General features: G+C 31.4%; 6 protein-coding genes and 1 non-coding gene across 7 annotated transcripts; 4 read left to right on the top strand and 3 right to left on the bottom strand.

The window, feature by feature from the left end:
• Positions 1–26,205: 26,205 nt before the first annotated feature.
• On the top strand, positions 26,206–26,278 carry Trnav-cac (transfer RNA valine (anticodon CAC)). The gene has a single exon. It is a non-coding gene; the product is annotated as a tRNA-Val (tRNA).
• Positions 26,279–30,574: 4,296 nt separating this feature from the next.
• On the bottom strand, positions 30,575–32,853 carry LOC131844090 (large ribosomal subunit protein bL19m-like). Its single transcript, XM_059192866.1, has 6 exons — positions 32,637–32,853; positions 32,320–32,556; positions 31,893–32,035; positions 31,146–31,325; positions 30,819–30,973; positions 30,575–30,711 (listed from the first exon to the last, which is right to left on the bottom strand). Exons 1-6 carry the CDS (start codon positions 32,707–32,709, stop codon positions 30,579–30,581), a joined length of 921 nt encoding a protein of 306 aa, XP_059048849.1. The 5' UTR covers positions 32,710–32,853; the 3' UTR covers positions 30,575–30,578.
• Positions 32,854–33,470: 617 nt separating this feature from the next.
• On the top strand, positions 33,471–35,824 carry LOC131844089 (short coiled-coil protein homolog). The gene is made up of 2 exons (XM_059192865.1): positions 33,471–33,880; positions 34,447–35,824. The coding sequence occupies exons 1-2, from the start codon at positions 33,610–33,612 to the stop codon at positions 34,587–34,589; spliced, it is 414 nt and encodes a 137-aa protein (XP_059048848.1). The 5' UTR covers positions 33,471–33,609; the 3' UTR covers positions 34,590–35,824.
• Positions 35,825–37,045: 1,221 nt separating this feature from the next.
• LOC131844092 (uncharacterized protein K02A2.6-like) lies at positions 37,046–40,204 on the bottom strand. Its single transcript, XM_059192868.1, has one exon. It carries the CDS (start codon positions 40,202–40,204, stop codon positions 37,046–37,048), a length of 3,159 nt encoding a protein of 1,052 aa, XP_059048851.1.
• A 1,423-nt stretch (positions 40,205–41,627) lies between these two features.
• On the top strand, positions 41,628–47,458 carry LOC131844088 (uncharacterized). Its single transcript, XM_059192864.1, has 4 exons — positions 41,628–42,179; positions 42,863–42,989; positions 43,282–43,457; positions 46,750–47,458. The coding sequence occupies exons 1-4, from the start codon at positions 41,814–41,816 to the stop codon at positions 46,846–46,848; spliced, it is 768 nt and encodes a 255-aa protein (XP_059048847.1). The 5' UTR covers positions 41,628–41,813; the 3' UTR covers positions 46,849–47,458.
• A 13,024-nt stretch (positions 47,459–60,482) lies between these two features.
• On the top strand, positions 60,483–62,848 carry LOC131844091 (transcription initiation factor TFIID subunit 12-like). The gene is made up of 3 exons (XM_059192867.1): positions 60,483–60,835; positions 61,537–61,729; positions 62,382–62,848. The coding sequence occupies exons 1-3, from the start codon at positions 60,638–60,640 to the stop codon at positions 62,507–62,509; spliced, it is 519 nt and encodes a 172-aa protein (XP_059048850.1). The 5' UTR covers positions 60,483–60,637; the 3' UTR covers positions 62,510–62,848.
• A 319-nt stretch (positions 62,849–63,167) lies between these two features.
• LOC131844087 (nuclear RNA export factor 1-like) lies at positions 63,168–69,548 on the bottom strand. Its single transcript, XM_059192862.1, is given in 10 exon segments — positions 63,168–63,323; positions 63,735–63,850; positions 65,008–65,217; positions 66,040–66,233; positions 67,243–67,438; positions 67,674–67,814; positions 67,998–68,070; positions 68,609–68,726; positions 69,216–69,313; positions 69,315–69,548. Coding segments are annotated over 10 exon segments (1,494 nt in total). The 5' UTR covers positions 69,518–69,548; the 3' UTR covers positions 63,168–63,178.
• Positions 69,549–70,288: the final 740 nt, after the last annotated feature.

Below are 70,288 nucleotides of genomic sequence, written 5' to 3'. Positions count from 1 at the left end.
TGAAGTTGACAGTTGACAATGCCTTTAACTACCCTGGGATATCTGGGATGAAAATCTGGGTATCCGGTCGTGAATGTATATTTATATATTAATTTACTGTTTTACCTATTAAATAATTTTGATCAATGGTATTAACAATTTCAGATTTTGTACCAAATAAAACAGAAAATCGTAAAAATCGTAATGGTAATTGGCACTAAGTGGAGAATAATGACTTTCGATTTAAAAATTAGTTTCAATTACCAAAGAATATTGAATAAAATTGGCACTTTCCGTATTACAGTCAGTTACAATAAATGCTAAAATCTCATAGCAATACATAAAAAAAGCGCCGGCGACATCACAATTCACGGCTCATTTGCAACTCCTATATGCTCCTTGGGTCAGAACTAACGTGTATTTAATGCTCGGGTTACAAACATTCTGTCGTGATGCTGTTAACACTGTCATTCGGCCGTAAGTGTGTTGTAAGATCTGCAATAACTACTTTATATACTCATATAATAACATCACTAAAAACATCTGTAGGTATATTGGTTATTATTTTCCCAGAGATTTCTTGCTGCATTTTAAACTAATATAATAGCTTAATAATGATTTAAATGTACATATATACTCATGACTAATATAAAATAATGTGAGATTTTTTGTTACGTTTTACACCAATGGTCATGAAATTTAAATGGAAAACTTTATTCCAGTCGTAAGAATATAATAGAAAAAAATATATTTATTTATTGAATTTATTTGAGTAACTTATTTATATTTGAATAATTGGAATTATTGTTTAATTTACAATTATTCGTATAGACATTAAATAAACCGGTCAATCACGGTGTATATGTAGTCGTATATAGAAGCTAATATTACTTTAAGATGCAAAACGGTCAAGTTAATAAAAAAAGTTGGCTATATAATGGATCATTATTAATACCCAGGACAATTAACACAGCGCCACCTAGAATCCCAAGTTAAGCAGGGCTTGTGTTATGGGTAAAAACAAAAACAAATACAAAAGTTATTCTAATAACGTGAGTGGAATCGAACCCGCGACCATTCATAGTAAGTATCTGGAATAAAAAGTATCCTATGTCCTTCTCTATCCCAAATGGTACATATAAACTACATATATATTTATGGAATGATAATGGTATAATGCACATGCCTACGTTAAAGATTTACGCGGGGCATCAGTGGAGGCAAATGGCAATTTCCCACCATAGTTTCCAGGAGGAACCGCGGGAAGGTCAACCTAACGTGGTACATTTATAGCAATGATGTTACTAAGTCCACATTATTAATCCTCTTACCCTCTAAACCAAATATTATGGTAGATTAAACCGTTAAGGTACGAAAGTGTAACAAACAAACTACCTTTCGTATTTACAATATTAGTTAGAACACATGGGACAATACTTTCTGTCAAAGGGCAAGTAGCGATTGCAGAGCGGAGATACAAATACTTAAGTATACATTGTTTGTACACACTCCTTTTATATAGACTTCCGCTACCTTTTTAGACTATCTCTCTATCTGTAGCTGGTCCAATAACCTAAAAAATAAAGGCGGTGCTTGGCGGTTACGAAGATGGAATGGTTATCCATACTTGATGAGGATATTTTTAGGACTTTATACTGATAATCTTTTTATCATATTTATAATGTTTGGTGCCGTTTCTGACTTTTTAATGTCATACCTCTGAAAGTTCAGTAAAAATGCATGATAGTAAAACCAGAACAGTATTCCAGACTCGATATGGCAGTTGTTACAAATAATGTATTTTCTTACTACACATTATCAAAACTATTATTATATAAGGCATATAATAATAGTTTTGATAATATACAAATATCCAATTACTAGATTAAGACATCAATAAAGTGTATATATAGAATATGCAAATACAGATTACATAATATAAGCAAGAAATAATCATCGTTATTTGTGTAGGTTAAAGGGTCAAAAGCTTCGTTACAAAACACTTAACGCAAATGTTTGAAGAAAATTTAAATTTCTTGTACGTAAGTACGTAACCATATAAACAAACTAATGTAAGATAAACTAAGTTTCTTATCGTTTTTATTTATACGACTGTTTTATTTTTTAAAACAACGTGGCGTCACCCTACAACTATAACACAGCGACTGCGAACTGACTTTTCCGTTAATGCAGGTAGCATCGTAAAGCAAGTTTTAGAGTCACTACTGACTCGACATGGGTGGACTGACTCAAATCAATTTTCATAATAGAACTAGTAACTGGTTTAATTTCAACCAATATGGGGTTAAAAGGGTTGTTAGTAATGTGGACTATAATAACCCCATAGCTGGCAATATACTATGTCAGGTTGACCTCCACGTAGTACCATTGGAAACCATTGTGAAAAATTCACGGTGAATTTCCCACGATGGGCTAACTGACCTAATAATAATAATAATAATAATCTTTATTCAAATAAACTTAAGGTTAGGTTAGCATTTTTCCAATATAATTTAGCCTAACCTAACCTCATACTCATCTTTATAATCTTCCACTGGTGCCCCGCCAGCGTAAATCATTAGCGCAGTCGGGTGCACCATTCTATTATCATTCATTAGATATCAACCAATGAAAACAAGCCTTTAGATTGAAATCCATTAATATACAGTTCTTAATAGAACTAAGTCCACGGAAATATATCGTGTAAAAGCGGATTTTCACTCATGCATGAATTTAGGCTATATAAGTACAAAATTACAAGCAGTTCCAAAGTTCAACCAACCGACGGACATATCATAGAAACAATAATGATAGTCATCGCCTACTGAACAACACGCATGCAAGCTATGCAACTGACTGCGCCTACGCACGTGTCACTTTGATCAATATAATGTATCCATGACAACGAGTAGACAGATAAAAGTTTATTGGTATTCACTGTACTGTATATATATATATATATATTTACATCAAAAAGAATAGAAACCTTTTTTTTATTTAATTACATGGCAATTACAGTAACAGAAATACAAATAACGTTTAATCAATTGTATGAGCAGATACGAGTAACTTTAATTACAAATAAAGCAATACAGATATAAAAAGTCGGTACGGACAAATACGAGTGAATTTATGAAATATGGCAACATAGGCATTAAATATAAAAATTGCTATTTACATGTAAACAATCTTATTTTAAATTCCTGTTTAAATACTACTATTAAAGGCACTACTTTTTTAAAATCTATATTATATACATATATACATTTGCTATATGTTGATAACTACAATCAAACTAGAATATGGAATGATATTAAAAACATCACTTATGAAACGGTAACTTGTCACTTGCAGCTGAATGCACCTCCTACACACTACGGCATCGGACATGGCATGGATTGATTTAGAATAAATAAATTGCAGATAGACCGATTAAGTAAAAAAACCTTCTATAATATTTAAACATGTAATATAATATAAAAAAAATATATAAAACTATATTAATTGTATCGATTACGTATATATTATATTTTTTATACTACGTTGGTGGCATACAACCATAATGCCTATCAGATGGTAAACGGTTACCTACCGTACTGTTTTATAGGTGTTCACCTATAAAACAGTAAATTTAAATTTAAAATAAAACATAACATTTTTAATTTTACAATGGTCATAATAAGATAGAAATAATCAAGGTTTTTATTATTTTTGAAATCAATATATAATCTTATGATTTTTTGGTACTCCCTGCGAATTATGTAGTTGTTATAATAATGTTTTTTATAATATATTGGCAAAAATTTTTATCGAAATGACAATGTATATATATATATATAAAATATAAAATCTGAAAATGTCCTCGTTATACAATCAATCTTAGAGTCAAATTTCATTAAGATATTTTCTGCACTTTAGTCCATAAAACGTAACAAACAAACATACAAAAACAGTTTCGTATTAGTAATATTTGAGATTTGAGGCGTCTACACTAGATAATCATTAGTCCACAGCCTCCGTATTCAGAACGGTGTTACATCATAATTCGGGCACCTACGGCTCAGAAGCCTGTCCATTCATATTCATTATCGCTTTGTTTGGCAACCGGTAGGAAACGGTTACGGCCCTTTGTTTAATGCAGTTTAGGAAGTGAATACTAGTCAGGAAGTATTTTAACTTGAAGTAATATTAATAATGTTATAATATTGAGAAAAAAATCGGATTTTCCCACTCATTACTTACTAGCGATCCGCTACGGCTCCGTACGGATGCCTTCCTAATCTTTGAATTTTTCGGCTTGTTCTATAACACGCATGTATTATACATAGAAACCTTCATTCCTCCGTCATTCGCCATTAAATTAATAATGTTTTTATTAATACCAATGGTCGAAATTCTAACTTAATAAAAAATACGAAAAGATCTTCGAACCAGCAATAATATAATTAATAAGCAAAACAGTATATATATATATGTGTGTGTGGAAAATTCATGGTAGTGTTCATGTAATGTTTTTTTTTTTTATTAAGTTAATGTATTTTTTATGCATAATTTAAATAAATATTAGTAATGTGCTCTTCTTCTCTATATATACTAAAGTGTACAAAATTTCATTCTTCTGCGTCTGCACTATTTTCGTAAAAAGGGGTACAAACTTTTTGATTCCGGTGTTAACATAATAATTTAAAATTGGTAGTATTCACTTTTCATTAAGCTTGATTACGTACTTATATTATACTCTACACTGTAATGATCTATTCCTAGATTGTCATTTATAATTTTAGCTCTAAAACTATATGTTCACGAGGCGTTCGGTATTCAGTCTTTATTTGGAACGGTCAGGTCAGTGAACCGCACCGATATAGTCCTACAAGACAAGGCCATCATTATGTCCACACGGTTCCTAAATACCATACCTTCGTTAAACCATTTTGCTTTAATTTACGTAAGTAATCGAGTATTTTAAATTTTTGTACTAGCTGTGCCCGCGGTTTCACCCGCATATATTTTATAGCTTATATGTTATTCTGATGTATAAGTTAAATTACTGTAAAATTTAATCAAAATCCGTTTTGTAGATTTTGTATGAACGTGTAACAAACATCCATCCACACTAACTTTCGCGTTTACAATATTAATAAGATATTAATGATGTGCTCATTTTTTTACCCGAAGGAAGTTGAAACTGGTTGTCCTATAAAAATCGTAAATCATATGTCCTATAAATAGACATCTCGACATCATGGTACTGTTCATGCACTCGTGGTATCGTTCGTCTTTTGCAAGTCCGCAGAATAAAAGCCATGCCTTCGTACCCCGTAATTTCACTAACATATCTCACCCTTAAATCCGGAATATAGCTTACAAAACAAACATCTTAGCGAATAAAGTAGGTAAGAAATGGGTCTTTGTACTGATGTACAGCCTTTGTACAAAATTTTATCTCAGTAACATTCTTAATGTATAAATGTAAGTACTTATACAATAGTACAGTTAAAAAATATTCCCTTGATGTGATAAACAGTTAACCGCATCCAAACAGAACAGCCAACAAAATGTTAACACGCGGTTTTCATCGCAAATGTCCAAATGAGACGATAATCACCGCTCCCACTCAACACTTCACCACATTTTTTGTTGTTCACTTTGTACATGTATATTTTAACCTTTTATATTATATAATGTTGTTATTAAAACAAATAAGTTCCATATCGCTCTATAATATTTATTACTTTTATGTAAATGGAATGGTAACAAGTTCATATAAGGTAGACCACCTTATGTTAAGCGGCAACAATCGCTTATACATATACATGACTATCATGTTCTTATCTCCACTTACGTGCCATTCTAAGGACTAAGTTCTTAAGCTTCCATACTCAGTAATTTAGCTGCCATATCTCTTGAAATCTAAAAACAGCTTACAAAAGAAGCTGCTTAGCTGAAATAGGGACAGAGTTATCTGTGCAGACGTGTAGAAAATCAAACTCGGTTCTATTCCATTGATTAATTTTACCGAAGAGTACAATGTAGTCTCCATGATCTTATTTCTATCGTAAAATAGTTGTATTTGTAAGCTTTGTTTTGGTATGAAAGACGCGGTACTTAAATTACAGAGTACTAATGCTAAATACCTTAAACGTAACTTAGTCTACAGTAATCTCAACACGATCATTCTATGATGTCCGTGGTGCAGGTGCAAGGTGAGATCTATAGGGAACGCTTGCTACTTTCCGGCAGGAGGACCGTTAGCTTATTTACCATTCCAGTTACATAAAAAAAAAAATAGATCTAACACAGAAGTATTGATTTATTTTACGCCACAATCATCATAATACGAAAGTGGATCAACTAAGTAATATTATGCGCTGTGAAGCATAAAATAACGACCCGTCAAGCTAGGGGTTAGTGGACCGTGGACTAATGACTTAATCTTATTCTAGTGTATTAGGGAGATAACTTATCAATGATTTTATTATCGATGCTTCTGTTTTCATTTCAATTGATTCACTCATGTGTCCTGAAGTTAGCATAGCTGAATAGCTAAAGAGCTACAGTGCAATAATGCATTATAAGTAAAATACTTTATTAAGAAAAATCTGTTTATAGAATTTATAATTAAAATTCATATTTACTTTTAATTTAAATTTGTTCTCTATTGTCAAAGATATATATCATAAAAAAGACACAATGTCGTAAGACTTTGTGTTGATTTTTGGAAATAGGTTGAAAATTTATTATTTTCAACCTATTTCCAATATCCCTATTATTTATATTATTGACGAAAAAATTGTGAACACATACCTAGTTACGTCTCCATTATGATGTTTTTACCTGAAAATAATAATGTATTTATTAAAACTGTCACGTAAACGTTTAAATAAAAACCTTTTCATTAAAACTACTTATTGCTGTGAAATTAGAATTAGCAAACTATATACATTGCAAAAATCAGTAAAATGGATGTAAAATTGCCCTAAATATAGTGTAACACAAACACTCGAATGAAAACTTATGTACTTTTCAAAAGCATGTGTATGTTTCAATTATCCACATAAAATTGCGATAATTTAAATTAATAATTAAATTAAATTAATAATATGTTATACATTGTCAAATCTATAATTTAATACTGGCAGTTTAAAGTTATCTACACTAAGTTAAAATTCACTCGCTGGCCATATTCATTCTAGATGACCGAAGCATCCATTGGAACTGTGCCAAGTCCTCGTGTATTTCAGGACATCCTTTTATATGTTTTATTAATTTACCACCAAGATATTTTCTCTATATATATATATATCACACGTAATTACTGAGAAACATGTATTACGGTCATATCAGTGTGCTTTACTATTTCACAAAGATCTTAAAAGTACTGATCGTATAGTATGTTAGACTCTATTTCCGCATTAAGTCTATTTAAAAAAATATTGATATAATACTTATCGCATAATGCTACCTAACTGGAATTAAAAAGACCATCTATATAATAGGAAACACCAATACTCAAATATCTTGTCTTATGCAGGAATCGAAGCCACGACTCTCGATCACATGTACTATGTCAAACCACTAGATGACCATACATTTACAACCAGTCCATTAGACATTTATTTAATTCCGTTCCTGATTAATCAAATTCTAACTATAAAACATAATGTAAATGTTTTTATATAATAACGATATACTTTAATGAGCTTACAATGTTTCGGGTGAATACAGTAGTATATAACTAGTTATTATAGTAAGTTCATTTAATTCCCGTATATAGTTATAAAAATATTAGAAAACAATGAAAAGATAAAAGAAATATAATTCAATATATTGCCACTAAACACAAGTTCAAGATAAATTATTGTTTAAGATTCACAGACACTTGTCAGTAAAACACCAACATTACCAAATTGTTCCAGCTATTTGTGGTTACTATAACTTACTGATGCCGCGTCGTCACTCATCGATGTGGTTAAATGTGTAAGATTACATTTAACGTCTGAGGGTTATTTCCTGTGATAGTTTCAGGTTCAAGCGTATGTGAGCGGCGATTGATGGCAGCTTTCTTATGCTCTGATAATTGATATAGTGACTCTGACAATATCGATAGAGCAACTAAGAAATATTCTGTAAACATGTACTAAAACAAAATGTTCGAAGATTATATGTTTGAAATATTTATGACGACGCCGACAAATGTAAGTAAGTTTTTTTGTTATTAATTAAAGGATTATAATATATTATATATTGTTAATGTTTTTAAAAGCCCATTGTACTCCTACACTAGAACTACATTCAATACTTCTAATTCTTATTTTTTACTGCGAGAGTTGACCCAGCAATTTTTACAGAGGGAAACTTTAAGTAAAGTGTACATGGTTACATTTACTGTGTCGCACCTAGGCGGTAGAAATAAACTTAAAATTTTTCATTTTAATTTTATTTCTACCGCCAAGCAATTTGCTTTATAATCTGTGTTTCGGTTGTAAAGTGCAGATTAGGCAGTGAAATTACAAGAGAAGAGGAATGACATCTTAGTCCTCTGAAATGGCAATGCATGAATAGTATCGAGTCAAATAACGTGATGTCTGTAGTGCTGTTCACGTATATAGACGACGGTTACCACGTACCAGCACGTGGGCTATCAGCTTGATTGACATTTATTACATAAGAAAATGTAATTGTAGTTTAGCAAGCTGTGGTCCGGATTGAAAAATGAGAATATAGCAGCAGGGAAATTACAGAATAACGTAAAGGTACTAGAGTCCTTTAAAAAAACAACGTATGAGAAGTACTACGAGTCTATGAGTCAACGTTCATCGTGATGTTCTATTCACAATAAGATATATTTGTTTTCCAAAAGTGGTCTAAAATATTAACTGTAAAATTTGTCACGAATTGTTATCATATGCAGTAACATTGCTTACGGGATACCATTTAAATTACCAACGTTAGTTTTGCTACGCTATTCTATAATCGAAATCGAAAATCGTTTACACATCACTTTTACTTTGCGGTAATTTCATGTCATAACTATGACCGATCTTGAAGTTTCGCGCGTGATTTCACATTACTTCATTCGCTTCACTTGTTACTATATCTAGAAGTTTATGTATAGTTTCCATATCGTATTAGGCTTCAGGATGTCTCTGTGAAATCTCTCTCACTTCGGTCTGCATGTTAGCCTAAGAAAATAAATTAGTTCTATTGATATTTGTGATGAATCATTTCTGTTCCTAATAGTATTGTATTGAAATTAGTCTTTATATACAATATGCACTTTGCGGTAGTCTATAGGTAAGGCATTATTTTAAGTTTTAAACTTAACATTCATTCTAAATAGAGAAATGTTTACTTTGCTTATTGAAAATAAATAAAATCATGACAAGAATATTTAAAATTCTCCTCAAAAGTCCTTAGAATAAATGATTTAATAGACACATGAATAAAGCGATTGACAAATGAAAAAGAACAATTTTCATCCAATATTTTACATACAATGACATGGTTAGATCACGATATAGTAAATACATCATGGGAACTAATCTAATTACATCATAATGTGTAACATTACATAATTGGTGGCATTTACCTACGCACTACATTCCAAGAACTGTGCAAAGAAGATTGCGAAGAAAATTACTACATAATGGTAAAGACGTATAAGGTAACGTCCCACGTTACTTTATTTGCCTTTTCAGTCGTAAAATATAAATATGCTATGAGTAGGCAAGCGACTTTCTTTTTATACTACCTGTAAAAGCTTACAATCGACCCACTTGTTTGATAAAATGGGATATAGCCTATAAGATAAATAAAACCATAGAGACACCTAAAACATCTACTACTTGTGCCACTACCAATTAAGGGGAAAGGGGTGAGGGGGTGTCTTCATTACTGGCAAATTACCCTGTAAAGTCATCCTTCATGCGATACCGCGTGAAGGATGATGACCCCAATTAAACAGAGCTTGTGTTATGGATACTAGACAACTGATATAAATACATATATAATATACATAGAAGACGCCCAGACCGACACCGTGATGGCCGTCTTGATGATGAGGGAATTCGCTACGAAGAATTAACTAAAGTAACTTCATACTCATCCTGACATCCTTCACAGGGACCACGCCAGCTCATACCGTTAGAACGGTCTGTAACACCATACCGTTATAATCTATTTGAAAAAAATACCAAGTAAGCAAAAAGTATTATACCTTTTTAGTGTCTATCTGGCAACTACCGAATATTACATTAACTTTTTAATGGCAATAGGTACCTTATGTTATGTTTTTAATCCTGAATTCGATTTTTATATTTATAAGTACATATTAGCGTGAAACTCAAAATGAGCCATTTACTTATTAATACAGGCAAGTTACATTAAGTTAGAATGTAAATGTCTCATTTGATTTTAAAAATAGAATATAGCTATAATGGCCACATTACTTAACTCACAAACTGTAACAATCTGAGCTTATAAAGGTAATGGGCACATAACTGGTGAGCTGCGTCGATCGTTTCGTTCCAATGGTCAACCAATAATTGTCAATTGCAGTACTATTTGGTCGTTGACACGGCACGGTAATTAATGCGCCATAATTGTGTATATTGCTCCCACGGTACCAATAAACAAGCACTTACTCGTTTTAGACAATGGAATTATAAACCATGCATTCAATCAAGTTATGCATTTAAATTTGAGAAGAGATTGATAATTTTATTGCATGAAACTGTACATTATATTACCAAAGTGTTATTGTTCATAGAATTGGAAAAGTAATGGAAATGCACAGGGAAAATTGGTAAGCGCAAACAGAATTAGTTTGCGATACCGAACAATAAGTACTTAAGATTATATACAAAATTCGCTAATTTCGCAAATCGCTTCATTTCAAAGACGTTCCTTAATGTTAAAGATTGAAAAACTTGTTATAATACTAAGAACAGAAAATAAATAGAGGTATAAATAAATAAACAGCATACTGTTGATTGACATTATATAGCAAGATAAGTATTCGTAGTGTAAATGGGAACGCACGCGCATGGGCTTGCCGAGAGATGTTTGAATTGAGTTGACATAAAGATGTATATAACTATTGTATTTCCCGACGCCACCCATTTAATACAGGTCGTAATACGCGCTGTGTAGAGAGTTTTATATATGTGAAAGATTTTTTAATCTGTCAAGTATTTATTGAGTACTTCTAATCTTTCCTACATTAAATGTTATAAATTTGTGAACATTAGTGAACATACGCACATTTAATAAGAAATTACATAAAATAAAATATAAATTTATTTAGATAAGCTATATTCTTCCTCGTTAAACGTTCTATTTCCACGTAACATTTTATTAAGATAGATAAGTTAATCTATTCAGTCGTGTAAAGGTAACAAACAGACTGATAGACATGAAGATATACTTGAATAGCCTTGGTTTTCCTTTAATAAATAAATATATTAAAATAAATAAATATAACAAAAAAAATACTAACAATCAATAATCGTTTATTCAGCTAGTACATTTCAACCTCTTATGAACGTCGAATTTTTTGTATTATATTTTTTCCCTACCGTCCAGTTCAGTATACAAATTCAATTGAAAAGAACTGGCAAGAAACTTTACTGATTTTTTTTTAAAGACAGTTATTCATTTATTTCCATTGTGTACATATTTAGGAGTCTATGTCTAACAAGAATTCTATTATAAACAACCACAGAATATATAATAGGCATAACTAAACGCGAATACCACTAGTGACACAGAAGCAATGGGTGTACCTTTCAACTTTACGGTACTTATGCATTTATGCGTCGTTATGCTAATGAAAGAAATATTTCTCATACATTTAAGATTTTGACCGAATTCACCAGATTTATGCATCCTACTCTTCTTGCAGCCTAAATGGTTAATGGAATTAAGTATTTCGTGTGTCCATCGTTGATGACAAATGATACTTTGTATACCGTTACATTGACAGGTAAAAAGATAAATGTGTAAACAAATTTATTGGACTGCACGACAAGCAGCAATTTAATATCAGAATATTAAAAAGATACTAACGATAGGTATATATATATTTACGTACATGCGAGTATATTTGACATAATATTAATTTGTTAATGTTAGTGGCTGTTAACATAGTAACATATTTTTTAAAGATATTTTGAGGCATCATAGTGAGTCAGCTCATTATTGCAATACAAATATACTAACTTAGAGTTTTCTAAGCCTTCAACCGAAATAGCTTACAAGCCAAGCTGTTTGACAGCACCACCAGTATCTACGACCAATTATTATTTATACAACCGATCTAAAAACAATTATTATTTATAAAAACAACTAACAAAACTTAACTTTAGCACTGATCACAGTCAGGCTGTTTTGCAACATACTTGAAAGTCGAATAATTACTTCGCAATCCCACATTTATGAGTCTGAGTTAAATCAAATTAGGAGCGGTATAAGTAAGACTATCGGTTTATCAGAGCGGTACCATTTACAATGATATCGAAGTGTACCATCGTCTGACCGTCAGTTATCGATCAGAATTCCTCACCCGCTAATCTTCGATGCATAGTTTATTTTGCTGGCAAACAAAAACTAAAATATTGATATGATCATGTATACCATTAAGAATAATGTAAAAAACTTACAAATAGATTGAGGCAACATTTTTACTTGTATTCAAATTAAGTTACAAATATATGTATGAGGATTAATATACACTAATATCATAAATAAGAACATTTTTGTATGATTGTCTGTAATGTTATTATAAAAAATACTTGAGCGATTATAAAAGTTTTAATCTCCTATATGAATATAAACGAAACATTATGACCTAATTAAAATATATATATGTACTGTCAAAATCGATAGGGCGAATCAATACAATTTAACGAAAGATTTGATTACTATGTTAAAAAATGTTTTATAAATGTACACTGTACAGCCGAAAGTTCCAGAAACATAAAATAGTAGACTAGGGTTCGTTATATTATCTAAGCAAACATGTAAAAAAGGATTCAAATCAAATCATTTATGTATATTTTAACCGCTTATGATTGTCAAGTTTTTCGTGTATTTTTTCATTACCATCCGTAAATATTTTTTCTGTATCGATTGTATTGAAAAATATCATTGGAGATGGGACTTAAACTGATTCACACAGACAAAACGGCGAGAAATAGCTAGCAGATTATAAAATCAGACCCTCCAGACTACTAATAGTTGTTCCCGGTCACGTAAAACCATAAACGTGGAGATAAAATGTGCTGGGAAGGAAGCGTGTGTCGAATCGGTGAACGATGAGGTCGATCACTGATCCTGCAAGACCGCTCGAGGCGTAGACTATACTTCGTTTATTATGTACACCACTATACTAATATTGTAAAGAGTTAAGATAAAAATCAATTTTATGTTTTTTTGTAATGCAAAAGTAAAAAATTTTTTTACGACTTTATAGGTAGCTTTATATTGTCTGTGACATATAGATGCAGACAGTATGCAGACAGCGCTGCGGGATATAGCCTATTATCTATATATTATGGAGACATAGGTGACACAATGTTACATATTTAATACTCATACAGCGCTGGCAGTTTAACGCCTAGACCACATTAACATTGGTTTCCCTTTGCTAATGAAAGGTATTTTATTTCCATAAAAAAAGGATAGTGACATTTTCTTTTTTTTCTATCAACCAAGATGGGTGTAAACGGTATTTAATGCTAAACAGAATCAATGAAACTATTTCAGTTTGAGCGCTCTAAAATTTTAATCACTCATGAACACTGAAAATTAGCATAAAAATTAGGTGGCATTTGCAATTCAACGGGTTTTTACTGGGAACGCAGTATTTTTGTTGTAAAATATTGTAGATAAAATATACATAGGTACATTCCTCGCTACGGTCAAGCGGAATCACCACGCAAGTATGAGTACAAGCAACATTTTACAAAGTTTTATCGCAATGGGATAAACAAACAAACAAATGTTGATTTTTATATATCCGATATATTACAAGATACATTAATGAATTCTAATACATGGTTGATTTTAATAGAACATTATCTTAAAAGCCGCAAGAACTCATAAGAGAACCTTTCTCATAGTAGGTACTTCATCAACTACATATAATACTTTGAGAAAGATTACATAGACATATCCTCTTCCAGTCAATCAGACAATGTAAAACGATATTTTCGTCAATTCCAAACGGATTCTAATTATTATTGATAAAGTTTACGCTCGTGCTGTTCCACGTAATTTTTTGTTGTTATTAGAGCTGGTATTTATACGTATCTCATTTTTTTGTGTAACATAAATTTTATGAAATATAAAAAAAATTATCGTCGTGCGATGATATCTTATGTACTTTTACATGAGTTCAACTTCGTGCTAAAAAATCTTGTTACTTAATCCGCCCTCAATCTCACAGTTGCGGATATAGGATGTGGGGATAAACACATAGTGTCAAGTGCATGTCAGCTCACTTTCCCATGTCCAATCAGCACGATCAAGGTATCTAGCATTGATCTATGGTTACAATCAGCGCTGACACAGTATGCAGGTGAGCCTTTAGCTATCGGTCAGTACGAGCGGTTAATCAGCACCTTTCCTTACACACATTCCTGTTAGATTGGACATAAATTCTTAAAGTCGTGTTCGACTTGCGCTGGATGATAATATAATCAGCGTAAATACAACATTATGGCGATTAATCAATCTTAATATTAAGGGGTTTCCATTGTTCATAAAGATTATATCTACCGACTCTCCGGTATACGGTATATTTAATAGAGGTAATATAATTGTGTATATACTATACATATAAATGAACCTTCCAGAAGAAATTATCGAAAACCATATAAAATTTCGTACCGTGCTTCGGATGACTAAATAGTAACTTTGTGTAAATGACTGTTAATTATGTTCATGCGTTACATTGTTATATTGATTTGTTTTGTGATTAATAGTGTTAGTTTAATTAATCTTTTACAATAGAGTTTGCTCCCTTATCGCTGCTTCCATAATTTAGCCTTTAATAAAACAAAATTAAGTGTATTAGTAGTAAATAATACATACAAACACATTTACATTATGTAAAAAGAAGTAGACCCATACAAGTAGATATCTACTATTGACCATAAAACGAGGCATAAAACTAATTTTAGTGGGAAAAACTCTATTATTTTAATTGACTTGGACTCAAGATGATTGTAAAATCGACTCATTGATTCGAAAGTTTATAAATGGATATTGTATGGACGTATTCTGCATAAGTTAATTATGTTTAGTTAATTAAATAGTGTTGTACGTGCTATGTTGCAACAGAAAATCAAGATGTGTAGAGTTAAAATGTGGGTCAAGTTTGGTTTTAATTATTACGAATATTAAATACTGGAAAAAAAATCGCTTCACGACTGTAATGCCAGATGGAGTAGTCGGGAACAATAAAATAACTACGTCGTGATAGCCAAGACTTGACATACGTATTAAATTTACAGATATTTTATTAATCTAACGCCCGCATTATAATACATATATACCTACTACTAGTACTAATCCCTACAAAGAAATCTAAATATTTATTTACTCCGATTTCTAATAAATAAATTCACAAGCACAGTTTGAGTAGTTATAAATGTAACTTAACTGCTTTTATATTTTAATATAGATAATGTCATGTATGTAACATACAATTACAATGAGTGTGTGTAACTATCTCTGTATACTTAAATTTATAAATTATATCAAGTATTTTTGAGTTTATCAATTATCTACAAACCGTTTGTTTGTAGATAATTGATAAACTCAAAAAGCAAAGAATAGAATCGGAAAGATTCTATTCTTTGTATGCTTTGATTCTATGCTTTATAATATTATTTTAGAAAACAAGTACCAGTAAGTTTAAATGTGTTAGACAAACAAAATAACTACCTACTCCAACAAGAATATAATAGAAACCGTTTCCTCATATTTGGTACCGCAGTATCTCAAACATAATTAAATTTACACCTTTAATTAGGTACACTCCTGCTCATAACGAGGTAATGCTTCTCAAAGAGCCGCCTAATGTAAACTATGCGAGAACAATCTTGAAACAACTCTGTAATCTGTTGTAGTGTATATACGAAGTTCAATACACACAAACTCTTTCTTTTTAAGCAAGTATTTCATTATAGCAGATTAGATTTTCATAACATTTGACAAGTGAAAAATAAAAAATAAATTTAATCAAGTGTGGGGATCCCTTTTTTTTTTAATTTTATTGGTGGCTCCGCCTGCACTTTTACGTTGGCGGTGGAGCACCAGTGGAGAATGATAAGATGAACATGAGATCAGCTTAGTTATCCTTTCGTGACTATTTCACCAGGATTTTACCACGTTGGTTTTCAGGGTGAAGCATGTGGAGGACATCCTGGCATATTTTTCCCTGATGTTCCGTAAATATATAATAATAACATAGTCTAAAATTATAATAATGAAAGCGATTTTTTTTTCTAGCAACAGTACGTAAAGGATGCAATGTATGGTACGGTAAATTATATTCTGTATGTATGTCTTATCAACTGAGTTACACCATGTTTAACCTTAACGATTACCACTTTCTATCAGATGTAGAATCAGCTTGTTTGCCGTTTAATTAGTAAAATCTTAGTTCAATAGATTATCAAATATTTAACTAACTCGCAACTACAAGCTTCGACTGCGTCAAATAAGAGAAAATTAATAACAAATTATTCCGATTTATACAACATTTTTCATTTATGCTGTGCTCCTATTAGTCATAACGTAATGTCATATAGCCTATAACTTTCTTCGATAAATGGGACAGATTCAACACCGATTTTTTTTTAATTCGAAACAGTAGTTCCTGATATTAGCGCGTTCAAGCAGACAGCTTCTTCAACTTTATAATATGAGTATAGATAACCAGGCGATTCCCAAGCAATATTGTGACAGACATTTAATTTAAATAGAAATAAAACGAGAAGTGAATATTAAAATGACAATAACAGATTTCCATAATAACGCAGCGGTTGTCGAGAAACTAACGCACAATCGCATAATATTCACATTAAATTAAATAACTATGTAACCGGAGGTTTACATGTTATATTTAAATACTTACAATTAGCATAAGTACCAAATGTGAACTGTTGTACTAAATACATAATTGTAAACCATATTTAACTGTTTTATATAATATTCTCATACACATCGTCAATAAAAAAATCGAGGTGAAAAGAGCCAGGAATAAAGTAATTTCATTTTACCACGTCAATTTTTAATGCAGTAGGTCGAAAAACTGCAAGACATAATTTAAAATAGTTAAAAGACAGGATAGTAGAAACCATAGATTTGTTTCATATGCAGTATAGAGGCACTAAATAAATCATTTAATAAAAAAACAAAAAATCAAGCTGACGTCCCACCAGGTGGTACGCAGGACTTGAGTATACCTTAGTGTCACGAATGCTGTTATTGAAATTCTAATGATAATTTAATTGTAACAAATAGTATACACTTAATTTATTGTCTACATTTAATAATAAAACCTCAAATAAAAATTATTATTATAAATTAAATAAGGCACTGGAATCGTTACTACTACCATAATGTTATTAAATATTTCAATTATACCATGCATTAGTTATTCACATAGATATGGCCCTCAATTACATTTAAATAGATTCACAAGTTTTCTGTAATAGGACATGCATACGACTTTACCGTCCATTTGCAACTTTCACTATAATAAACCCTTCGTTAAACAGGACAACAAGAAACTAATAGTGCTCATGTCTGTGGCACTGGCCCCGTTACAAACGTAAATGTTTGTAAACAAAATACCACTTTATTGCTGGCCACTATAATAACAAACGGATTAAAGAAAGCGACCATGTGATATAGGTATTTCATAAATTTTGTAATATATGTACTATTATGTACACATGTATATTTCTTAACTATGTACAGAAGTACATACACTCTTTTCATGTGGTAGTAGTTTTTTCATAGCAAAAATCATTGTCCTTTTTTGTTGATTGAAAAACTTGTTAATATTAGAAATGTAATGTAAACTTGAATACAGTATAGGTAGACATTAGTACAATATTAAATTTTATGTCCCCATGGGGACAGAAAACATTTTTTATTGTTTATACACCTGCGTGTTTGTTGGCTTCTAACGATAGTTTATCAATTGTTTTTCTGCACAACGAGGCCAGTTTGAAACTAAAACTCTTTTCAATTCTGCAATTAGAAACAACTGTTTAAACATAAGTTTAGTGACCCAAATAAGGCTTTCAGTTTTTCCAGAATTTTTAATTGGCACTTACTAACAATACCCTTTGTTACTATGTAAGCGTAGTCTATTGCTGTGGTAGTGGGTAATTTAAATTATTTCTTTTATATTGACTTATGCATAATCTTCCGTATCGATTGATGATTCAGAAATAAATCATTGATTTATACTTTTAATATTTTATAAAGACATTGTAACTACGATCAAAAAACTTTGTTTTCATAGGCATCGATTTATAGAAAACATTACCACATTCTTTATTTTAACATCAAAATAAAAATATCAGATGTTTAATAATACACCCAAGCAAGCACCCAGAAAGAAAAATATTGCTTTTATATCCACAAATTACTGTACGGGTAGGGGACAGAAGGTTAGCCCTCCAGATCTGGATTTAGATAATCGACCACTAAAGGTTTAAGTTACGCCTATTACATACAATTTGAAGGAGTGCCGTGCTTTCTACGAATCCTATGATAATCCTTATCCACTCGTGAGATTCAAAATTAATTATTCTATTCCAGCCCTTATATTATAGATTTTAAGGGTTACCTTTATATGACGGTCCAAATTACTATCATTAAGCGTACAGTCAACTTATGGAGGGATAAAGGAGAAAAATGGAACGGAAATTAACAATTTAGATGAACCTCTATCACGCAATGCTATAAGAATCAAAACTTTTTTTATTGTTGGAGTTACAAATCCTTTATTTCAATAATGCTTACCATTAATGATGTAATGCATTATTGATGTAATCCATTTAATTTTGTAATCATATCGAAAACTCATCGCGGATTAATGAGACTAAAATCTTGACACTTAGTATTAAACTAGTCTGAGAAATTAATTTGACATAATGCCCCAGGTTTTTCTACACAGTGTTTGTGTTGTTCCACACAAGTGTACTTGTAAGGTTGTGACTTTTAATTATAGCAAAGCTCAATGAATGAAAAAAAAAGACTCATTTCGACTAATTTACTAATGGTGTGTCTGTTGACTAAGTGACTATTTATGTTATATTGACTGTGAGTTGAATTTAATAGATAATTAGGTATAAATATAGTTATAAACTAACAACTTTACTGTACTATTTATTTCTTATACTATTTTCTGGATACAGTACCAGTGGAACTAGTCCAATGTTTTCCTCAGATAAAAGATTATAGAGAATCTGCTGTTCGTCCTCCGATTTATTATTTAAGAACAGGTTATCATGAAATTTGATTTAGATAGGTTGGCAGAAAATAAGTGGCAATAAAATTACGTTATTATTCAAAATCTAGTATATACCCATTATTGTTGCCATAATAACGGATACTCGGTTATTTATCATGACTGATAATATAGATACAATATTTATTAACATACTGTTTTTTTAGGATATCAATAGTCACTATACTCTATACCTACTAGAATTCTTTGTCATGTTAACTAGTGTATATTACTTAGACATTATACAAGACAACAAGATTTGCATAACAAGTCTTGTTGTAATATAAGTAACAAAATAATTAATTGACTTATATAGTATATTATTAGTATAGACTTTTAAAATAAATATAGTCCATAATAATTATTGTATACAAAAAATAAATAAAATTATTTGAATGGCAAACTAGTCCACCTAAATGGTAACAGTCGTCTATGTACATGACATCACGTTAGCATGTGACACCCGCAATATTACTCATGCGTTATCATTCCAGAGGAATAAGACGCAATGCTCCTTATCCTTTAATGTCACTGCCTAAATTGCACCATATAACCGAAACACTAGTGGTTGAAATAGATGAGATTGAGGTACCCATGCATACGATTTTTTTACAGTCTACATCTAGTGAAAGACCATTTAGAATAACATAATTAAACTCAATACTAACATTTATAAATTGAATTAAGTCTTGAATGTTACCCTATCTTCATAAAATTACTCTCCAATTACAGGTCAAATGTTCTAAATGGGTAGTCTAACATGCATTTCCCCCATTGAATACATTTTTCAATTAAGGCACACAGCATTTAAATATTATATACAAAAAATGCGCCCTAGTCAATATAAACCAACCTTGTTATGCACAAAGCTGCGTATAATAGCAGGTTGTCGTGTCACATTAAATTAAGCCATTATTGGTCATTTAGGCGGAATACGCCTGGCAGGAAATACAGTGTCAAGAAAAATGTTTGGAGTAATTATTAAACAATTAGTTGTGTTGTTACGCTACTATATTTTTAATTTGCTTATAATTTTAGTTCATTATTCATTATTCATTATTTACAGCAATAAGGTTGCAATCAGAGATAGTTGATTATAATCTTTGTTTAAAATACCTATATGTATAAGCCGGGTACTTAATTTATCAACACTATAAAAGAAACCATGTTTCGAATGACATATATATATTTTATATTGTAGTAAATTAAAAAAATGTTTCAGACAAACAAAAATGTTTTGGTTTTGAAATTGCACGTAGAAACACAAACTAAAATATTGAAAAATTCATAAATTCCCCTTAATAAAATTTCTCATAGATTTCCACGACAGATAGCGGTCATACAGTTTTACTATATGTATAGAATATAGTACAAGTTGTATTACGCGTGTCCGTACGTACCGTTATTTTGGTTCATAGCATTCACAATATATAGCATGGAAGGTATCTAATTGACAATACTGTCAATATAATTGGGCCTGCAAATGCATTATTCTCCTAGTTCATATGAAGTCAGCCGGGCAATACACTTTCGCAATCGTGGTCACCTTCTTGCTTTCTTCTGTCAATCTTCATGGTTACATTTAATTGGACAATATTGTAACATGGAGCAAAACTTGTTTTACAAATTATAAAACAAATTTCTTCTTTTTCCTCTTTTAGTTATAAATTATTTTTTATACAAGTTCACTTTTAGTAGTTTAAACTTTTATAGCAATTTCAAGTCGATTACGTGAGATCGTTGGGTCTATAAGTATATATGTATGCGTACTCATATGCAATTAGATCTTACAATCCAACAAAATAAAAACCATCACTATATTTTTTATATGGCTCCATTTCTGACAATGTTATTAAATAAAGTTGACTTGACATACACAAGGTGCCGGAAATCATCCTGCTTAATTCTTGATGAATAGTGGTTACCAACTTGATTTCATGCTCATCCATCATCATTCACTGGTGACTCGCCAGTTTATATTAGCGTCAGCGCAAGGAGGGTGCACCGTTCTATTATCCCATCCCATCATTAAAAATGTACTAAAACTTTTTCTCCTTAAAATAAAATCGGGCTTTAGAAAAATATTAAACAGTCATCTTATTGATATATTCTCTAGTTATCATACATGAGAGCAGTATATATTCTTCACGTTTTCACATCTCATAAGTGCACTACCAATTGACATATGTTCAGACTATGATAGTACAAATAAACCTATTTATAACCACAACTAAGTACAAAGAACTGTAAACACAAACGAATCAAACCCATTCAGACTCCCGCGGAGTCATGTCAAGCAGAACATGATTTTTAAGTACAACAGCCAAAATATTTCGACCTCAAGAAATTTAATTTCTGATAATAGACACAAAGCTATCAGGTAAACTCCGATTGAGTGCCAATAGGTCGTTTTATGTTGGTCAAACACAGGTTTCGTTCTCTTCATCGTGGGAATTGCGGTCTGTCGCGTATTGCTCAAGAAAGTTTCAAATTATTTACGTCGAATGATTTTGTTATTCTACACTGACAGGTTTTAAAAATGGGCATGTCTGTGTTAAGTAACACGTACATTTATTTTGCAGCATTGCGGATAGCAGAGTCCAAAACAAAGGTATTTATTATGTACGCCGGATTTCACTTCTAAACAAGACAGATATATTAAACTAACAAGATACTAGTTCATTGTCGTAGCATAAATATGAGCAGAGATATTCAGAATGCCGATCGAATACAATGGATTAATATCCTAGAAAAGCGAGAAAATCGAACAAACTTTTCACCTTCATTGTTATGTGAATATCCGGTTTAGTGCCATGTGTTTTTGCATGGATGAATAAACCAGTGAAAGTTGCCTCTGGTAAACTGTAACACTTATTGTGCTTGCAGAAGTTACAGCCCATATGGAAAGGTTCGCACGTTTAATTTTTCCCCACTGTGTATCGATTGTTTTAACTGGAGTGAAGGCCAAGGTAAACAGTGGTTTGTATTCTTGAATTTATAATACAATATTATAAATTCAATTTAATTTTTTATTTATCCGTGTAGGTGGGAAACGATTCGATCTTATCCACAATATAAGAAGGAGTAGCATTTTCGCAATGTGAACTAGTGACACCATAGCTGACTATGTACATAGTACAGTAGAATAACAACAGTTAAAACTTTTGGAAATAAGAGAAAGCAGCAGTAGATTAAATATTAAAATATATTGAAATGATAAAGTTTACATGTTATTTACATATACTATAAAAATGTACAAGCAACTAATTCTACGATGCATTATACTTCCACCAAAAACCTATACGGAAACTCCTCTACAAACTATCGCGCTTTTATTTTTGGTAAATCATATTCCAATGATGCCCTGTTGTTCCAATGATGACAGGTGAACTATACCAATACTTATATTTCACAAAAAAAAATACTAATCCGTTTTTTAATATTCTGTAACATATAGAAAGCAACATTATCAGCAAGCACGATGGGATTTATTTTATTTTTAAATAAATCAAACACCCCTACAATAATTGCACTCGTGCAATCCCCAGTTAGCATCCTAGTTTTAAATACTATATCTTCTATGAAAATTGTTTTTTAGTCACGATACATCCTTCCGTTATCAGCTCTGTCCGTCGTTTCATCATGATGCAACAGACCTAAATATCCACGACTGCTCTCCTCTCTTATCTCAGAATTTGCACATGATAAAGAGCGTAGGAATAGCCATCGACCCTATAAAGGCATAGAAAGCCGGAAAGTCGTGAGATATTCTTGATTGCAGCGACATCAAAACGCAATGTTGTATGCATAAACAACGCAGAGTCGCCATGTCAAATGTTTGTCCGTGATAGGGATGCCAGCCAATATTCCGACAATCCTCGTACAAGTACGAAGTTTTTGTTCTTTGTTACGAGGTACGAAGAAATCGTCATATTTTATAGGAGAATTTGCCTACGAAACATCATGTGTAAATTTTTCATAGCCATACAATTCCTTTTTATTTTTTATTAAGTTTTAAAGCACTACTTTAGTTACAGACAATATAGATAGGGCTAGCAAGTAAGAACCCAAATTGCACTAGTAAGGATTATGAACAATGTATAAAATGTAACTTGCTAGTACAACTGTTACAACTCCACCCTTTACTTCCTTGTTGGGGTATGAAATTGGACCAATGTACGAGTTTTGACCTCCATTGTACGAAGCAAAGTTTAAGTGAAGGTTGGCAACCCTAGTCCGTGACTAACGTGAGAACATCAATTACTCTAATAATGTATTTATGAGAATAATATAAATGGTTTAAAAGGATATTAGCATATTTTATTACGCCAATAACGTATGTTATTGTAATAGTAATATCTAGTATCTTTATTCAGGGAGAAAGGGGATTATTAGGAATGTGGACTGATGTCCCCATTGCTAGCAATGTACGATATTAGGTTAACCTACACGCGGTTCCCCCTGGAAACCATCGTGACAAAATCCTGGTGAATTCGTCACGATGGGCTAACTTACCTGACCTTCATCTTATCATCCTTCACTCGTGCCCTGCACCGCAAACCGTTAGCACAGGTGGGTACACTATTCCATTTACATCAATTAAAAAAATATCTTTATGCATACTCATGTATATATGCGACAGTTACCGCTTACCATCAGATTGGTCATCAGCTTGTTTCTATTTACATTCTAATTACATAAAAATCTAGAGTAAACAGGAACATTTATACTCAAGTACAGTTGATATAATAAAGTCTTTACCCCACATTGCATTTTTATAGGAAGTACGCCTTAAAAGGGCAACTATACTAAACATGTTCCTGATGGATTGAGTTACCCCTGTTGAGAGATTAATTTACCCCAAAAGTCACGAAATATTTACGACACATAAACATGCAAGGGGCTACTTGTCGTATACACGCACACCTAAAAATCATAACGAAAAGCGTAATAATGTAATTAATTAAATGTTTAATACTATCTAAACAACCATTCTGTTTTCTTGCTATTGTATTGTCACAAATAAATTTTATTCCTAGCTAGTTAAGACTTATAACTCAGTAATTATTACGTACGACTTAGTGTGCGTCTGCTTTTTTGCATAAGTATTTCCGTACTCGTATACAATAAAATCATTAAATCAGATTTTGTTTGATTCAGCCAAATGTAAGAAACAGACAGACTTTCACATTTGTAATGTTAGTATGAATTACTATTCATAAAACCGTTTTTTCCCCAGGAAATCTCCATTGTATTATTAAATAAGCACTAGGGTTATTTTTTTCTATATATGGCCATATACTCAAAATACATTTCTTCCTAATATTACGATACTTCGGTTAGCTGAGTAATGGAATTCCTTTACAGAGTGGTCAAAAACATTTATAAATATAGTTTAAAGTATATATTAAAATTACACAATGCGATATCACCAACGTAATATCAACCTTCAACACCTTTAAAGAAACCCTTTGTGGGCAAACGATGAGTCATCGTCATCATGATTGCATTCAGATGCACCTTTTGTTTAAGTTCTTTAAAGTAATTAACCATCAGTTATTAGCATTGTCTGTTGACTTAATATTGCATGCAATTAAATATTATTATCATCATACTCTATTCGTTTTTTTTTCTTATTGATTAATCTTTATACTAATTACATAAAGTTCAAATTTCAAAACCATCCTCGTTTTCAATGTTTCACTGAAACATAACTTTTTGGAACATGTTCATTAGCCAACAACCGATTCATCATAGTTAAATAAGCAAGAATCTACCTTCTTATATCAATTATATTGTTGTATTGTACCATTATATGTGAATGATCTGATTACTAATATATTTAATAAAACTTCAATGTACAGAAACACAAATAAACACACACATATATATGTGCCACTGCCATATTGGCAGTCTTTACAAATTGTGGAATTTTCTCCCAGTCAATACGGCAACCAGAGATGAATGTGGCTACTGGCTAGGGTATTTCCGAAAAAACGTAGAATAAAATCATCGACACCGGCTTTTTGTACTTTGTTTGCATTTCTGAATTCGGCTTATGCTTTTGTTAATTATATCATTAGACTTGAATTGTTAATTATATCATTAGACTATGTAATTCAGTAATAAACAAGCCAACGCGACAAATTGCTGGGGAATACAACTGTCGACTACGACTCTATCCATTAAACTACAACAATTTGCAGGAATCGTAGCAAAGGTTATTCTTATTATTATTTCAGACAAACAAGAACATACATATATACAACATAGAACATATATAGGTATATACAAAAATAGCTGATCCCGCAAGTTGTTTTACCATATAAATTAAAATCGCTATTAAAATTAGAGGTTGATGGTAAAAGGGTGAAAATTTAAGGCTGTATGTATTTTTTAATGCCACATATTGGATAAAACTAAAACGAAATTGTCGAAATATGAAAAACAAAATTTAGGGGTAAGCCACCCTTAACACTTAGGAGTATAAAAACTAGTTATAAACCTATTCTCAGACCTACTGAATATACATACAAAATCCGGCAAGCCGTTTCGGAGGAGTATAAACACGAAACCTGTGACGTGAGAATTTTATATGTATTAATTAGATTAGATAACAAGAACTGAGAAATATAAATAAATGTAAGCACTGACTTGACTTAACTACCGTACTTTCGCAAACAGGAGACATGGTTTCCGTAGTGTAGCGGTTATCACGTGTGCTTCACACGCACAAGGTCCCCGGTTCGATCCCGGGCGGAAACAATGCTTTTTACTATTTTTTAACTATTTTTTGATAATCTATACAGAAGTTTGCATAAACGACCTCCTCCATAGTTAAATATTTTTGTTACTTTAGAAAATTTCAAAATTTTGCTTTTTTATTATAGTGAAAGATCGACAAATAGTTGTCTTTTTTTAATCACGATTTCCCAAGAAATGATTCGCCTCCTCCTCCTCTCCCTGCTCCCAGATGTTGCAATATAAATTTTGAGAAACTGTTATGGATTATAGACAAGATTACTAGTTTGGTTATGTTGTCGTTATACCTACTTCTAAACCTACTACGACTTATGCGTGAAATTCTTACACAATTTCCTACTTCTGTAGAATATTATAAATATGTGTAGTATTCAAATAAATGTTGGATAAACGACTAATTAGACCTAGAAAGTGGTGTACCAACTTGTTCAGAGATCAGAGTTTCTAACATTAAGCTGACCGCAAACGCGGAAGGTGACCTACCCACGTGGTACTCGCTATTTTCCTGTACATTTAAATAATTTCGTGACACTGTTCATAATGAAGTATATTTTATTAATAAGAACTTGACGAGTGGGAATATTCCGAAACCGCCAATTTCGTTTACTCTCTACGATACATTTTTGTAAAACAGTTCAATTTTTTTTATATACACACTTGGGGGTTTGTTTGTAATGTAAACTAACAATCCCATTGCTAATGTACATTACATGTCATACGTCTGGTCGACATTGTTGTCTAAATGTCTTTATGTGGTTCCCTTAGAAACCATCGTGGTAAATTGCGATTTGCTACGATGGGCTAACTGACCTGACTTCATGCTCATCTTATCATTTTCCACTAGTGCTCCGCCAGTGTAAACCGTTAGCAAAAGTGGCAGGAGCATCATTCCATTATCATCCATCAGAAAGTACACACACACACGCACACGCACACGCACACGCACACGCACACGCACACGCACACGCACACGCACACGCACACAATTGCAAATTAGGTATTTGCAATAAAACTTGCAAATAATATTAAAAATTCTTCCAACATACTTTTGACAACTTGTTCTCCCATGTACCATGACTTCCATGCGAAAACCGCAGACGGGTGTACCTACTACCAAAAGACAATTTTTTTTAATGAAGGAGTAAAAATGCGGAATTCCCTTTTTTATTACACACTATGTAACGGACGCGACCTGTTTGACTAGGACGTGGCAGTACATCATTATTTATCATATGGAATATACATATTTTAGTATAGCATATAAATGCAAAAAAAAATGTTTTACGAAACTATACCTCCCATTCGTTCCAGGGCGCAACATATAATTCAAGGACTTATTGATATGTCCTACCCATACACGCTATTGTTTACTTTTGACTTTTGTATTTATATCCCGATCGTATAACAGGTTAAAAACAATGACAACAATAGAAGTATATATAACGTTAGGTAATAAAACAAAACAGTAAAGTGGTAGTAACAAAGATACATTTATCTGTATAAGCATGTTATTATATTTATTTTTAAGTAATATTTATGTAATTCTGTTAATAAGTACGCGGTAGGGGATTATAGGTCAACGGCCTTTGAACGCGTGACTTGTGGGAACTTGGCGTTTCAAGACGATATCAATATTATTTAAATTAATTTTGTTGATAACCCATATTAATATCATAAAGACGTAAATTTTGTGTGTTTGAATATTGATAATTATAACCTATTGATGAGTACTACTGATTTCAAAATGTTTTTATTTTTGGATAACCTTTTATTGAGGAAGGCTAGGCACAATGCTCCTTGCTACTTCCTAGCTACATAGGGGTATGGCCAATTAGAGCAAAAACTGCAATAAACTGTTGCAAAAACTGGGACATTGTGACGCAGACAAAGTTGCCTGGGTCAGCTAATGTAAGAAAGCTGTGTAGTTCAAACTGTAACACAGGACCACATCTAGGGAGCCTAAGAAGAAAAATACATTCTTTGTTAATCCTACACTACAAGAAAACAAAACTACAATTTACTAGGATATACATCTTTAATAACTTGGGTCATAGATTTTTCCTAGGGTAATATACCTGAATTTTTAAAGTTACAGTGAAATCACACATGCTTTAAGATTGAAACACAATGTAATAAACTTGTTACATTAAGATAAAAATAAATAGATAATAACTACTATTATTAAATTCAACAACTTCATGAATCATGTCAAGGGTTTTTTTTGTTCAAATGGAAAATGCAAGCCTGTTACTTGCACTAGCAGCAAGGGATGCACCATAACAGGATTATAGGATGCGGATAAAGTCTGGTTAGTTAGCCCATTGTGACAAATTCACCAAGAATTAATGGCAATGGTTTTTAGAAGGGAACCGCATTAATTAAGATTAGTATGGCTGAGTAGCACACTTTTTGATAAAGTCATTTTAAAATAAACAATACACTCTATAACAATCAATATACAATGAAAAATTCAACAATATTATTTTTGTGATCACAACAGTTACCATACTTGATGCTATAAGTAGCAAAAATCTTCTCTTAATATTATTCGGTTAGCAAAGTTAGAATTCAAAACAAGGTCCAAATAATAGGATGTGATTTGGGATGGGAGCTTAAATTCCACTATAATTCCTCTCTTGTTATATTACACTGTAAAAATACAAGTAAAATATGTTATGTATTTATTATTATAGTGTATATATATTTACATAGTGGTGAGCTATGGGCTACCCCATGCTGATGAATAAGACAAATTTAATATATGCCAATGTGTTTAAATTAAAAACATTGAATAAATTAATAATATATTATCAAATTTAAAAATTGTTTAAAAAAAGTAGATTAGTACTATATTGTAACTATAATAATAGAATCGTATTATTTTATATAATTTTTGAGAAAACGAACATTTAAAATTTTTTTGGAATATAATATTTTTTCTTTCCACTAGATATTATTCATATTAAATACCTATAATTTAATGATATAGGAGCAGCTCTTGTACTGTGAATTATATGCAGTATTAATTCTAAATGAAGTCCTAACAAATTGTATGACGCATAATCAATAAATTCCCGGAACTACTTTTGGTCAGGCAACAGTAGCGATAAATTTGCAGTAACATCAGTACAATCGTAGTGGAACGTAACGGTTCTACTATTTTTATTTATATACGAGGTACATGTACTGTAACAGATACTTTTCTTGTCATATTATAATAAAAAACCTTGTTTAAGATACATTTCAGTCACATTTTTGACAATTTCATGCATATAAACAATACTCACCGGCGACAGGTGACACTGCAATGATGTGCAAGCAATAAACCAAATTAATTATAACACAGATTAAAATCAAATACACTTGAAATAACTTTGGCAACTCCGTTAGTTAACAAATTCACATTTAATGTTTATTATAAACACTGATTACAAGTCAACAAATAAAGTTTGATATAAAGTAATCACGAACAAAAACACAGTACAGGTGGTCGAATATTCGTGGAGTACGCAGTGTTGCCAGTTGACAACTTTATTTTCCCTACAAATGTCAAGACTTTCAGTGTTCGAAAAATATACTCATTATAATTATATTTATTAAAGATACCCTACCTAATCAATTATTATATATTATGTTGTATGCCTAAAAGGAATTACTTTTTTTCGTACATCTGTTACATCTCTCTCGTTTGAATAATGGCACCCATCAACCATAGAGTCCATAGACAACATTTCATTCGCACATTCTTATTTCCGCAGAATTCCGTTAGTACTTATGTAAATAATATGTATTATTATTATATATTGCTATCAAACTACATACAGAATTTTCGCTATAGGGTTTCAATTATATCTAATTTTAAAGTGGATTTAAAATTATTACAAAGAGTAAAATCGAAACAGAATATATACGAAATTTCTTGCTGAATGAAAGCGAATAAATTGAAGTAAAAAGCCAAAAATAATTTTACGTAATTCCACTCAACGATGGAGGGATAAACAAGAAATCTCATCAGTTAACCAGTGGAGGCCTGACATGATACAATGCTAGCAATCAGGGCTATCAGTCCCTCAGTTTGTTTTACTATACCTCCCAGTCAGTGAGTTATATGATTCTTCTGTAAAAATCAAATAAAAGTACTCATGTATATATAAAGGTCAAAAAAGAGCTATCAGTAAAGTTATTTTAAATAAATGGTTATTTTTAATACAGGTAGGGATCAAACAATATAAGGACACTGCTATTTAAAGACATTATATTTACTTAACTACATATTTTCTTATAATTAACACATTAGATCTGCTCAACCAAGTTGTGTTTTTGGTGTACTATATGTGCGTTTCCTAGAGACTTTCTTTCTTTGGACTTGTAACTGGTTTAGTTGATTGTAAACTTCACTCCAAATCTCACTTTGCTCTTCCATTGGTATAGTTTTCCTAAAAAGAGGCATTAATGATTAATATACTACAATTGTATTGAATGGAAATAAAAATAAACATATTCATACACTACTATGTTTTATGTAGCTTAAATCCATATATACCTATACTGTAGCATTAAGTCATATTTCTCCCAAGGTTTCTTCCTAAGCTCTCTCCTAACCCTATCTTTTTCTTTCAAATGTTCCTCGATGTTGGAAACACCTTTGAGTTCTTGCCTTTCCCATCTTTCTAACCAAGGTTTTGGTTTCAGTTGTACCTGAAGACAAACATAGAATCTTAGTAACTAACTTGTAATACTTGTTTGGCACAATTCAGTAAAGCAAATAGAAAATTTATGAAGATGATTTCCATGGTTATTCAGGTATGCATTATATAAAAAAGTAAAGGTGATAAAAAAAATGACACATAAAAAAAGAAATAGTACATACTTGAACAGGGTTGATTGGCACAGGTGTTCCTTCTGGTAATATTTCGGGATCCATATCAAATGGGAATGTACTATATTCAGGCAGAGCATCTCTTAAATATAACAATTTATCATCAAGTCGTTTCTCAAGACGTAATACTTGAATCTGATGAATGGTTGGGTCATAAAGATCATACCTCACCTATAAAATACATTTAATTTTGTAATTAAAAAAAAGAATTCTCTTTACAGTCACATGTTTTTTAAATAGTGAAAATAGATAATGGTGATCCTTATGGCTCTCTGAATGATCACTTGTAGACTAAATAATAAATAAAGAGATGGAATAGAGTATATTAAAATTTATTTATTTATATATACACAACTATTATTACAGGCATATGTCTGTATTTCACTATTGTACTGGGCACATGCTCCATATAAATAGTGCAATGTATACATGCATCTAATGTTACAACACTTGTTAAACATGCTATAACAGTTTTTACTAGCAAAAGGAGATAGCTTTCTTACATTTGTTTTTAAAACTTTTGTAAATCATCAATGATGGTTTGTTAAAAAAAATACCATTTTCTTATGTGATATTTTGATTAAAGATATTCCATTTAAAAAAAAACTATTTTTATTCATTATTTTATAACAGAGGATGAAAATGTTAATCATCAATGCCATACCATAACATACTTTACTAAACTATTATAATTATTATTTTCATATTCATAGAATTTGAGTCAATTTTATAACAAACCTCTACTCCCTGATGATCTACAACATTCCTAAGAGTAAAATCTGCACGAAGTCCACATCCTTTTCTTTCAATGCATATGCCCACAAACCTGTTGGTCTTGCTTTGAGCATGGGAATCGGTTATGGTGACAGCAAGAATTGATCCTAAAAAATTCATTTTCACTACATTACATAACAGATAAATAAATTAATAAAGCTCAAAATCGTAACAACTTATTATAAAAGAGGCTTAATAAATTCAATTTTTTATGTAGCCTATTTATTATTATACAATCTTAGCAGGTTATTTTACTGAAACAGTTGTGTGAAGAAAACAATTTGATAAAAAAGACAAATAGAAAAATATTCTGAAATTATAGACCACAAAAACAGTTTCGAGGTTTATAAACAATTATTGTATGTAGTAAAAGAACACTAAAGACACTTGCCAACATAAAATTCAGGTATGTCAATTTGATTTCTTCTTTTTAACATATCGGCTCTCTCCAGTTTCTCACGAAGACTGTTTCTCCACTTAGGGTTCGGATCAGGTAGAAACTCAGGATATTTATGTCTGTGCTCTAAAATAGGATTGATTGGTTTTCGGCTAGAACGCCGCTTTACATCAATTTCAGATTGTTCTGTGACCTCTGCTTTTTCAGGTAAAGTAGAGAAGGATAAGCAGCCTGAAATATAGTTAATAAGTTATTATTAAAAAGCTTCATTAAAAAAATACTAGGGAAGTAAATCATAGAAAAAATATAACCTCTTCGCATAATCCATTTTGAGGTAGAGATGATGTCGGTAGTTTTCCTTAGAGCCAATGCCATTGTAAACATCAAAATGTTTACTTAAGAGAATTGATTTAATATTTCCTTAAAACTGAAAGTTTATCATGCCAATATTTAATCAGTTGAATTTCATAAAAATATACCAGAAACGAAATCGTAAATCCAAATGACAGATGAAATTGATTGACAATGACATTTATTGGTGTTCTGTGACGAAGACAGTTCATAACAGATCATAGAAATTACACTAATAGTACAGATAACATAATATTACATACTATAATAATAATATATATGTATACCTTATGTAAAATTCTCGTGTCACAGTTTTCGTTCCTATACTCCTCCGAAACGGCTTGACCGATTCTCATGAAATTTTGTGAGCGTATTGAGTAGGTCTAAGAATCGGCCAACATCTATTTTTCATCCTCCTAAATGTTAGGGGTAGTCTACCCCTAAATTTTTTTTTTACTTGATGGCAAAACAACGCTTGCCGGGACAGCTAGTATAATATATAATTGTATATCTTATCCACATGTGTTTAGGCAAATGTACAAGATCATACAGCCTAATTCTCAGTAATTTTTATATTGATATTCTAAATTCTTTACAGTGATATCTTTTCATTGTTTATTAGAGACTGTACTATTTCCATGTTTCATATTCTTATATAATATTACTCCAAGGGCATTAGTAATAAAAAATTACAATATATATAAAATTCAATTAACAGTTTAATTTTTATTAAATTTTTGAACTGTTTGACTCAGTGAACGATTGATTATTGAAGTTGTCAACGTCAACACAAATATTCGACTCAGCATATTGATTTTGTTTATTTGGTTAAATCTGTGTTACATTGTTCCAAGAGAGAATAAAGTTTATATTCGTTATTAAAATCCATAGTATCATCTATTTAGTTTTGTTCTAATCGTTTTGGAAATATATATGTCTTCAATTATGCAAAAGTGTAGTGATGATAATATACCCTTAGCGGACGACGATCCACAAGTAATAATTACAGACGATGTAGAAAACAACCATATGCATCTAGATCACGGTCGTTCTATGGACTCTTTACCTAGTTCCTACACGGGAGGCTCGTCTAGCCCTGGCCTAAATGGACCGCCCAGTTTTGAACCAGATTCAGGAATAGATGAACAAGAAGAGAAGGCTAGATTAATTTCACAGGTTTTGGAACTACAAAATACTTTGGATGGTATGGCATAAGTTGAAAGATTATTTTTTCCTTATTTTATAAGGTTCTGAAATAGTTGTAGTCTATATTGTGTGTTTGTTTGATATAATTTTTGACTTTAGTTATATATAGTTATAGTACACATAATTTTTTACACACATTCATTTATTGTGTACACATGTTTTGTATACAGTATAGTTTGATTTTTTCCACTACATGACAAATAGAAGAATTATCGCTGTGTATCATTCATAGACATACATTTTGTTATTTATCAATAGACTGCATAACTGAGCATGTAATTAATAAGTTTTATTAAGTAATGAATATTTAATGGTGCACTTGCTTGCGCTAAAGATCTATATGTAGGTCAATGAGCCTACTAGTCCTGATTATTAACAGTTCCATCACTCCCATATGAGTATTAGGGTTTGTAAGATGTTGTTCAATATTTTCAACTTTACCTCAGGTTCTATAAATTTTAATTAATAAAGAATAACTGGCGAAGGCAACCAAATATTCATTTAACACATTAAAATTAAAAAGCTATTCTGTTGTAATAATTATATTTTGTTTTTGTTTTTCAGATCTTTCACAAAGAGTGGATTCAGTGAAGGAAGAAAATTTGAAACTACGGTCAGAAAATCAAGTACTGGGCCAATATATAGAGAACTTAATGTCAGCATCATCAGTATTTCAGTCTACCACACCTAATGTTCATAAGAAGTAAAGCAAACAATGGCACATATTTAATAGGATAATTTATTTTATTTTATTAAACTGCCAGGATTTATGTAATGTAAAGAGGCTTAGCTTTAAAAGCACTGGTATTATAATACTTATAATAATTATTTCAATTCAATTGGGAAGACAGCATAGATATTTTGATGTGTTGTTTTTTATATTCTTGTCTCATACATGTAGTTTGATAGAAACATGATTTTACAGTGATTACAAAGTTATGCTCAATGTCACACTGGTTGGTATGTAAAGTATCATATTTATCTACAATATTACCTATACGGCATTCAAATCCATTGAGGCTTTGAAGCTTGATTGAGTAACAAAATTCCAAATAATTATAAACTCACAATTATAGTATTGGTATGGTTATTATCACTATTAGATTATTTTACTACAAGCAAGTTGTCTGTAAGTTGTCTCCCCCGTTGAATGCATTCAGCTATAGCTATATTTTCAAATAATATAATTTATATTTGTGGACTGTGCTATAAGAGAAATTCTTGAAATTGTACAGAAATTATTGTTTATAGAGTGAACATTGCTAGTGCACTGTATATTATATATATATATTTATATGAATATAGCTATATTGAAAAATTATATAATATAAAGAAATTCTACTTAAATGGTGATATATTGAATGTTCTATTTCATTATTCATAATTTACATTCCATTTTTATTCACCTATTCGAGAAAACAAATAAAATTGTATATTAAAGACAATAAAAATAATACTATTCACAGTTTTTGTTCTAGTTTGGATATGTTGTAATATGTTTAAATGATGTATGATGATATCATGCATAATTGATTATTTTTGTTATATGCTCTATATAATTAAAACAATATACAACAATACATCATTATCGAGTTTGAAGTGAACATACATATATTTATTATCCTAATTTAAGTTTTTACTATAATAGCTTTATTTAATTTTAAACATACTTAATTACTGTTGTTTAATCTCATTAATTCCAGCTTAACAATAATATAGTTCTTAAGAATTTCTGCAATTAAATTTTGTATTCATTATACCTATTTACTTGTTTCTTTGCATGACCATGACATCTGTTAATCTCTTAAGCATTTAATAGTATAGAAAATGTTATAACAACAATATCACACACCTAATACAACACAGCTTTAAATCGGATACCTATCACATTTTTTTTAATCAAATTTATTACTGCAGTATAGAATTTCCAAAATTTGTAGTTTTTGGAAATTGTATTAAGTGTGCGACATTAACAATACATAGTATTCATGATCTTTGTTTATAATACATCCAAATAAATGCAATTTGGATAGATAAACACATTATCTGTATAATCTTTAAAACTCGCGCCTTCTCATTATTCCGGTTTTTACTTGAATAGAACACAACAAAATAAGTACCTCTTAGTTCTCTTAGTTCTGTGGGATTGTGACAGATTATATATCTTTAAAGATTTATGCTCCAAACCTTAGACTCTCCAAACATAGTTTATAAAAATCTAAATCAAGATTTATCGTCCTATTTTTAGTGCCATGGATAAAACAAAATGGAATGGCAATGGTACAAAGACAATGATTTTATTTTCACATCCCTATGTCACTAGGGATGTGAAAATCTATTCATTGTGAACCATCTTATTTTTTCGTTTTTCCAATACCACCCTTGGTTGAGTCTAAGATTGCGATTGTGGAATATTAGTCGACTATAGAAAAATAGATTTATAAATAGTACTGAATAGATTAAAAAAATAATCGTAGTACAAAATAACATTGTCGCAGAAAACAATTTTCTTTGGAGTTTGTAATCTTAATGAATTTATGGAGAATCGATATCGATTTCACTATTAATATAAAAATAAGACACAATAGTTCGCAATAACAATATGAGCGAAGTATAGGTTGGCAGTTTTTTTTTATAGATAATAATGGAATGATGCACCCTCCTGCGCTAACGGTTTACGCTGGCGGGGTACCAAACTGTCAATCCACCAAGAATTTATCACGATGCTTTCCAGAGGGAACCGCGTGGAGGTCGACCTGATATGGTACATTGCTATAGGTTGGTAGTTAGTTTGTCAACAATACATTCCTTTTTTATTTATCATTTATTATGATCTATGAAGGAACACGGAATCACCGTAAGTTGAAGAACAAAAATTAATAAAAGTATTTTACTTATATGAATGTATTTGAAAATATTTTTAAGTTATCAACACAAAAAAACGAATCTATAATAGATTCTTTTGCGTGAAATATCCATACACTGATTCGATTCAAAACTTTTATAAATTAAAATAAGGATTAATAGTTAGTAGTAACAGTTTATTGAATTCATAGATGACAATCTACGTCAAGTTACACATCATATATTTTATTAAAACTAAAGAGTTTATAACATTCGTCCATCCCTAACAAAAGACTCGTTACCATGCGAGTCCATCAAATTATGACAGTTCTGTAATTAGACGTCTTGGTGGCTTGACTTCGCGCTTACTACGACGTAACCCCTCAACTGCTGGTTTTTCAATATGTCTACCCACGTCATTTGAATTGGGTGCTAATACACTCGAATGTTTCGGTGTTTCATTATTACACGCAGTAGCCAAAGTCTCGATTTGGTCTCTAAACTCTAAAGGAGCAGTCTCTAATGATATTTCCCTGTCTCTTTGAGGAGATATTGGTGTATTGTGTTGCATATTCTGGACATCTTGGGTATGGGCATTACAGGACTGATTTAACGGAACATCCTCTCTTTCAATTACACGTTTTCTTATTTGATCCGCATGGTATTTCTTTACCCCAATAGGTGTATTAATTAAATATGAATAACGATGTGTACGACGGGCTACTGTGGCAGGCTTCCATGATTTATTGTCTCGAGAGCATACAAAAACAGTTTCTCCTGGATTGAAATATATTTCCTTGTCATGTTCAATGTTAGCTTGAAATTGTTTGAAGCGGAGGGACATTCTAGGATTTGGTTTAATATTGTCTAAGAGGCAACGTAGTTGTCGTCCTAAAAGTATTTCTGCTGGTGATTTACCAGTATCGATTCGAGGAGTAATACGGTAAGTAAACAGAAAGTTTTCCAAACGTTTTTTTAAACTTAATCCGTCACTAATACTAGCAGACATCCTGGTTTTGAAAGTACGAACTAGCCGTTCAGCCAACCCGTTCGTTCTTGGATGGTAAGGTGAAGACTTAACGTGTCTGATACCATTGTATCTGCAGTATTCATGAAATTCTTGAGATGCGAATTGAGGACCATTGTCCGAAACTATAATTTGTGGAAGTCCAAGTGAAGTAAAAATAGTATCTAGTTCACTGCAGAGCCTGCTTGTTGTGATTGTAGATATTGGTTTAATTTCGATCCATTTGGAAAGTGCGTCACATAGCACCAACCAATATTTGCCCTCAAAAGGACCCGCAAAATCCACGTGAACTCTCTCCCATGGCTCATCAGGCACAGACCACGAGTACACCGGCAGCTCCGCCACGTTAGGGCGATTTTCTTGGCACTTAGAACATCTCTTTACCCACATATCAAGGTCATCATCGATTGACGGCCACCACACATAAAAACGGGCCAGTGCTTTCATGGCAGATATCCCCGGATGTCCATTGTGAAGGAATTTCATTATAGATCTTCTTAGTGAATATGGAACTACGATTCGACCTTGCCACATCAGGATCTTATCTTCTAATGATAATTCACAACGTTTTCGTGAATATGGCCGCAAGTCTTCTGACAAACCATCTAAACGCCATCCAGTCTTTAGGAATTCAGTGACCTTTTTCAAAATAGGATCTTTTTTTACTTCGCCTCTGAGAGTTTCTTCGGATATAGGTAGATCATGCAATTTGTCTGATTGGTGGCGTGTCACTATTTTGCGAACTATTTCTTCAGCAGTCGATGGTTTTTCATATGGATTAGGCATTCGCGATAGATAGTCAGCCATGACATTCAGTTTGCCTTTTGTATATGTGACATCATAGTTGTAACTACCGATCAAAAGAGCCCAACGGACTAGTCGATTGTTGCATAACTTAGGTAAGTTACGCCGAGTCCCTAGTAAATGTATTAAAGGTTTATGATCAGTAACTAAAGTAAATTTCCCGCCGCGTATATATTGATCAAATTTTTTAATACCAAAGAAGATCGCAAGTGCCTCTCTATCAATAACTGAATACTTAACTTCTGCCTGTTTAAGTTTTCGTGATGCAAAAGCAATTGGTTGTACAGTATCGTTGGTTTTATGATACAAAACAGCGCCAACACCTTTCTCAGATGCATCACAAGCTAAAAACAATGGCAAATTTTCATTAAAAGCAGCAAGAGGTTTAGAAAGGGTGATTAATTTTTTTGCTTTACTAAATATTGTATCTTCTTTTTCTGTCCACTGCCATTTACGGCGATTTCCAGTTAGGGTATGTAAATCTGCGCATATGCTATGTAAATGTGGTATGAAACGTTCGTAAAAATTAACTAATCCTAAGAAAGATCTAAGTTCTTGTGGGTTACTCGGAGACGGTGTTTTCAAAATAGCTTCTAATTTTGATTTCGTAGGACGTATACCACTTTTGTCTATAGTGTGTCCAAGGTATTCAATTTCTTTTTGAAAGAAAGTACATTTTTTTAAATTTACTTTAAGACCAGCTTGTTCCAGCTTTCCAAGTACTACTGATAGTGTTCTAAGGTGATCCAAATCATTTTTACCGGTTATAGCGATATCATCAAAATATACTGCAACATTTGGAATATTATCAAGTAGTTTGTCAAGAAAATGTTGAAATATAGATGGAGCTGTCGAGATTCCAAACGGCATTCTATTATATTGGAAATATCCTTTATGAGTTGTAATGGTAAGGTATTTTTTTGAGTCAGCTGCAATTGGAAACTGTAAATAGGCATCTTTTAAATCTATTTTGGTAAATTTCTCACCATCTGCTAATTTTTGTCGTAATTGATCAAACAGTGGTATTGGATGTGCATGTGTTATAAGAACGGAATTAATAGTGCTTCTATAATCACCACATATTCGAACTTGTCCATTTGTCTTTACGACATTAACTGTGGGTGTTGCCCATTCAACGGGTGTTATATTAGGATCGACTTCAGTTACTATTCCAGTGTCTACCAGTCGTTTCAATTCAGATTCAATATTTCTTTTCATAGAGAATTTAACAGGTCTTGGAGGGAGATGTTTTGGCTGTGTACCAGGCCTAATATGAATATTAACTTCGTAATTCTTTACTTTGCCAAGACGATCATCGAATAGTGTTTTGTACGTATTTAAAACTTGATTAAGGGTCGTAGGTTGTTGTAGTGTACGTATTGTATAGACAGGTTTGGGAAATTCCATTTCAAACATTTCACTCCATTGTAGACCAAAGAGCATAGGATCAGCTTTCTTCATAACTATTACTGGCAAAATCCTTTCTTTATCCTGTATTTTTACTGTTACGTCTGTCAAACCCAGTGATTTAAGTTTTAAATTTCCATAAGCTCGTAGTCGCGGTGCATCGCCTAACGGAGGAGATCCTATCTGCTTCCAGAAGTCGGCGCTGATGATAGAATAAAGAGATCCTGAGTCCCAATCCATTGTGCATGACTTTCCGTTGATCATAGCGTCAATTTTTTTACTGTCTTTATCACATTTATTTTGAATTTTATACACGGAATGATGTTCATCCTCCGTGTCGTCATCGCTACGGTCTGAGCTCCTTGACGTATAGCTGTTGCTTCGTGGGGAATAGCTTCTTTCAATTTTGTGTAACCTTTTATTGCCTTTATGTTCCTGTTTACTTTCGTAGGTTAAGTATGCTCTACCTGTTTTTATACAGCAGCTGTCAAAATGTCCTTTGTAATTGCATTCTTTGCAAGTGTTATCTTTAGCTGGACATTCATTTATTCCATGTTTCTCTCTCTTTCCGCAACGACGACATTGACCAGGGCTTAGTCGTCTTTGTTTTTGACCAGTATAATTATTCTTTTTTTTGTTAACGTTGTAAATGCCGATTATTTTTTTATTTTGATCCCCTTCCGCTAACTCACGTGATTGTGCGACTGCAAATATTTGCGCAAATGTTATTTCCTTTGTTGTGTCCTGAAAGTTTTCTACGAGATCCGGCCATTTTTGTTTTAAATCTATTTCAAGTTGTGTATGGTTAAGACCAGTAGCAAAGCGGTCACGAAGTTGTCGTTCTAGTAGTGTGTCGTTATACCCACAATCTTTGCTTAATTCTTTTAGTCTATTTGCATAGTGTTCCATTGATTCATCATCCTGTCGTATACAATTCCAGAATTCAGATAGTGCTCGATATCTGGTTTTCTTAGTGCGGTATAAGTCCATTAATTTCTGTTTAATAGCATCATAAGTGCTCGATTCAAAATGAGGTATAAGTGCTACTTTAATTTCATGGAAAACTTCCGGTGTTAAACAGTTAAATAATAGGTCTTTTTTAACCCCGTTGTTTATGTTGTCGTCTAATATTTCGCATTTTATTTCAAAGTAATCGAAGAAATTTTCAACCGTAGTCGTTGACGGGTTAAATTTTTCACATTTGAAATTATTCAATATTGATAATTTGTGAATACCTGATGTGCTAGAAATAGGTGTGCAGGGCGTATCCTGGCTGTTCGAAGCCACCACAGGCGTCTCCGTGGGGCAATGTGCATGTTGCGTAGTTGTTGTAGCTAGAAGTTTTATTACTTCAGTTAATTGATCATGTTGTGTGCGTTGTAATTGCAGGAACTGTTCAAATTGTTCTTTATCCATTTTATGTCCTCGTCGCCAACATTTTATAAATTAAAATAAGGATTAATAGTTAGTAGTAACAGTTTATTGAATTCATAGATGACAATCTACGTCAAGTTACACATCATATATTTTATTAAAACTAAAGAGTTTATAACAAAAACTATGTATCGATTTGAATAATCTATATTTTTATTAATCTATCTGGATAGCTATCATTGTCAAACTATTAGCATGGTTGACACATATGTGACAGTAATTCTGATTTGATTTTATTCATTCATTCACTGCGTAACGCGTTGTTTTAATGGTAGTATTCACGGTACATAAATTTTAACAAAATAAAAGAGCTTGTTGTTTGCAGGTCTAATTGTGTGTATTAATTCGTTTGTTCGTATTTCTCTTTAATTTGTTTATTACTAAATATTGTAACCCAACATTTAATTTATCAAATATGCCCAAAAAGCTTAAAGTTGTAGTAAAATCATTGTATTCACATGAAATACGCAAAGATGTAAGTTTGGATAATCTTAAATCTCTGAGACTCGAAGAAGCCTGGCCATTTATTAGAGACGAAATTGAAGTAGAAATAGGAAGTAGTAAGCTGATTTGTATTCCGCATATAACAGAAGCAGTATTATATGAAACGACATCTTTGTTTGTACAAAATGAAAAAGAAATAAATAGTAAAGTGTTCACACCACTGGGGCAACTAATTAAACATGTTAATACGGAGAAATCAAATAAAGACTACTTGAAATGGCTGGAAGAAGGCGATTTTAACGATCCAGACTTTAAATTTCCACACGAGAGCGTCAAGGTATATTTTATTACTATTTATTACGTTTTTAGTAGCTACTTAGTTTTGGTAGTATTGTAGTCAATCATTTAAGTAGAATATCCCACCACCAGTAATATATTACTAGATTGACTCATTTTTATTTACTAATTCCAAAAGTTGACATTGAAACAACCTTGACTCTAGCAAACATAGGACTGTTTTCTATGATATATTATTACATTGGTTCTACTTCCCATATAGATGTTTTCAAAGAATTGCCTGGGAAATTCTTATTATCTGACATTGAAGCAAATTATATACCAATATAGCATTCTGAATATTTTATAAACAGCTGTCATTCTTCATGTAATGTAATCAAAATATAAATAACATTGCTTGCTGACATAACAAATTATAAAAGACAACTATAATATAGTTTTTATATTGTATTGTGTGTTTACAATCTCAATTTACTTACTGGACTAATATATGTAAAAATAGTTGTATATATAAAGTAATTATTCATAAAATGAGTACTGCTAACTCATGAAAATTATGTATGTGCTACTCTATTGAAACTGATACATTTATTTAGAGAAATACATACTGTATACCTGACTTATTCTTGTAAGTTTTGGATATGTTATTTTTTTACAATTGCTGATGAAAATTTTGAAATTGGAACTATGAATATCATATTGTTTTTCTTTTTAATTCATCAGATAACATTGCAAGATGAGACGAACAAAAATAAAGTGAGAGTGATTATGGTAAACTTCACACATACTTCAATCCCAACAATAAGAGAGTTGGTCAATAATATATATTTGGATGTGGAGAACAATAAAGGTATGTTTAAATTAGAAGCAAGTGCAAAATAAAAAAAACTTTTATCGTGAATTAAATCATAACATTATATAAAGTATAGTAATTTCTAAACCTTTTTGTCTAGGTACACATAAATATAAATAATTTGTTCTTGAGAAATTTAGATTAAACTGAAAATCTCATATTGATACAAGTTTTATAGAATACTTCTACTATATGTGTACTATAGAAAATGGATTTAATAAATTGCACTAGCTTTAACTCTGACTGAGTTGTTAACTAAATGTTTTATGGTGTGGTAATTTTGTTTCAGACTTGAAAGGTAAGAAGTCAGTTTACATGGTCACAGATGTACTCATGGCCAAAACTATAGAGTTCAGAGTTACACGAGGCACTTCCTCTAGAATATTCCACCTTGGAAATGCATCACCATTAGTTTTTCGTCTGGAAGAGTTTATGATTGGAGATGATGGAAAACTTATTTCAAAGGTATGTAGGACAAGTGTTATATTTTGTTAATATTATAAACTAACTATACTATGTGTATTCCCCCATGAGTTACTTGTAAAAGTAATAAGTGTTAATCTGGCAGGTCACAACCTGTCTCTGTACAATTTCATTCAGTCAATTCCTCACAGCTTTTTGTTACAGCAAGATACTGGGCTGTAGTGCTCTTTCTTTTGAATTGAATATTTTTGACACTAATTATAGTAACATGGTATATATAATGTATCAGAGCAATCCTGTCTGAACATATTCTTTATGTGCACCAAATGTACTTAAAAAGTTCAATGTTTTAGCATATTTTCCTTTTCACCAAGTAAAAAAATACCAATAAACTAAATAAATATTGCTTTTTGATAACAAAATTCTTATGTAATCCTTGATTCATATGTCCATCATATTATCATGACATATTTACATGTTATAAACATGACTATATGTAAAATAAAATGTTTGCAAAGTTGTCTATGTTCTGAATGTTGCTGTTCTGAACAACATACAACATATAACAATTTAGACTGAGATTACCATAGTAGCAGCCTCTTCCAATTAAAAAGGAATTATTTAAATTTGGAACTCGTTTTTATCATTCATTTTTAATTCAATGTCTCCTAATATATAGAGGCTGAAAATGATATTTGAGAACCTGCATTTTTAAATCTGTAGACTTAATGATATAATACTTTGTTTAAAACATAAGTAGTATTCAATATGTTATCTCAGTTTTACTTTAAAAGCAGTGCATGTTATATACACTTCACACTTAATCTATTTACCGATAATCAACTGATAACATGTTAACTTCATTAGATGTTACACTTAAATTATTTTACAAATGTTAGCTAATTAGCATTTGTTATATTTTGCGTTATTTCTTGTGACAGAATAACAACTTGTTCTCAAAGAAACGGTATTGATAGGCACTCTAAACCAACTCGTGCAAATTCATCTGCTTTGGAAAGTATGTAATTTCCCCGTTTTCTAACATTTTTCATTTATGCTCATCTGTTTGGGGTGCTGAGCATATTCATAGCGTGTTATATAGCCTATAGCCTTCCGAGTTAAATGGGCAATCCAACACCAAAATAATAATTAGATTAGTAGTTCCAGAGCTGATAATAATTACTACACAAACAAACAACCTTTTCAGTAATATAATATTTACTGCTTGATGGATTTATAATATTTTGTTTAATTCCGCAACAATTATAATAGCATGTGTGAGACCACAAATTCGGTGTGGAAACTGGACTACCGTTACGATCTTCTCTAATGGCGATCAAATTCCGACCGTTATTGAGTCTGCGCCTGTATTGCGACACGTGTTTCGCCTCTGAACGAGGCATTATCAGGCTTCAAATAGAGCTCAAATATAGCTTGGAAACCTAATGTTGACTCCTCGGCGACCAAACCGAGCTGAAGAGTCAACTTCTTCTTCCAAGCTATATCCGTAGCCGAATTAAACAAAATAATAAATAAATCCCTTAAAAAGTAGTTAGAATTGGACTTACGCAAAATAACCCCTAATTCGATTAAATATATATAATAATTGTTATAGGTGCGCAGGAATTAGTGATTAATTAGTATTTTGTTTTGTAAAGTATTTTTATCAAGTATGGATATTATTATCGTCAATCAGATAACATTCTTATCATATCAAATGTTGTGAATGACAACAAAAATACTCTACTTACTAGGTATTCAGGGAGAAAAATAATTTAGATAGGTGCTATATATATCATGTGATGTGTTTATAACAATATTATTATATTTGACATCCTCGGTAGTCTAGCGGTTTAGCACACCGCTTTACTTCAGATGGTCACGGGTTCGAATTCTCGCACGGTACAAGCATTTGTATTCATGAGTATGATTGTTTGTATCAGTCTGGGTGTTTTCTGTTTATATTATGTATGTATTTACAAAAAAAGTTTCTTAAGTGTTTATATCGGTTATCTAGTACCCATAACACAAGCTCTGCTTACCTTGGGACTAAATGGGGCTTTGTGTATTGTTCAGGGATATGATTGATTATATTAATAAAAAATAAACCAATGTGATTAAATGTTGTAATATATAATTCAATTTAATTAATTGGTCATTGACTTAATATTAATGCAATAAATCAATATCGTTAATTATCCTTCAACACACAAAGTCCATATAATGATAAGATATATTATTGAATCTTCTGATTATGTACTTATATTGGATATTATATCAATTACTTTGTATAAAACTGGCACATTTTTATTTATATTACTTGAAATCTCGTTAAAACCGTCTTATCAGAATTCAACACGCGTGATTTATATTTACTTTGTAGCGTGACCATTTTTAACTACCGTGGATACAAGATAGTAGTAGATAGATAGTAATTTTCTTTAGTCTTTGAATTCAGTAGAATTTACAAGTTGCAGGATAAGAGGAATAACATCTTAGTCGTTTTGAATGGAAATGGGGGTATATGATAACGTGATGCTATATATGTGTACAAGCTATTACCATCAGGATGTCCTTTAATTTGTTTGCCATTTATCTATCTATCTATCTAAATTTCAATTGCAGAAAAAATACAACACTATTTGTCATATTAAGAAAAATTGCTCTGATAGATAATTCTATTTTCTCTTCTTAATTCTAAACCACGCAACAGATTTTGATAGGAATTCCTTCGTTTCCGTTTTCGGAAGATATTTTAATGGATGATAATGAAGTGGTAACAGTTACCATAAGTTTGTCAAGTAGTTTTCCAGGGGAAACCACATGGAGATCAACCTGACATGTGTTACAATTACAAATACATTGTTAGCAATAGCGTCAAAAGTCCATATTACTAACAATCCCAATCTGCAGATTTTTACCAAGCAGAAGATGATACGCTACTGCACATCCTATGTGGTTGTAGCCCTCTTTTGCATGAACGAAATATCTCCTTTGGAAAGTATACACTATATCCTGAGGAGATAAAAACCATCGCTCCTAAGAATAGTCTTAAATTCTTGTCCCTTACGGTCTAAGTACCGCACTTTGAATAAGGATGAGCACAATAGATCTATACAAGTCGCAGTGTTACAGGTCATAGCACCTGACAATAGCCGAAATCCCCCATTAAAAAAACAATCTCTTTCCCTTTTCTGAAAGATTTATATGTCTAAAAAAGCACCATGATCCTACCAGCGGTATATATCTAGCGACCTGTCTTCGCTACACATTATTATGGGGTAGGCAGATAGTTTAGTGAGTAACTATTTTATTATTAATTTTATCTTTACAGGAACCAGTGGCGACAATGTCTAAGTCTCTCAACTGGAAGAAAGTGGACCCTTCTGACCAGCTTTACAATCCAGATAAAGAAACCGCCTGCAACGCTTAAATTACAACTAAGTATTTTAAGAAACAAAATGTCAATAAATATTTATTGACATTTAAGAAACTACATCTATCTAGATTACAATATATTGTAGCTATTTTTTAAAAACGCAGCTCAGGATATGCTGTTTTTTAATATAAGTTTATAAACGCATTAAGAGGTTTTCAGTAGATCACCGTTTAATAGAATCAGTAAAGCGCGAAAGTATATTTGGAGCAATAGGCTCGTTATTACTATCAGAAAACATATGATGATTTATACATTCAGTATATGACCAATTCTATAATGATTTTAATTTTTTTATTTTTCCTTTTTATGTGAGAAATTTTGTCGTTATGTCTCATATTGAGTATGTTTGTGTTTTACTATGAATATAGTGATTGGATTTCAAATAATAATTTATGTAAATTTGACTTTTGTGTAATACATGAATTTTTACATATATTATACGGCCCTAATTGTGTTAATATGTAAATTATATCCAGTTAATTTGCCTCTGTTTTGAGATCACAAATGAGAATTGTTATGTTTCTTTTTAATGAACCGTGTATATAGTGAAACCTCTTAAATTATCTGTATGCCCCCTTCAAAATTTCCTTTCCCAGGCATTTAGACTGTAGTTGATACAGTACAATAGAATACAATCACAGCAAATCTCTTTATTTGTATAGATGTGTTATAATATAAAATTATAGTTCTTAAAAAAGTCTAAATGTATTAGAGAAATTATGGAGTAAAAAAATGTATTTACTAAGTATTTACTGTAAAATTCAGTATTAATCACGTTTTTTTTTACTAATTTTGGATGTTGCTAAAGAGCTCACGACAGTACGAGGCCTTATCTAGGTACCTATTAATTATCAGTGATTAAGCATTAGGCACGGCATATTGTTATACTAAGCATACATGATGAGGCTGTCAGTCCACCTTTCAAATGTATAAGATATATTATTTAGTGTTAATATCCTTTGGTATAAACAAACCGCATCAGGAAAGTTATATATCCCGCTTTAAACTAGTTTAATCATTAGAATAACTTTGTATTTTCCAGGGTGTTATTAGGCCGAGGGCCAATACAGTAAAGTCATAAGATATGCAGGAAACGTATCCTGTTGATGACTTGTAAAGCGAGTTTTTATAATTCACCTGATTTCTGAACATTGCTCCATTATAGAGTATAATGCCGCAATGTTCAGAAATCAGGTTAAATAGATTTTATTAACTGTATTGCAGGCATAATCTTTAGACCGATGCCAGTAATTTGGTATTTCGATCAATGTACGATAATTCGAGTCATTTCGTTGTCGGAAAACTTTCATGTTGCCATTCGTCCTGTCTGAACCAGTTTCCGTTCTAATTGACTTTTGTGGCGATTTTATCAAAGACACCCATATCGTTGATTCCTATCGTATTGAGTCATTACTAAACTTTATAATATATAAGGTAACTCAGCCGTCGTGAATTATTACCTATACTTAATAACGTTAATAACTTTGACGATAGTCAATGAATTTATGTACTTAATTTATAATAATTATCTAACCGGAAGCGTGTTATGAATACGGTCTCGGTTATAGTAGCATTAGTTTTATTTAATAAAATTTTATGAAATGTGTCAAAAAAACTATTGATTTTATTGATTTGCAGTGAAACATCTTAATCCTCCAGAGTTACAAAGCATTAGGGGTAGGTACCAAAGACATTCCGAAGAATATAAATATTCCATTAATACACACACAATGCCTGTGATTTCCATGACTTTTAGTAATCAAATTGTTAATCCTTGTTTTGTTCTTTTTCCTTGTATCTTGTTTATCACTTGTTAAATAAATTGTAGGTACTTAGCTCATTAGTAAAGATATTTTTTGAAAAACTCAGTTTTTTGTTAAAGTTATGCTAAACTACTTTATAAAAACTGTATGGCTATTAAGTACCTTCTTTAGATTTTAGAGAAAACTAATAGTAGTAGTGGTATATTTTATCCACAAGTGGATAGACAAAGGTACGAGACCATACAGCCTAATCTTCAGTAGTATTTCCATGAAAATTCAAAAATTTTTCAAGGCGATATCGCCAAATCTTTTCATTAATTATAAGTTTGTGTTAAGTCCATGTATGTGTCCATAATTGAAATGTTTATAATTCTCCGATTGTTGCTATGATGAAGTCGTAAATTGGTTTAAAAGTTGCAGTGCATTTGAATAATTCTTGAAGCGATGGCGGAATAATCTTATATAGTTCTTGAAGCTTAGCAATGAGCAAAATTCTGTTTAAATTGAAGGCCGGGCAATCAAAAAATATATGTTCTAATGTTTGATTTTCGTTACTAGAGCATAAAAGACAAATCGGAGAATTAATGATCTTCATTCGGTGTAAATGTGCATTGAATTTACAATGTCCAAATCGTAGTCGACAAATTTGAGTATAAAATCTTCTTAGAGAAAACTAATATGTGCCCAATGGTACGCTATGATTTATTATGACTATGCGAACTTAATAACCTACTAAATGTAATTTGTCCCCGTGTTTTTTTTTTCAATTTTAGTTTAGAAAATTGACATTGAATATTAAATTATATACCTACAAATAAACGTGATTTTTATTGAACACTCCTAGATCCCATAAACATAAAATGCATTTTCTTTTTCATCTTCGTGTTTTTTTTTAATTTACATAAACCTTAATAAATTACTTTGAAAAGATTAGACAAATTCAAGGGAAATAAAATTTGTTTCTAATAGATTTCGTGTGGCAAAAATCGATCTGTACTAAATCGGTTTTCTAAATATGTACAACATTAAAAAAATTCGTTGCGAGCTAAAGCGAAGAAGAAATGTAGAATTTACTAGAAACCATCATAATATATAGAAAATAACAAGAAAAATTGTCTAAAAAGAGTAATTAAAAATTCAACAGAGCTGCTAATTGCCTATTGAAGTGTTGGATATCAGTCATCACTACTTTCACAAACAGAGCGCAAGATCTCTGTGCCCCTGAATGTGGAAGAAGAACTATCCCACGTTCAAGAAGTGCTCAAGAGAAACGGGTACATAATGAGTAGAAGGCAAAATAAGCGCGTAACAAAAGCTAAAACACCGGAAGTGAATAGACAACCAGCGTACATGACTTACTTAAGAGGAATAACGGACAAAATTGAAACAGCACTAAATAAATACTCCATTAAGACTATATTATCCGCCCTCAAAAGTAACGAACAATTTTCACCAAAGGATAAGTTGCTTTACGAAGTTCCAGGTGTCTACAAAATTGACTGTAGTTGTGATAGCTGTTATATTGACCAAACGAAACGATCAATAGCTGAAAGGGTCAAAGAGCACATCGCAGCTGTTAAAAATCGACAACCACACAAATCAGCGATTGCCAATCATATACTGAACGCTGGAACAAATCACTGGATTGAACTACATATGCCTAAGGTTCTCTACTGATCGCCACTATTATCCACGAATGGTCCGGAAGGCGATTGAAATTAAAAATATACCAATTTCAACAGAGAGGCTGGCTTAAAATTATCATCCGTGTGGAATCCAGTCACAAATAAATTCAAGCAGGCCCGGTTAATAATATGAATAATGTTGAATATACGCCTACAAATGCATGTAGAATTTTTGTTACAAATTTCAAATTTAAAGTAATATTGGTCAAATTTGAGGGAATACTAGTCATCTGGCAACACACTGAGTCAGGAAGACACATCAAGGGCCGTAAAATACTTAATAAAAAAAAAAAAACAAAATGACACACATGCACAGTTGTCATTCTTAATCTGTGGGTGTAGTAATTTTTTTTTTTTTTGGTTCTGTTTTTCTGGGTTGGGGAACTTTGAGGCGGGAAGTTCATTTTTTCTACAGTCTTTTGATATTAAATAATTTATAGAGTTAATTAAATCCTAGCCCCGTTTTTGTGCGATAAAAATGGGTGCTGACAGTGGCGGCACCCAAAACAAAAAAGGGATGAGAAATTCTCCTGCTAAACCACCACCAAATAAAAGGAAGAAAGAAGCTACTTTACCACTACCACATGAAGAGGAAAATTCAGATAAAGATGAGGACCCTACATTTTATGCGCCTTATTTAAAACCTAATTATATAAGGAGTTATCAAGAAAATTCACCAAACACAACATTTACTGTATTTATACAAAGCATTAAAGAAGAGGTTAAATTTGGTAATAAAAGTCCAGTTTACTTAAATAATTTATTCAGTAGATATGTAAAAGGAGTCAAGGAATTGAGACGAGTAAATGCACTAAAATATGCCGTAATATTTGACAATGCAAAAAATGCAAATTCACTATTACGTGATTCAACCTTTTTAAATGTTCAAGAATTAAAAGCATTTATCCCCGCATCGACAACTGAATGTACTGGTGTTGTAAAGTTTGTTCCCACTGATCTCAGTAACAAACATTTATTTAATAAATTATCTTCTCAACAGGAAATACTTTCAGTGAGGCGATTTATGAAACGGTCCGATAGTGGAATGATTCCACTTCAGACTGTCTCTATAACATTTGCAGGTAACATTTTGCCAGAATATGTAACGTACGAGCTATGTAAATTTAAAGTCGAAACATATATAAAACCTGTAATGCAATGTTATAAGTGCATGAAATTTGGACACACTACAAAGTTCTGTAAATGAGATATGGTTTGCTCAATTTGTACAGAAGGTCATAATTATAAAGAATGTACTAATGTTGAGAATCCTATCTGTGTAAATTGTAAAGGAAACCATACCGCAGTTTCCAGACTTTGTCCAGTTAAAATTCAAAAAATACTTGAAAATAAAGAAAAAATTATAAACAAAAACAGTACCCTAAGTTCACATTTTCCTAATCTGAACTCGAGTTTTGCTAAAGCAGCTCAAAGTTACACACCTAAGAGAAAAGAGAAAGATTTTATTTCAGAAGTTATCAATAACGATTTAATTTTAACAGCTTTAGTACAAACATTAACTTCCCTTTCAAAAAAAGACACTAACTTACCTGTTAATACTTCTACAATCAAAGAAGTATTTCTTAAAAACATCAATCTATAATGGATCAGGTTATTATAGATTCCTTAAATATTGTACAACATAATATACAAAGTTTAAGACCAAAGCTTCCTTTAGTCACACATTTACTTGCTAAACATAATATTGACATCTTGATTTTAAATGAAACTTGGTTAAAAAATACAGATACAGTAAATATTAGAGGTTATAAAGTATATCGTTGGGATCACAATGTAAACAAAGGTCATGGTGGTGTTGCCGTCTTTTATAAAGAATTTTTAAAATGTTCTAATGTTACCACCCAATCAAATGATAAAATTCAAACTGTTGCAATTAAAGTTGAAATAAATTCTGGGTTCTTAAATATTTTAGGATGTTATTGTCCTCCTCGAAGAGGGCGATTCCCTGTTACATTATTAAAAAATATTATTCTTTCTCTTTCTTCTCCGGTATTAGTCATGGGTGATATGAATGCACATCACACTATATTTGGATGTCAAAGTAATCAAATTAGAGGAACACAGATCTACGACATGCTAGACGAGATAAATTTATGTGTTTTAAATACTGGTGAAAGTACCACATTAAATCGTCCTAATCAAGCCCCATCTGCTATTGATGTAGCTTTTGCCTCTCCTGTCATTGCTGGTTTATGCGATTGGTCTGTTTTGTCAGATGATACTTTGGGCAGCTATCATTTTCCAACTTTAGTTAATTTATACATAACACCACAAATTTATGAATATGTGGAACAACCAGAAAGGTTTATATATAAAAAAGTAGACTGGAGCTCTTATTCAGATTCATCTTATAAATGTCTAAATAATTTTGGTTCAATAACAAATCCTATATTAGCATACGAACAATTTTGCACAATAATTAATAATTTAAAAGTTGAATATATACCAGTTATTAAACCTAAGTCGAATTGTGTTAAAAGTCATATACCTGTACCCTGGTGGAATCAAAAATGCATCGAAGCTGTAAATAGAAGTAGATTTGCTTTGTATAATTATAAAAAATATCCTTCAATAGAAAATTATATTGTATACAGAAAAATTGATGCAGAAAAGAAACTAATTATTAAAGAACAAAAAAGAAGTAGTTGGATTGAATTATGTTCCAGTTTTAATAGACATACCAGTATAGGAAAAATTTGGAATTTTGTTAAAAGATTTAATCGTATAAGACGGAAAAATGCAGTAGGTGATGATTCTTGGGTAAATGATTTTTTAAATAAAGTTGCCACTAACAAAGAAACTGAAAACGTTGAAAATATAAAAGGATATTTTAAAATGAATGATTTAAACACACATTTAATAAAACCATTTACCTTTGAAGAGTTTATTCTTGCTATGAACAATAGAAAAGATACTACTCCGGGACTTGATGATATACCATATTTACTTATTAAAAATCTTCATGTTAATTGTAAAATGAAATTACTTGAAATATATAACAATTTATGGGAACATAATTTAATACCCGACTCTTGGAAAACTCTAGCAATTATACCTGTTTTAAAACCTGAAAAGGATCCGTCTTTAGCTGAATCATACAGACCGATTGCTTTGTCATCTTGTATGGGAAAGATTTTTGAAAATATGGTTAAAAATAGATTAGAAATGTACGCAGAAACTAGAAATATTATACCTCCATTACAATATGGTTTTTGTAAAGGAAAAAGTGCAATAGATAGTCTTCTAAAATTTACAGGTGATATTAAAAATGCTATGATATGTAACTTACCTCTTATTAGTGTTTTTTTAGATGTACAAGGAGCATTTGACAATGTAGATCTATCAACTCTCGTTCAAATTCTTAATTCATACAACATACCAGGTAAATTTTCAGAATGGTTATTTAAATTATTTTATGGAAGAACAGTTTTTGTTCGATATAATAATAAGCTTTATGGTCCGAAATTAGCATTTAAAGGTGTAATGCAAGGCTCTACATTGTCTCCCCTCATATATTTACTATATACTGCGGAAATTCACCGATTTGTAAATTTGAAAAATGTAAATATATTGCAATATGCAGATGATATTGTTATGTATTCTTCTAGAGAAAATATTTTACAAATACAAGTTGACCTAAATCTAAGACTTAGAGAACTGTACAAATATTATAAAACTAAATTGAAACTGGATATTAATCCCTATAAAAGTTCAGTTATGGTCTTTAATAGATGTAATTCTTTGTACAATCTAAATATTAATTATATAAACAATGTAAACATAAATATAGTCAATGAAAAAACATTTTTAGGATTAGTTTTTGATAGCAAAATGTCATTTTCATCTCATGTTACAAAAATATTGAATAAAATGGATAAAAGTGTCAATATTTTGAGATACTTAGCTGGTGTTAGTTAGGGTATGGATCCCAAGTTACTAAATATGTTGTATAAGTCCATTGTTAGAAGTCATTATGATTATGGTCTGTTTATTTATGGAAATTGCATAAACTATACTCAATTAAGAAAAATAGAGGTAGTACAAAATAAGGGTCTTAGAATCATAACAGGAGCAATGTGTTCGACTCCTATTAATTCTTTAGAAATTGAATCTGGCATTCCTCCAATTCATGTAAGACTTAATTATTTGATGGAAAAATATTATTTAAAAATTTTTGCAAATAATACACTGAGTAATATATTAAAAAATAATAAAATTATACAAATTGATAATGAACTATTAAATGAATTTGTTAATATGTATCAATGTGATAAATGGTCTTACGGCTCACTAGATGTTCAAACTACAAAACCTACAATAGTACAGGAGAGAGTGATGGATAATAATGAATTTATAATATACACCCAAACATATAAACCTGATTACAGAAAAATATTTACTGATGGATCGAAATCTGAAGACTCTACTAAAGCGGCATATTTTGACTCCTTTACTAAAACTGGACAATGCTATGTACTAGATCAACATTCATCGGTTTTCACTGCGGAAGCATATGCAATTTTTAAAGCTTTGAAATATGTACAAGACATAGAAAATTCAAGACGATTTCTAATAATAACGGATTCTCTAAGTGTATTGACATCCTTAGATAATTATAAAATAAGCTACAAAGATAATTTATACATTTACTTAATAAGAGAAATTTTATATGACATGAAATTGTACAAAGTTATAGAGTTCATGTGGGTTCCATCTCATGCTGGTATTACTGGAAATGAAGTTGTAGACAGAATGATGAAGATTAATGAACTGGATTGTCATTTGGATTTATCGCCAGTGCCAATAACTGACTACAATACATTAATTAACAGAAGGATGTTTAGTAATTGGAATAGAAAATGGGCAGAAACCAAAATGATAAAAGGAAAATGGTATGCTGATATACAGAAAGAAATTTTTCGAAAACCATGGTATTTCAAATTACAAGAACCATCTAGAAGATACATTACAACGATTAATAGAATTCGTATGGGACATGGGCAGTTTCCGGCTCATTTGCATAGAATAAAATTGAGATCTTCTTCAAATTGTGACTACTGTACAGCAGAAAATGCGGATCTACAACATATTATAATGGAATGTCCAGCATTTGGTTTGCAGAGACTTATTTTGATAGATGGCTTAATAAGTTTATATAATAAAAAAGAAGTACCCCGCCTCTTGCCATCTATCCTACAAAATACAGAAAGTTATCCATTTTTATACGAGTTTATACACAATACAATAAGAACGCTATAGATTATAACGCTAAAGATATAGTTAAATGTAATTGTTTGGCTGAAAGGAGATTTCCAAGGCCGTAAAATACTTAATAAAAAAAAAAAATGTTTTTCTGGGTGTTGTAATTTTTTTTTTTTTGGTTTATTTATCCGTAATGGAAAGGCAAAGAGTCTAAGCCCATACAGCCGTTGTCTTTGGTATAATTTCTGTATTTTTATTTCTTTTTTCCTTCTTCAGATATCTTCTACTGTGGAGACAATATATTCATAAATTGGTTTGTATGTTTCTTGATTTTTAAAAAATCTGAATAGTGCGCGGGATATTCAGATCCTTGTAAATGGACATTAATTTGTCAATTAGAGCTAAACGTTGTATATTGAATTGTTGACAATCGAAGAGTAGATGATCTAGAGTCTGTACTTCTCCGCTTGAACAATAATTACACACTGGACTAGATATCATTTTCATTCTACACAAGTGTTCATTAAATCGTCCGTGTCCAATTCTTAAGCGACTTAATGTCGTATAAAATCTTCTAATTTTAATTTTTCCTTTAGTAAACCATGGGGATTTAATATCCTGTTGAATTTCTTTTAACCATTTTCCTTTAATTTTAGTAGATTCATCCCAAAGTTTTATCCACTGATTTTTAATCCTTTGCTTTATTTCTATAATAACGTCTCTGTCCGGAATTTTTATTCTCTTCTCTATTTGATTGACAGGATTAGTTATTAAACGAGCTAATTCATCTGCTTTCTCATTACCAATTACTCCAATATGGGAAGGAACCCAAATTAGAATAATATCTTTATGTAATTTATGTTTCAGGTCGTGCATCTTACTGCGAATACTTTGAATTACAGAGGAAGCGGTTAATTTATTATGAGAATCGTTCGAAAGAGCCATCAAAACACTCATACTATCTGTTATGATTAACCATTTGTCACAGTCAAAAGTCTCTTTAATGTAGTCTAAAGCCTTAATAATCGCATATTCTGCCGTAAATATACTTGCATTTTTCGAAATTTTGGTACCATTGCCATTTGTTCTGTGCCATCATATATAGCAATGGAAACACATTCTTTATTTTTTGCTCCGTCGGTGTATATTTGCCTATATGTGTTCCACCGCGACAGGTATTCATATACGTCATATTTATCTTTTAATGTTTTATTAATATTTATAGAAATTTGAGAATAGAGGGCATCATATGAGTATCCATAATAACTCGGAGATGGTTTAATATAGATATTAAAATTACGGACCCAATCAATAAATTCACTAACCTTTTCAGAAAGAAAAGTTTTTGGAAATGAAGAATCTAGTAGTTTAATTAGCAAGGTATTTTTATTTACAGAAAGTAATTTCAACAGAAAGGTAAGTTTTAAAAATTCAAATCGTAATCTTAATGGTGATAAGTAACACTCTACTTGCATAGAATTTATAGGTGAGGTATTCATAGCACCCAAAATTAATCTAAGATTTATATTTTGAATTTTTTCAAGTTTTTCTACATAAACATTGTATTCACAAAAGCAAAAGAAAGCATATTCAAAATGTGTTCTAACTAACGATTTATATAACATCAATAGAGTTTTAGGATCTGCTCCCCAACGAGTGCCTACTAATGATCTAAGAATATTAGTTGACATCATGGCTCGATCTGCTAAGCAATCGACATACTTTTTCCAACACATTTTGTTTTGGAATAAAACGCCCAAAAATTTTACTTCCGATTCTATTGGTATAGTGTATCCATTGTATGTAACAGATAAATTTGAAAGATCTAAATTAAGATTATTATTCTCAAATAAAATCATTTTACTTTTCGAAGGACTAATTTCTAAATCAAGATATGAAAAATATACAGATAGATTACGTAGAGCATTGTTTATTTTGTAACTAATGTCTGTTAAATTATTTCCATAGCAATATATTGCTAAATCATCAGCAAATTGAAGATTATGTACTTCTCTACCCAATACTTCATTTAATCTATGGACGTACAATATGTACAAAAGAGGACTTAATATACCGCCTTGACACACTCCGATATGCGATAACCGAGGTCCAAGACATGTATTATTAGTGAGCTTCATATACTTCACGACCATTCATAAAATTAAATATCCAGCGTACTAATTTATTTGATATATAAGCTAGAATGTCAGACATAACATTATGATTGATATTGTTAAAAGCACCGATAATATCCAAAAAAACACCAGCAAAATGTTGCCTATTTTTTTTAGTTCTATATATATATTATATAAAATAATATATTTTGAGATTCGATAAAAAATTCGAGACGTTGTTTTATAAGTTGTTCAAAAATTTTTCCAAAACAGGATGTTAAAGATAGGTCGATATGAATCAGCTTGTGAAGGATTCTTATTTGATTTTAATACTGGTATTAAACAATCAGTTTTCCATTCATTAGGAATAATAGAATTAAGCCAAAATAAATTTAGGATATTAAGAAACATTTCTAAATTGTTTTCATTTAATTTTTTTAGCATTTTATATGACATATTATCTAATCCTAAGCTGTATCCTTCCTAACTGCTGTTTGAAGTTCTACTAATTTAAAGGGCTGATTAAAAAAACTATCAGTATGTTTAAAAGTGTCATCTATATAAAGAGGTCTTGAGACAAAATCAGGAGTATATGTGTGCAAAAAATCGTCAATCCATGGCATTAGATTGTTGTTATTACCTATATAAGTTTTATTTGAATATTTTTTATTAAATTTTCTCAAATTTTGCCAAATGGTTGAAATTGGTGTTAATCTATTTAAATTTGAGCAGAAATTTTGCCAGCTTTGTATACGTACATTTCTGATTGTTAATTTTTTAATGCTTGCAGTCTTTTAAATGTAATATAATTGTCTATGGTAGGATCTCGTTTAAAATTGACATAAGCATTTTTACTATTTTGAACAGCTGATGCGCATTCTTCATTCCACCAGGGAAGAGGACAATGTTTATATTTTTTAATACTGTCACCTTGTGGATGCGACAATTTTTTCTGTATTGTTGACTTTCTGCCTAATACTATATCAACGGTGTCTTGCATAATTTTACAGATATAAGTGATAATAATAGAAAAATAATTGTTATATAGATGAATTGAAACAGTACCATTAATTTGTGCTAAACTATGACATGGAGAATAATCATTTCCTACTGTTAGTTCATCACTGTAGGGAGATGATAACTACCTATGGGGTCATCGTACATACCATTCACACATAAGTGCTAAAAATAGTTAAATCTAAACCATGGTTTCCATATATCCTACAGTTGTAGCTTGAGTATCATTAAGTAAAACCAAGTTTTTTATCTCTACCTCTAGGTTTAATGGTATCACATCCCCAAATAGTGTGATGTTTGAAATCTCCGGCAATAATGAATGGTTTAGGTATATTATTTATAAAATTTATGAACTTAGATTTAGAGAATGGTGTGGTACAATTTGTTGGGCAATAAACAGTAGAAAAGATATTTTCTTATTATTAACAATAATCTGTACAACCAGATTTTGTAATCCATCATCAGACATTACATCAATTTTATTATATGTTATACTATTATGCAGTATAATAGCAACACCATGATGGTTACCTGAGTCATTTCTTACTATATTATATCCTTTGATTTTATATTTATGGTGTGGTCTTAACCATGTTTCACAAATTAATGCAATATGAATATTTTTACTATATAAAAATTGTGAAAATAAATGTCGATTGCTCAACAGACTTTGAGCATTCCACTGTACTATGTTTAATTTGCTTATTGTGAATTTTGAATACTATTTATTTTAGTACTGAAATTTTCAGTAAGCAAGTTTTGATGTATTTTGGGTCTTATTTAATGTTATTAATTTAACAATGTCTCTACAAGGATATCATTTTTTAAAATTGAAATAATGTCATTATTCTGTTTATTTAGTCTGTGTCCAAGAGTAATGCATATGAAGGTCTTTGTGCTTTATTAAATTATACAGGGCACTGTGATGAGACACTTATATGGTTCCCATCGCAATGGAAACACTTGGCATTATCAATTGGTTTATACAAATGGAACATATCTCATTCTTGCAAAACTTTGCAAAATGACCATACCTTAAACACCGGAAACATTGTTTAACAGGAGGAATGTAAGGTGAAATATCATGTCTCCAACCTTCCAGGTCCACATAGTCGGGCAGAACTGATGCAGCAAAAGTAATGGCTACTGTCTGTGTTGGCTGTAGATAAAAAGTAACATCATTTTTAACTTTTCTTAAAAAACGTCGAATACAAATAATTTTCTTATAGCTTGATAACATTGTGTAAATCTTCATATTGGATAAATTTATAGGGACATTTCTGATAACTTCGGTTGAACCTGCTGGAATGCTAGCTTTAAACTGGTATTCTTTCAAAAATGTTAAATTGTTTAAGAATGCATTTGCAAGACCTGGCTTCTCAAAGTAAACACCGATTTTATATTTATTTAGCTTCTAAATAGAATCTTTTTAAGCAGGATGATAAGGATAAAAGATCTCTGGCTTAGAATCAGTAGACTCAACGAAGACAACAAATTCAGTTGCACAGTCTTCTGGGTATCGTCGATTATAATCAGTAACAAAATAAGGTTTATATAATACTTTAGGATCTGAATCTGCTTCTTCGTAATCAGACGTGGTTGTTGATTTACAATCGCTATCAGGATCGTCTGGAGATGCAATTTTTCCGCTTCCTTCTATTCTTCCCATGACGAGGGTGCAATACACTATTTAAATAGTAAACTATACAGAAATAATTAATATATAATGGAAAATGAAAATATAAAAACAAAAGAGCGCGCTTCCTTTCAAGCGTTCCCGCGACTTTTTCCTGGGTGTTGTAATGTAATTTTTTTTTGTCATCTGTGGCTGTCATTGAGTTTTGGTTGTGTATTGTGTTATTATTATTAATTTATAATAAAACATAGAATTATTAATTTTGATTTGATGTTTACGTAGACTTCGAACGAACAACCGTTTTAAACTTTTTATGTTGTGAAAAATATATTAATATTTAAAATAATGTCCAATAATTCCATGGGCCAGGCTGCTAACATACCGACCATGGGAACAATAAATCAAGGTGCGATACAGTATTACAAAGTCCTCATACAATCGAGTTCAATACAAAACTCGCCTTCACAGCATAGCCCAATGGGTACCCAAGCACAAACTAGTGCTAAACCATCTCAAAGTGGTGCTGGAGATCAGACCACTCAAGTGAGTATATTCTTATAATTATTATTAAAGTGACAGTCTGTACGTTGTATTCTCGGCTTATTCAATTTATATATAATTTAGCAAATAGTATGATATATATATATATATATATATATAATATTTTTATGCAGATTAAGTACAATCTCAGGATCAGGGAAAATTTAAAAGTAGCAAGAGTTTCAAATTAATGTCTTTAAATAATTAAGCAATTCTATTGAATGAGTGACTTTCAAATTCAAGTAACTTAAACTAAAATCAAATAAATTACTACTATAAACTAATGAGTGATGAATGTACAGACCACTCATTAGTTAATTAGATAGGTTAGATAAATAATTAAAATGATAGAGAGAAAGCTGGGAGTTCAAACTGTATGTGCATTGGCCCAAGCATTGTCTTTTCCTAATTTAAGGACTCTACTTTTATTTATTTATCAGTATCAATTTATATTGTGTTTGAAAGTATAAAATTTTCAATGGTAATAAATAGAGAGATCAAAGTATCCAGTCTTCTATATTATGTCCATTACAATATAAAATAAGCCTTTATTCAGATAGTACATTTTTTTTTTACTTTATTAAATAATAATTACTCATATTAAGAAATTGTATACATTAGTAAAAAATTTGTATATAATATAAATATTTTTTTTACAAATAAATATGTAAACATAATGATTTAAAAAGTTGCAATAATTTCAGCTTCTCAGCCGGCCTCGTTTGCAAGAGTTAGTGAGGGAGATAGATCCAACGGTCCAATTGGACGAGGAAGTGGAGGAAATGCTGTTACAGCTAGCTGATGACTTCATAGACACAACTTTAAATGCATCTTGTGCATTAGCAAAACACAGACATGCTCCCACTGTGGAACTACGAGATGTACAGTTGCATTTAGGTAAGTTTTAAACATTTACAGATTGTTTTCATATATGACTTTTTATTACAAATAATTAATCATATTATATTACTATACTGACATTAATCAGCATGACTATCAGTCTACTTTATGGTAAGTAGCATCTATCATTTAAATAAATACCACTTTGGACATCTCTTCACTAAGTGATGCTAATGCAATATATGAGTTTTGGTAATTGCTGATACTGAAATGATGCACTCATTTGCTGGCAGACTCCAAATGGAGGGTGACAGGATGTGCATGCGCAAGTCATGTTAGTACTAGCCTATTGTTGCAAAATCTGTAGAAATTAACAATGTGGGTTTTCCGAGAGAATGGTGTAGAGAGTTGAGCCTGACACAGTACTTAGTACATTGATAGCAATGGGAACTCTAATAATCCTATTTTATTCCTCCTCCATTCTCCTATTTTAGAAGTTCTTCTCTTAAACCGGAATTGAGTGGTAGGACTCAAATATTGTTTAGAAAACTAACATGCATAATTGGTTAAACTAAACATACAAGAATAAATGGTCTTAAGTTCAAGGATCTAAATAAAAAATGGGTGGTTTGGGCTTAGTTGAGTTTGTTATTTATTATTATGATAGGTATTCCTCTCAACTATAATCAGATGTATTTGTCACTTTCAGAAAGACAATGGAATATGTGGATTCCTGGGTTTGGCAATGATGAACTTCGACCATACAAACGCGCTGCAGTCACAGAAGCACATAAACAACGTATGGCTCTCATACGGAAAACCATCAAGAAATATTAATTTGACTTCTAATTATGTAAATAAAAAATTATAAGATATTACTTTAAAATTATAGGTAATTTGTTTAGTTATCTTGTAAATGATTGTGTTTTCCTAACTACAATTGGGGGAAAATCATTATCATTTGTTGAAAGTTACTTCAACTAAATAAATACGGTAAAAGTACTATTAAATTAGATCAGTATATAAGGTATATAACATAAGGAAAATTTGTGTAAGTTTAATATTTGTTACTTTGTCTTTTTATATATTTCATGAAGTAATTTTGTGACAGTACAAAATAATTTTTGTTACAGGACAAAATTAACTGCTATTACAGTAGTTATTGAAAATATAAGCCTTTCCAATTCATTTGTTTTACTTGTTTTCATGTTTCTTCCACCATAGATTGAGAAATATATATTAACCAAAGTCTGTCTGGTGTCGTCCAGATTTGAAAAGTTGTAAATTGGAGTAGTCCACAGACCACAATGCTTAAAAAACTAATAATACCTCTAACTGTACCTATAACACAAGCTCTGCTAACTTGGGACTTAGATGGCGCTGTGTGATCGTCCTGGGTTATTATTTACATTACTGTGCCATGTAGTGTATGAATGTGCATAAATTTAAAGTAATGGATTACAGATATAAGAAAACGAAAGTAGATTTTATCATGTAATATTTTATTTAGTCCACATCACTTAGATTAGATATATCTGAAAAATCATCATCGTCCATTAAGAATTTATCTAAGGAAATCCTTTCAGCTCTCAATTCAGTCATGAAGAGTTTTAAGCTTTTGCAGAAATCCCAGTCATTAGCTTTGAGGCGCCTGAAAAGAAAACGCGTATTGTTGAAATTTTAGCAATAAAAAGAATTTTTTTTTAACAACTTTAAAAAAATTTGAAATAAGATATGAGTACTCAAATTAATGCTATAAATGGAAGGTGTGTCGGTCTATCTTTTCTCAGCAATACGGCTGAATCTTAATAAAATTTGACTCTAGGCGAGTGGTACTAAAAAAAAATTGAAGCAGACGAAAATAATTACAATAACGTATAATAATTACAAATTTTAAATGACGCCCGAAAAAAAAAACAATAAAATGGACATCATCTACATTACGTCAGCTTTTAAAAAAACGAAGACACGTGTCTGTCTGTAGCATCTTAGTCACAGAGTCACCTCTATTTTTGCATCATGAGTTAAAAATGAGAAATGGCAGTAAACAGAAAATACTTACAATTTAGCCTCCTCCATTTTGAGTTGTGTTATATGACAGAATGCTTTGGCAATTGTTTTTATATCTTCGGGGTCGGGGTTTATAAGGGCTAATATATTCATATTTCTGATTGGTATCTGAAAATAACAATATTCTAATTTCAGAAATCGTAATTGTAATAATCTAATAATGTCTAATAATGCACTGGGTTTGATAGGTTTTTACCAGAAGTAGACTCTAAAAAGTCGTCTGCGTTAGTACCTCAGTTTCGTAAGCTGTTTCGATTGTAGACAGTGAAATTACAGGAAAAGTGGCAGATATCATGCCTCTTATATGTATCTATATCTTTAGAGATATCAATGGATGAGTGATATTACGGGCGTCACGATATAACGTGACACGTAGTGCTGTAACAAGTATACAGGCGACGGTTACCACTCATTACCATCACCTCCTTTGCTATTCTAATTACATAAAAGACAGGGCGATTTATAAGTACGATGCAACATATGGTTAGTAGTAAGGTCGTCAATCTCATAGGCTACATTGTTGGTAAGGCCACTAGTTCACATTAGTGATGGGCTAATGGATGTCTTTCTGCTAATACTATCACATCCACCGATGGACGAAAATTAATGAAATTTGATGTGAAATAGTAACACGAAAGTGCACGACGTGTATTAAACATCATATTTAAACATGTATTAAACATCATATTTATATTTATCATCATATTACAGGTATAGACAGATTTGTAAGAACTAATAATAGAAAATGACTGTAGTTTGTAGTTTCGTTAGTACCATATTAATATTTTAAATGCAACATTAGATTACATTTCCTTCGGTCCTTTTCACGGTTGAAACATTGAAATTTATAGTAAAAATAGCACAAAAACAAACAGGCTATTTTTACTTTATTTATTAAAAAAATGTGTTTTACACATAATTAATTTGTGGTTTCATGTGATGTCAGTCCACTCGTTGCAATTCAGTCGAAAACTTGGAGAAGTAAATAATAATAAGATTTATTTTCCATTCCATTATTTGTATTCACAAATTTAGAATTAAAGAATAATTTTATGATAAACAAATACCTTTATTTCCCATAAAATTATTCTTCAGAGTTGCGACAATAAACAGTTGCTAGTTGTTTTTTTTTAGTGCAAGTCAATATAATATATTTTATGTCATTTAAGTGAATCCTATGATTAGCTTTAAGCCTTTTATATACTATCAATAAATACAAATTGTAACACTGTTGGTTTCCAATAAATGAATGTTAAAGTTTTTACCTTAAAACTTCTAGATATGTTCTCCTCGGTTGCGTAAGTTATACTGAACATATCGTTTAGAATAGTGAACTTCTGGTTTCCGCAATTAGTGTCACTTGAGAATATAAAAGTTCTTCTAAATTGAAAATATACATATGGATCTTCTGAATCTGACAAACTGTTGCGTTTTTCTTTATAAATGCCATCTACAACTAGCATCATAAGGCTTGACTGCAAGAAATTGTAAATAAGAATATTATAACAATGTAAAGTAGAAATTGGGATTAAATATAGATAATTAATGCACTATGTATGTATATGCAACTATAGTGTTGCGGTACTGAAATGATATAGGAAAGTGATTTCTGGTGGACTATACTTTTTTATTTGACAAGAAACGGTAATCATATATAAAGACTACATTGTAGAAATATAGAGGTAGGTACGTCACAAGTACGAAGGGAGAATAAGAAAATAATAAAGTACTTCGCACTTTATTATTTTTTGATGTATAAAATAATGCTTTCATTTCGAAACTAATCCTGACATATTGTGTGTTGAACTATATCATGTAAATACATAGAAAACACCCAGACCGATACAAACAATCACACTCATGAATACAAACGTTTGTACCGTGCCAGGATCGAAACCACGACCATCGGAGGTAAAGCGGTATGCTTAACCGCTAGACTACTGAGGCCGTTTTAATAAAAACAGATGTTGACCGTCCATCTCCCAAACTCCTGTGAAAATACTAAAGTTTCGATTTTGGCTTGGCCCATGAACTATATTATACTCACAGAGGGGGAAAGTAGATTGTTAGTAATGTGGACTCATGACCCCATTACTAGCAATGTACCATGTCAGGTTTTCCTCCACGCGGCTCCCCCTGGAAACCATCGTGATAAGTTCGCGGTGAGGTTGCCACGATGGGCTAACTAACCTGACGTCATGTTCATCTTATCATCCTCCACTGGTGCCCCGTCAGCGTAAACCGTTAGCGCAGGCGGGTGCTTCATTCCATTATCAGCCATAAAAAAAAATACTCACAGAGAATATAGGTACATCGATACAAAACGAGCTGAGATCATGAACTGTTAGAGGAAAGCTGTTCAATGTACTGTAAACAGAGTTTACAGTGTAGTAATACTTTTTATTGTTCATAACTAAATTCTTCTTATCGGGATTTGCTACATTTCGTGTATTAGTCTTATAACAGGGATCTAAATTTAATTCCTCTGTACCTGAAAAAAAAGGTTAAATTATAACCAAGACTTACCACATACACTGTTAGATGTGTAAATTACGATATTGGAGAGTATTTCGCGTTCCTATTGTTGTTTGGCATACCTCTTTGGCAGTACTGCTTGCTGGCCGCTTATAAGATATATGACTATTACAGACGGATACGACATATACAAAGACTTTCAGGCAGGAGTTGGCCTTCAGCGGCTCCATAAGTCCTTCCGCAGATTTGGAGGGCCATCTGCACTCGCCCCCGTCCGGTGAAGATAGTAAATGCCAGCTGTGGCCAAAAGCATCAGAGTAGTCCGAAAAAAATATATACGAAGACGACTAGATATTTTATAATCAACAAACAAGAACTTGCTTTTATTCAATATCGACGACAATCCTAAAAGAAGGCGATCAGCAGACAGTTCATATTTTAATATTGATGAACACAAATATTTGTTTTTGTGTAGGTTTATTTCTCAATAGCGGACAGGTCCGCTACCTTAAGAATATTAACGTGTAAATATTTATTAGTACTAAATTTTTTCAGTAATAACATAACTAGGGCTTATCATATTGTCAGACGAATATTATTTTTATTCACCCTTCGCCTGTCCTTGTCACAGCTGTTCATATTTGAGAAACTCACCTGTCCCTAGTCTGAAATCATGTTATTTGCAATTTTACACTAATAAATAGAGTGAAAACTCTTTAATAAAACAATTTAAACCTTATGCAAGTACACATAAAGTTACAAACATTTTAACCTTCGTTAATTGTAAATATTTTGTTTTAAAATACACATTACATTCTGAAATGTGAGGTGACTAAATTTTGGAATCTCTCCTTGTCACACTTACTTTCTCACTCCTTCAACATGTGACGTAATTTATTGATGGCCCCCTACCTCTTTTTAAGTGGAGTATCTGGGGCTTTTTTTTTTTTTTTTTTTATTGGGTTGGCTGGGCTATTACCGCGACCTACATAGATCTATTGATCCGGCTCTGGCTCCTTACCTACCATCAAAGGAAGTCGATATAGTCAATACTGCATCATTGTCGTAGAATGATTTTATTTTGCGCGGTTTTTTGTCATAATGCGAATAGTACAAAGTTATAAATTTCTCTACAACCATTTTGCAGTACATATCATTTGATGCTATGTAATTCCTGGAGAAACGAAACGTGAATCCGGGTTCACATAGTTTTATTCCGTCCTGAAAAAAAAAACGGTTACATTTTTTTAAGACACACGCGTAACAGTCAATTTAAAGATTTTTTACGGTGTTATGCAACCTCCTTCCTTTGAATTGATAGAAAACTAGCTATAGCTTAAAACTTCGTAAAATGTTCCGTAAATTTTATTTATTGAAATATTATTTAGAGAAATAAAGCTAGCAAAAAATATATTTAGATAAATTTTTTATTATCCATAGTTAAAGGTTAACTTACGATTTCAGTCACTCTTGGAAATTTGACAATAAGTTGCCTTACATAGACATCTGGGTCCATATCCTCGCATACTGGGTTCCCTTCTAACCATATCTTTTCTAACTTACTGCTAGATCTGTGCAAGTTAACAAGAGACATGATCTGCAATGAAACAACCAAGAAAAAATTATAAAACCATGTTCACTCCATGCTTAATTGCATTATAAAGAATTATATGAAAACTATCTTTAAATCTGGTACTTCTTATTTGGTAAACGCATCAGATGTACAGAAATTAACAGTTAAAATTAGCATCATCAGTTAAAGTCTCATAAGTTAACTTACATTGTTGTAACTTAAATTAATACCAACTAAATCTCCTTTTACAAAAAAATTCATAATATCATGTGGTATTTCACTGAAAAGGAATAAAAAGTATTTAATTAATATAAACATAACACAGTAACCAGAAAATAATTTAATTATATAAGATATTATTTATAAAAATTAAGCCAAAACCATTTTCTTGTAATATGAATTTGAATGAATGAATTGATGATGATGATACAGACAATTACCATATATGATTCTGTATACTATGTAGAGGTTGGTGGTAGGATGAGTGTGTGTGGGTAATGCACCTAATTCAACTGCCAAATTTGCTTTATAAACTGTGTTTCAATTGACAAATTGAGATAAGGCAGTCAAATTACACAATATGAGGCTTGCCATCATAGTCCTTCATAATGGCACTGCATAAGTGGTAATCATAGTGCTGTTCATGTATATAGGAAATTACCACTTACCACCGGGTGAGTTGACAGCTTGTTTGTTATTCTAACTACATGAAAAAAAATATGTGTTAATTTTTTATTATCTACCACATTTTCTATGAAAATAATGCCAATAATGTTTTTGACCTAATAATTATAGATTATTATTATTGGATTTTATACCTTAAATTATTATTGCTTAGGTTTAATATTTTTGTATCTCTCCCCATTCTAAGCATAAGTATTTTGAAGTGATTTAGCAAACCAATTTTGTAAAAATAAATCTTCTTTTCGATGAATTCTGTAAACAATTTAGTTGAACTATTACACACCAATCCACTTAGTAACATGTGAAAAGTTAGAAAAATGTCTCATATCAATACAATAATATAAAATATATACATAGATCTAATTAATGTAGGTGATCTAAGGCCCAGGTTGAAGTGTATATGATTTGCCCAAGAAATGAGTGAGGGTAAAAAAAATCACTCAAACAGCATGGTCATATATGATATATGTTTGTTTTTTAGAGATTATAATTCAGTTTCATTGTATTCTACCTAATTGACCTAACACCTGAAAAGTAATTAATGTTCTATTTTCTTTATATAGAATAAATTCTATGTTTTAGAATTAACAGTAATGTCATACTGAATACAATCTATAATGTCCAGGTGTGAAGCACCAAATACCATTTTCTTCGTGGTGGCAACACCCTTCATAAAGTTTTAACAACATCATCAAACTAAGAATCAAACAAATATAGCAAAAGAAATATAAAAAATATTACCCAAATCATTACAGATATTTGATAAATCCAATTCGAGGTTTTCACTGAAACGTTTGCTCACAACACCATTAACTATGTCTTCAATAGTCACTCTCTCTCAAGCATTGCTTAGAAGTTTTGTCATTTAGAAGTATATCAATATTATACATATTCCTTTCGGATGGGAACATGAAATTGGAATTTATTATTTTTAGTATCAACATAAGACTGCTTGAATAAAAACTACTGATGTCACCTTGCAATGTATAATTAACTGGTATAAGAGTTGTGCCATAGAATTCACTCATAGTGTCATACAGCATTTCTGGACTCCCTGACCAATTATGCACCTAAAATATACAATTTTATACATTATTGTGTTACTAAAATATTAGTAAAATAAGGACTTAATGTACATAAATATACCTTACTTAACTACCTACTCAGATGAGGTAATCACAGGTATTCTTTATGAGTGATAAATGAAAATCAATTGGTTGCAATCCACTCTAACATGAATATACTATTTTGAAAATTAGACACTCAATCCTGAGGAGACAATAATCATCATTCCTATTAATATCCTGTAATTCTTGTCTCTGACAGGTCAAGGTAGAGAAATTTGACAAAAGTGTGAGCACAATAGATCTATGTAGGTTGCAGTGCTACAGGTCTAGCTCCAACAGGTCCAGGTACCTAGACTAAACCCAAAACCTCAATAAAATAGTGTGATGTATGATAGGATACAATAGGATGTAAAGTCAGATTTTTTTTATTTCATGCATGATACTGGAATGGTGCACCGACCGGCGCTAACGGTATGCTAGCAGGGCACCAGTAGAGGATGATAAAATGAGCATGAGGCCAAGTCAGTTAGCCCATCGTGACAAATTCACTAAGAATTTATCACGATGGTTTCCAGGGGGAACCGCGTGGAGGTCAACCTGACATGGTACATTGCTAGCAATGGGGTTATCAATCCACATTACTAACAATCCCCCGTGTAAAGTCAGATTAGTTAGGCTCAATACGGTAAAGTCAAAGAAATTGAAACACGATGATTCACGCAGGTCGAAACCTTCACGTGGGGGAGA

The sequence above is a fragment of the Achroia grisella genome, unplaced genomic scaffold, assembly GCF_030625045.1.
Source record: "Achroia grisella isolate CSIRO2021 unplaced genomic scaffold, CSIRO_AGI_Agris_v1 utg39311, whole genome shotgun sequence".
NCBI classification, from domain to species: Eukaryota; Metazoa; Arthropoda; class Insecta; order Lepidoptera; family Pyralidae; genus Achroia; species Achroia grisella.
The sequence above is the reverse complement of the archived record's forward strand: the minus strand, read 5'-3'. Positions and strand labels throughout refer to the sequence as shown.

Coding starts and splice junctions, on each gene's coding strand:
- LOC131844090 (XM_059192866.1), bottom strand. CDS start 32,709: ATGTTTACAATGGCATTGGCTCTAAGGAAAACTACCGACATCATCTCT. Junction 31,326..31,892: donor TAGATCATCAGGGAGTAGAG/GTTTGTTATAAA, acceptor TGTATTTTATAG/GTGAGGTATGATCTTTATGA. Junction 30,974..31,145: donor TGCCAATCAACCCTGTTCAA/GTATGTACTATT, acceptor GTTTGTCTTCAG/GTACAACTGAAACCAAAACC.
- LOC131844089 (XM_059192865.1), top strand. CDS start 33,610: ATGTCTTCAATTATGCAAAAGTGTAGTGATGATAATATACCCTTAGCG. Junction 33,881..34,446: donor ACTACAAAATACTTTGGATG/GTATGGCATAAG, acceptor TTTGTTTTTCAG/ATCTTTCACAAAGAGTGGAT.
- LOC131844092 (XM_059192868.1), bottom strand. CDS start 40,204: ATGGATTGGGACTCAGGATCTCTTTATTCTATCATCAGCGCCGACTTC.
- LOC131844088 (XM_059192864.1), top strand. CDS start 41,814: ATGCCCAAAAAGCTTAAAGTTGTAGTAAAATCATTGTATTCACATGAA. Junction 42,180..42,862: donor TTCCACACGAGAGCGTCAAG/GTATATTTTATT, acceptor TTAATTCATCAG/ATAACATTGCAAGATGAGAC. Junction 43,458..46,749: donor ATGGAAAACTTATTTCAAAG/GTATGTAGGACA, acceptor TTATCTTTACAG/GAACCAGTGGCGACAATGTC.
- LOC131844091 (XM_059192867.1), top strand. CDS start 60,638: ATGTCCAATAATTCCATGGGCCAGGCTGCTAACATACCGACCATGGGA. Junction 60,836..61,536: donor CTGGAGATCAGACCACTCAA/GTGAGTATATTC, acceptor CAATAATTTCAG/CTTCTCAGCCGGCCTCGTTT. Junction 61,730..62,381: donor AGATGTACAGTTGCATTTAG/GTAAGTTTTAAA, acceptor TGTCACTTTCAG/AAAGACAATGGAATATGTGG.